Consider the following 72,089-nt stretch of genomic DNA (forward strand, 5'->3'; position numbering starts at 1 on the left):
CAGTTAAGAACAAATTCTTATTTACAATGACGGCCTACCAGAAGGCAAAAAGGCCTCCTGGGGGACAGGGAATTAAAATAAAGACATAGGGGTGTGGGTCCTTTAGTCATTTTGATATCACCTGGGCCACTGCTTCAATATGTCTTAGATGAAAAACGGCAAGCTGAAAATGTAAATAGATTGATCATTTAAAAATGTAACTTTTAAAACGTTTGATTTGATTATGTGTCAGTATGTCTGTGGTACTTTTATATGTCCAGGTAAAAGCTCATTTTGTATTTCATTTTGACATTTGTTTAATACAAGCTCTGTTAAGCGAATAAAATGGAGATTGAAAAACTGTGTCAATGAAAATAGCACTTGTAAAAACACAGGGAAATGAAAGCCAAACAGACTTAGGTGAAGTGAACACACGGCTGTGCAGTGTAGATATCTAACCATCCATTTCCTTTATGTAGAAATAAACTAACTAGTACAACTGAGAAAAAAACGTTTTAATCAATTTTAGAATAAGGCTGTAACATAACAAAATGTTGAAAAGAATCAAGGGGTCTGAATACTTTCTGAATGTACTGTATGAAAAACTACTCTAAGTAGTACGACTGTACCATACTCTCAATACCTATGTAGTCAAAAGCAGTAGTCTGTTCACAACAAAATATGTTCTAAAATCTCTCACTGCTTTTCTCCCTGGTGTGGAGCATTGATCAGTACCCCTGTCATCCTCAGGCCCATGGCTTGCTGGCTGTCTCCTGTACTGGGTCTGGGTACCCTGGGTCTCCTCTTCCACTGGGGCCTGGCTCTCCACAGGGTGATGACAGCTCTGGTCTGAGCAGCAGCAGCAGTCATGTCCCTGTCTGACCTGTTTACACCCACAAACAGACTCGGCTGGGCCCTTCCCGTTCCTCCATAGACCCCACCCAGCCTGTTAGTTGAGGTAGCATTGTTTTGAGCCAAACTCTTGGTCGAGGAGCTTGACTTTGTGCATCCCAACCTCACTCTAGACACGTCTGTCCTTAGATGCTGGGAGGAAAGGGTCTTGTTGAGAATGACTGATTTGACTGGACTTCCATCTTTCTCTGTCCTGCTTTTTCCACCCTCCATGCTCTCAATGTTCACTGTATTGATGCGTAGACCTTGTAAGCCGACGACCATAGTGTCCTGAGGGAGAGGTACTAGGGCATCAGCTGAGCCCTCGGAGCTGAACATACTCAGGGAGGGAACCACTCTGGCTGCTCTGTCCAGCAGAGCTACTCCTGGGACAAACAGCTCCAGTCTGTGCTGCTCTGAGAGCTTTGGATGGTCAAGGGAGGAGGCCAGCTTGGGTGTTCCCTTCCCCCACTGCTGCTCCATGTTAGGGGTTGTAGATGGCGTATCCGTCCAGGGGACAGGAGTTGGACCTCCGAAGCAACGGGTCGACACAGTCTGTGTGGAACTGTAGTAGGGGACAAAGATTGATCAAATTCATTTACTGCTCTCGCCGTCCATATCAGGACACAGTACATCCATTCAGAACGTACTCAAACTAGTCCAGAATTTAAAAGTGTCAACAGGAATTTGACTATTTTGGTTTTGGGGGCCTTAGAGTTAAAGACAGGGCATCACCCACTTTAGACTTACTCTGTTTACCTTGTGGTGGCAGAGCAGGAGAGGCAGTTTTTAAAAATTGTAATTATTTTTCTTTTACCCCGTTTTTTTTCCTCCCCAATTTCGTGGTATCCAATTGGTAGTTAGTCTTGTCTCATCGCTGTAACTCCCGTACGAACTCGGGAGAGGCAAAGGTCGAGAGTCGTGCGTCCTCCAAAACACAACCCAACCAAGCCGCACTGCTTCTTGACACAATGCCCACTTAACCCGGAAGCCAGCCGCACCAATGTGTCAGAGGAAACACCTGGCGACTGTCAGCGTGCACTGCGCCCGGCCCACCACAGGAGTCACTAGTGCGAGATGGGACAAGGACAACCTTGCCGGCCAAACCCTCCCCTAACTCGGATGACCCTGGGCCAATTGTGTGCCATCCCATGGGTCTCCCGGTCGCGGCCGGCTGCGACAGCCTGGACTCAAACCCAGAATCTCTAGTGGCACAGCTATTTTTACATGTTTTATTATTTCACCTTTATTTAACGAGGTAGGCTAGTGGAGAACACCTTTATTTAACCAGGTAGGCTAGTGGAGAACACCTTTATTTAACCAGGTAGGCTAGTGGAGAACACCTTTATTTAACCAGGTAGGCTAGTGGAGAACACCTTTATTTAACCAGGTAGGCTAGTGGAGAACACCTTTATTTAACCAGGTAGGCTAGTGGAGAACACCTTTATTTAACCAGGTAGGCTAGTGGAGAACACCTTTATTTAACCAGGTAGGCTAGTGGAGAACACCTTTATTTAACCAGGTAGGCTAGTGGAGAACACCTTTATTTAACCAGGTAGGCTAGTGGAGAACACCTTTATTTAACCAGGTAGGCTAGTGGAGAACACCTTTATTTAACCAGGTAGGCTAGTGGAGAACACCTTTATTTAACCAGGTAGGCTAGTGGAGAACACCTTTATTTAACCAGGTAGGCTAGTGGAGAACACCTTTATTTAACCAGGTAGGCTAGTGGAGAACACCTTTATTTAACCAGGTAGGCTAGTGGAGAACACCTTTATTTAACCAGGTAGGCTAGTGGAGAACACCTTTATTTAACCAGGTAGGCTAGTTGAGAACACCTTTATTTAACCAGGTAGGCTAGTGGAGAACACCTTTATTTAACCAGGTAGGCTAGTGGAGAACACCTTTATTTAACCAGGTAGGCTAGTGGAGAACACCTTTATTTAACCAGGTAGGCTAGTGGAGAACAAGTTGTCATTTACAACTGTGACCTGGCCAAGATAAAGCAAAGCAGTGTGACACAAACAACAACACAGAGTTACACATGGAATAAACAAACGTGCAGTCAATAATACAATAGATAAGGTCTATATACAGTGTGTGCAGATGAAGTAGGATAAGGGAGGTAAGGCAATAAAAATGAGGCAGTTGGATGTGCTATTTACAGATGGGCTATGTACAGGTGCAGTGATCTGTGAGCTGCTCTGACAGCTGCTGCTTAAAGTCAGTGAGGGAGATATGAGTCTCTAGCTTCAGTGATTTTTGCAGTTCGTTCCAGTCATTGGCAGCAGAGAACTAGAAGGAAAGGCGGCCAAAGGAGGAATTGGCTTTGGGGGTGACCAGTGAGATATACTTGCTGGAGCGTCTGCTACGAGTGGGTGCTGCTATGGTGACCAGTGAGCTGAGATAAGGCGGGGCTTTACCTAGCAAAGACTTATAGATGACCTGGAGCCAGTGGGTTTTGTCAACGAATATGAAGCGAGGGCCAGCCAACGAGAGCATACTGGTCGCAGTGGTGGGTAGTATATGGGGCTTTGGTGACAAAACGGATGGCGCTGTGATAGACTGCATCCAATTTGCTGTGTAGAGTGTTGGAGGCTATTTTGTAAATGACATCACCAATGTCAAGGATCGGTAGGATAGTCAGTTTTACGAGGGTATGTTTGGCAGCATGAGTGAAGGATGCTTTGTTGAGAAATAGGAAGCCGATTCTTGATTTAATTTTGGATTGGAGATGCTTAATGTGAGTCTGGAAGGAGAGTTTACAGTCTAATCAGACACATAGGTTTTTGTAGTTGTCCACATATTCTAAGTCAGAACCTTCCAGAGTGGTGATGCTGAACGGTTGGGCAGGTGTGGGCAGCATCGGTTGAAAAGCATGCATTTAGTTTTTACTTGCATTTAAGAGCAGTTGGAGGCCACGGAAGGAGAGTTGTATGGCATTGAAGCTCGTCTGGAGGTTAGTTAACACAGTGTCCAAAGAAGGGTGAGGCAGTGCCTTAGACCACCGCGCCACTCGGGAGGCCCAGGTCAGGGCAGTTTATCAAACTCTTAACCTTGTGGTGGCAGAACATGTCAGGGTCCGTTTACCTAACTCTTTACTTGGCGGTGACAGGATCATTTGAGTTAAGTCTTTACCCTGTGATGGCAGGGCAAGTGTCTGGCCTGCTGCCCTTGCTGGAAGCTCTTCAGGCAGATCCTACACTGCTGCCCAGGGTCCAGCAGGGGGCAGCCTCTCCTCACCCTGACCGAAAGGAGGCTCCTGACCAGGTGCTCTGGCAGTGGGTCACTCTCAACAGGAATCATGCTGAAGGGGGAAAGGAAACCAGAGACTCATGGGCTATATTTTAATGGCAGGAAGTTGAGTGCTTAGAATGTTGGGCTTGTAACCGAAAGGTCGCTGGTTCGAATACCAGTGAAAAAATCTCTGCCCTTGAGCAAGGCTCTTAACCCTAATTTACTCCAGGGGTGCTGTACTACTATGGCTGACCCTGTAAAACAACACTTTCACTGCTCCTATCTGGTGTATGTGACAAGAAAACATCTATTAAAAAGATAAATGTCATTAACTGCACTTAAATATGAATCACAATGCTTATTGCAGCAGGTTGTAAAGTGTAACAGCCTGTATGTGTGACAACATTTTGTCTAAATGTCATTCAAGGTGTTCAGGCACTGAGCATAATAATCTATTTATACAGGGTTCTTATGGAGATTCCAGTGCTCACCTGTCACCGACTGACTGAGTGGTCATCTCACGTGGTTCACCCAGTGTGTTGAACACACGCTGACCCAAGGACAGCCACTTCGCAGTCCTTTTCTGATGGACATAATAGCTGATGTCATAAGTTTATCATGTCTACTTCCTGACGCAAATATATGCAGAAATGCTCACAGAGTCTAACTGAAGACTGCTTACCGTACGTATGGCAAACGGATGCTGAGGGTGACAGCACCTTCTTATACAGTCCTCGCAAAGGTGATAGTACCGGCAGACTGTGCACCTAAAGGGAAGTCATAGACATGAATAGTTGATCCACAACAGTATAAGTAAGTGGATGGGGGAAAGTACGTAAATTCGAGCTCAAGGTCTATTGGAACTGGGCGTTATGACAACAAGACTTACTTGAAGCACTTGCCAGTGATGGGGCAGACCCTGCAGTTGTTGCAGAGCACCCCGAGGTGTCTGTCGGGCCTCTCTCTCTCAGCAGCTGTGTGGAGCTTAGCCACATTCCTCACCTGCTCCAGAAGCAGCTTGACCGGCCCAAAGTCCTCCCGGCACAGCGGGCACTTCACCATGGCTTCCCCCTCCCCCTCCGGACGTGCCTGGTGGTCTGCCCACACCTTCATACAGGAGATATGGACGTTGTTGCCACAGCCAAACCTGAGTGAGAGGACATAGGGGATGACAGTTGGTGGCAGAAGGCATTTTCCCTCCACTCACATGTTCCTCTGTTGTTGCAGTAAAACAGTAGGTCAGTTCAGGCACATTTCCCCTGTCCTCAAATCACCTTCCTTTGTGTTCTCCATCATATCATTAAGATCTAGTAAGCATTTAATAGGTATACCAAGGGTGGCCCAGTAAGTGTGTTGACATTATAATCCACGTGATGATCTGACCTGCAGTAAGACACAGGCAGACGTTTCCCCAGCAACTCCTCTTGACAGATGGGACACACATCCTCGGCTTCGATCTCCTTCTGTCTGACCCCCCCGGCCCCCTCAGCTGGGTCTGGTCTGGGGTTAGGGTCAGCCTCAGAGCAGGGTGGGTGTACAGGCCGGGGGGTTCTGCTCCTGTGTAAACCCTGTAGCAGCTCCAGGATCTGCCTTCCAACCAGGACCTGCTGGAAGCAATCTGCAAGTGTACATACCAGAGGGCACAGTAGAGTTTAAGGATATGCTGTTAAAAATCCAACCATTTCTACAGAGTGCCTAGGGTTTGAATTGCAATTTGGCATATGCATTGTAGCCTATGTTATGCCTAAGTGAAACTTACATTCATGTTCTCTAGGCAGTCGGAATTTCCGCAATAAAACCCTACAATGAGAGTAGAATTATTGTACAGAATGAGCATGCACTATCTTTTATGTGTGATCGGTATGTTTTCTTCATTATTACCAGCAGATGTGTTTGCAGAGGTCTTTCTCTTTGTGGAATGTTGAACAGGTACATGTATGAGGGTCTCCCAAGAACACCTGTGGAATATGAAGAATAGGCTACCTGATTAAGAATTAAGAAAGTATTTCGTGTCAAAATGTAAATAGGACTATAATGTTGATGATGTCAAGTTAGGATGTTGCACATGCAGGCCTACTTTGAAGTTTTTGGGTTCCCCCTCCTCTTTGAGTAGGAATCCGGTCGGACCATACTCTTTCAGGATGAACATGGTCGTGTTCAGGGCCTCGTCCTGGTGCCAGCTAACGGCATCACTCACGGTATTCTTCCAGACAGTTTTCCTGAACATAGCACAACTCTCACAGCATTTCTAGGGAAGAGGACTGAGGAGGAGAGAAGACGAGAGCCATGTCTTCATACTAAGTCGATGTGCGTGCCCTGCTATATCAGCAAAGGTTTAAACTTTAGTAGCTAACTATGCAGCTAGCTAGCTTATTGTTAAACGCTCTGAAACTGACGTAAGCAACAACAACTAATAGACACCTGTTTGCCGTAGTCATGGTAATCCAGAAAGATGCCTTGGTACATGTGTGCCCCCTTGTGAATTCATGCGATATTACATGCTATTTTTTAAAAACCGTTATTTAACACGGCCTACCACTAGAGGTTCACAATGATGTAAAATCATGACGCATTTTTTTATGGCCAGCATTTGATACCCAACCTGACACAACAGTGTCATGAACTTTATTTGTGTGTGTGTTTGTTTTTGTGTGTGTGTGTATTTGTTTGTGTGTGTGTGTGTATCAGTGCTGAGGGATTAGGTGAAGATAGCAGTGTGTACATCTGGGGTGCTGTGTCAGCCAGAGATCTGTCCACATTCTTATTTACACTGACGGCCTACACTGGGTTAACTGCCTTGTTCAGGGGCAGAACGACATATTTTTCCTTAAATTTGTTTTCATCAGCTCGGGGAATTTGATCCAGCAACCTTTCACTTACTTGCCCAATGCTCTAACCACTAGGCTACCTGCAGCCCGTGTACAATTGGTAATAAGCACAATACCATGATATTAGCATGTTATGACGGTTGTCTTACCTGTAGATGGTTAGGAATCATTTTAGCCCAGCAAATCATATTTCAGAGTGTTGTGAGTGAGTCTGTGTTCATGCTCAGCATGTGCTTGAGAGTTCTGGGACAACACCATCTAATAGCAAATTACAAATGTCACCCAAAGACCCAACTGGTGTTAGGCTATATTATTTACAGTCCTGTAAAATCTACCACTGATGTCACAACAACTTTTCCTTTGGAGACTGTCTGCAGAATGGATTCCCAACAGTTTTCCCCTATGTATTGTAAACTATGACACATATCTCTATTTTCTTTCTCTCTCTCACACACACACACACACACACACACACACACACACACACACACACACACACACACACACACACACACACACACACACACACACACACACACACACACACACACACACACACACACACACACACACACACACACACACACACTTCTTTAACTAAACTTGTAGGTACACACAATTGATTCCCATTCAAAATCCTATTTTCCCTAACCCCTAAACCTAACCTTTACCCTAGTCCTAACCTTAACCACAAACCGTAAACCTAACCTTAACACCTAACTCCTAATCCTAAACCTGACCTTTAACCCCTAGCTCCAATTCTAACCCTAACACCAATTCTAAGCTTAACCCAAAATCCCCTAGAAATAGTATATTTCCTTGTTGGGACCAACAGAATGTCCCCAGTTGGTCAAATGTTTGTTCTTTTACTATTCACAAGTATAGTACACACACACACACACACACACACACACACACACACACACACACACACACACACACACACACACACACACACACACACACACACACACACACACACACACACACACACACACACACACACACACACACACACACACACACACACACACACACACACACACACACAGAAAGAGCATTGGTATTGATTCATGTATCTGTACCTTCCCAAAGTGGGCTGCATGCACGCCTCTCCTCTCTGGAGTTTGGGCCAAAACTAAGGCTGATGCCTCTGTTGTTCCCCAGCCTCTCATTGTCTGTATTGTGTGTGGCTCTCTCAGTCAGAGTGAGGGGCATCCTACAGGAAGAGAAGGAGCTAAAGTTCAGTGAGCACATGTTGCAGGGTCGCCCTCTTGTCTCCCACCGGTCTTAAAAAACGTGACGCTCTCTGGGTTTCACTCGGAGCCGGCTATGACCCGCAGGCTATGTCTGTTGAGACTTTCATTTTTAGATGAGGGACCTATTTTCATTTTGACAAAAGGAGAATTAAAAGAGAACACTAATACTACTATACAACAAAAGCAAGAGGGGAATTAAAATCACTTTGTGTTTTCTGCTTGTTCTCCCTGTTTCCTGTATGTTTTGAAAAGCCCCGGTGCAGTGTCTGACTGTGGTACTATATAGAGGACTGTCTCAATACTGTGGTCTGACTGTGGTACTATATAGAAGACTGTCTCAATACTGTGGTCTGACTGTGGTACTATATAGAGGACTGTCTCAATACTGTGGTCTGACTGTGGTACTATATAGAGGACTGTCTCAATACTGTGGTCTGACTGTGGTACTATATAGAGGACTGTCTGTACTGTGGTCTGACTGTGGTACTATATAGAGGACTGTCTCAATACTGTGGTCTACTGTGGTACTATATAGAGGACTGTCTCAATGGTCTGACTGTGGTCTGACTGTGGTCTGACTATATAGAGGACTGTCTCAATACTGTGGTCTGACTGTGGTACTATATAGAAGACTGTCTCAATACTGTGGTCTGACTGTGGTACTATATAGAATGTCTCAATACTGTGGTCTGACTGTGGTACTATATAGAGGACTGTCTCAATACTGTGGTCTGACTGTGGTACTATATAGAGGACTGTCTCAATACTGTGGTCTGACTGTGGTACTATATAGAGGACTGTCTCAATACTGTGGTCTGACTGTGGTACTATATAGAGGACTGTCTCAATACTGTGGTCTGACTGTGGTACTATATAGAGGACTGTCTCAATACTGTGGTCTGACTGTGGTACTATATAGAGGACTGTCTCAATACTGTGGTCTGACTGTGGTACTATATAGAGGACTGTCTCACTGTGGTCTACTGTGGTCTGACTGTCTGACTGTACTATAGAGGACTGACTGTGGTCTGACTGTCTCAATACTGTGGTCTGACTGACTGGTACTATATAGAGGACTGTCTCAATACTGTGGTCTGACTGTGGTACTATATAGAGGACTGTCTCAATACTGTGGTCTGACTGTGGTACTATATAGAGGACTGTCTCAATACTGTGGTCTGACTGTGGTACTATATAGAGGACTGTCTCAATACTGTGGTCTGACTGTGGTACTATATAGAGGACTGTCTCAATACTGTGGTCTGACTGTGGTACTATATGACTGTGGTACTATATAGGACTGTCTCAATACTGTGGTCTGACTGTGGTACTATATAGAGGACTGTCTCAATACTGTGGTCTGACTGTGGTACTATATAGAGGACTGTCTCAATACTGTGGTCTGACTGTGGTACTATATAGAGGACTGTCTCAATACTGTGGTCTGACTGTGGTACTATATAGAGGACTGTCTCAATACTGTGGTCTGACTGTGGTACTATATAGAGGACTGTCTCAATACTGTACTGACTGGTACTATATAGAGGACTGTCTCAATACTGTGGTCTGACTATATAGAGGACTGTCTCAATACTGTGGTCTATATAGAGGACTGTCTCAATACTGTGGGTACTATATAGAGGACTGTCTCAATACTGTGGTCTGACTGTGGTAGAGGACTGTCTCAATACTGTGGTCTGACTGTGGTACTATATAGAGGACTGTCTCAATACTGTGGTCTGACTGTGGTACTATATAGAAGACTGTCTCAATACTGTGGTCTGACTGTGGTACTATATAGAGGACTGTCTCAATACTGTGGTCTGACTGTGGTACTATATAGAAGGACTGTCTCAATACTGTGGTCTGACTGTGGTAGAGGACTGTGGAGGACTGTCTCAATACTGTGGTCTGACGGTGGTACTATATAGAGGACTGTCTCAATACTGTGGTCTGACTGTGGTACTATATAGAGGACTGTCTCAGTACTGTGGTCTGACTGTGGTCTGACTGTGGTACTATATAGAGGACTGTCTCAATACTGTGGTCTGACTGTGGTACTATATAGAGGACTGTCTCAATACTGTGGTCTGACTGTGGTACTATATAGAGGACTGTCTCAATACTGTGGTTTGACTGGTACTATATAGAGGACTGTCTCAATACTGTGGTCTGACTGTGGTACTATATAGAGGACTGTCTCAATACTGTGGTCTGACTGTGGTACTATATAGAAGACTGTCTCAATACTGTGGTCTGACTGTGGTACTATATAGAGGACTGTCTCAATACTGTGGTTTGACTGGTACTATATAGAGGACTGTCTCAATACTGTGGTCTGACTGTGGTACTATATAGAGGACTGTCTCAATACTGTGGTCTGACTGTGGTACTATATAGAGGACTGTCTCAATACTGTGGTCTGACTGTGGTACTATATAGAGGACTGTCTCAATACTGTGGTCTGACTGTGGTACTATATAGAAGACTGTCTCAATACTGTGGTCTGACTGTGGTACTATATAGAGGACTGTCTCAATACTGTGGTCTGACTGTGGTACTATATAGAGGACTGTCTCAATACTGTGGGCTGGGGTGACCTTTCTTCCTTTTCTGCACTAATGTGAGGTTGAAATGTAATCTTAAAGGGGAATGGAAACACTAGGATTCTGAACGCCAGCTAACTGTAACTGTAAACTTCCTAAAGTGTTTCTTTTCCCCTTTAAGGTCGACATGCCTATATATTGCTGTCATTCAGGACCATCAAAACCAGTAATGTTAATGTTTTATTGCTGTGAGGAGGAGATGGACAGAGGGAGATATACTTGAGAAAGCCAGGATTGGATCCCACAGAGGCAGGACATGTGAGGAATGTGCCATATAAGGACATCTGGGGACTTTTGACCTGAACCCCATGGTGTGTCGCCCCTGTCCCTGCCCCGTCCAATGGTGTAGGAGCCGTCCCACTATTAAGAAAAACATTTTGTCCAAAGAAAGGAAATATATATTATCTTAAGTGGTCTACTAGATGCCTTCAAGACAATGTATATGTTAAACACGAGAGGGTTGGTCACACACTGACACTAATGTTTATTTTTTCACCACAATGGCAGTGCTGCTACGCCCTCCACTCAGAGCTGGAGACTGGGGGTCACAGGAAAGGCCAGAGCGAGGAGGGAAATATAATGACCTGAGAACTAACTCATCTCATTAGGAATACAACATCAGGTTCAAACATGCACACACACACCGCCTACCACTAGAGGTTCACAATGATGTAAAATCATGACGCATTTTTTTATGGCCAGCATTTGATACCCAACCTGACACAACAGTGTCATGAACTTTATTTGTGTGTGTGTTGGTGTGTGTGTGTGTATGTGTATCAGTGCTGAGGGATTAGGTGAAGACAGCAGTGTGTACATCTGGGGTGCTTTGTCAGCCAGAGATCTGTCCAGAGACCCTGGACTGTGTCCAGCAAACAGGATTGAATGTTACATGGTTCCACAGGCCATGTAAACCAGCAGTCCTAACCTAACCCTAACCTCCACTGTAACCCTAACCTAACCCTAACCTCCACTGTAACCCTAACCTAACCTTAAACTCCACTATAACCATAACCTAACCCCAACCGCTACTGTAACCCTAACATAACCCCAACCTCTACTGTAACCCTAACCTAACCCTGACCTAACCCTAACCTCCACTGTAACCCTAACCCTAACCTCCACTGTAACCCTAACCTAACCCCAATCTCTACTGTAACCCTAACCTAACCCCAACCTCTACTGTAACCCTAACCCTAACCTAACCCTAACCTCTACTGTAACCCTAACCCTAACCTAACCTTAAACTCCACTATAAACATAACCTAACCCCAACCTCTACTGTAACCCTAACATAACCCCAACCTCTACTGTAACCCTAACCTAACCCCAACCTCTACTGTAACCCTAACCTAACCCCAACCTCTACTGTAACCCTAACCCTAACCCTAACCTAACCTAACCTCTACTGTAACCCTAACCTAACCCTAACCTCCACTGTAACCTTAACCTAACCCCAACCTCTACTGTAACCCTAACATAACCCCAACCTCTACTGTAACACTAACCCTAACCTAACCCTAACCTCTACTGTAACCTTAACCTAACCCCAACCTCTACTATAACCCTAACCTAACCCTGACCTCTACTGTAACCCTAACCTAACCCTAACCTCTACTGTAACCCTAACCTAACCCTAACAGAACCCTAACCTCCACTGTAACCTTAACCTAACTCCAACCTCTACTGTAACCCTAACCTAACCCTAACCTCCACTGTAACCCTAACATAACCCCAACCTCTACTGTAACCCTAACCTAACCCTAACCTAACCCCAACCTCTACTGTAACCCTAACCCCAACCTCTACTGTAACCCTAACCCTAACCTCTACTGTAACCCTAACCTAATCCTAACCTCCACTGTAACCTTAACCTAACCCCAACCTCTACTGTAACCCTAACCTAACCCCAACCTCTACTGTAACCCTAACCCTAACCTAACCCCAACCTCTACTGTAACCCTAACCTCCACTGTAACCCTAACCTAACCCCAACCTCTACTGTAACCCTAACCCTAAACTCCACTATAACCATAACCTAACCCCAACCTCTACTGTAACCCTAACCTAACCCTAACCTCTACTGTAACCCTAACCTAACCCTAACCTCTACTGTAACCCTAACCTAACCCCAACCTCTACTGTAACCCTAACCTAACCCCAACCTCTACTGTAACCCTAACCTAACCCCAACCTCTACTGTAACCCTAACCTCCACTGTAACCCTAACCTAACCCTAACCCTAACATAACCCCAACCTCTACTGTAACCCTAACCTAACCCCAACCTCTACTGTAACCCTAACCTCCACTGTAACCCTAACCTAACCCTAACCCTAACAGAACCCCAAACTCTACTGTAACCCTAGCCTAACCCCAACCTCTACTGTAACCCTAACCTCCACTGTAACCCTAACCTAACCCTAACCCTAACATAACCCCAACCTCTACTGTAACCCTAACCTAACCCTAACCTCCTGTAACCTTAATCTCCACTGTAACCCTAACATAACCTAACCCTAACCTTCACTGTAACCCTAACCTAACCTGACCCTAACCTCCACTGTAACCCTAACCTAACCCCAACCTCTACTGTAACCCTAACCTAACCCTAACCTCTACTGTAACCCTAACCTAACCCTAACCTCCACTGTAACCCTAACCTAACCCCAACCTCTACTGTAACCCTAACCTAACCTTAACCTCCACTGTAACCCTAACCTAACCTTAACCTCTACTGTAACCCTAACCTAACCCTAACCTCTACTGTAACCCTAACCTAACCTTAACCTCTACTGTAACCCTAACCTAACCCCAACCTCCTGTAACCTTAATCTCTACTGTAGCCCTACTACTGGGGAACTAATGGTCACTGGAGACTCATGGTCACTGAATAATTAATGGTCACTTGAGACTCATGGTCACTGGGGAACTAATGGTCACTGGAGACTCGTGGTCACTGGGGAACTAATGGTCAATGGTGAACTTAAGGATAGGAATGATGATGGTGTCTAAGAATCGTTGACAGACATGTTCTCCACTTGGTTCTGGAGCTGGTCTCCACCTCCCTGTTTCTTCTTCTTCGTGGTCACTGGGGGACTAATGGTCATTGGGGGACTAATGGTCACTGGGGGATTAATGGTCATTGGGGGACTAATGGTCATTGGGGGACTAATGGTCACTGGGGAACTAATGGTCACTGAGGAACTAATGGTCACCAGGGGACTAATGGTCACTGGGGAACTAATGGTCACTGGGGAACTAATGGTCACTGGGGAACTAATGGTCACTGGGGAACTAATGGTCACTGGGGGATTAATGGTGACTGGGGAACTAATGGTCATTGGGGGACTAATGGTCACCGGGGGACTAATGGTCACTGGGGGACTAATGGTCACTGGGGATTAATGGTCACTGGGGGATTAATGGTCACTGGGGGATTAATGGTCACTGGGGGATTAATGGTCACTGGGAACTAATGGTCACTGGGGGATTAATGGTCACTGGGGAACTAATGGTCACTGGGGAACTAATGGTCATTGGGGGACTAATGGTCACCGGGGAACTAATGGTCACTGAGGGACTAATGGTCACTGGGGAACTAATGGTCACCAGGGGACTAATGGTCACTGGGGGACTAATGGTCACTGGGGAACTAATGGGGGAACTAATGGTCACTGGGGGATTAATAGTCACTAGTCACCAGGGAACTAATGGTGACAGGGGAACTAATGGTCACCGGGGGGAACTAATGGTCACCAGGGGACTAATGGTCACTGGGGGACTAATGGTCACTGGGGAACTAATGGTCACTGGGGGACTAATGGTCACTGGGGGATTGATGATCCTTGGACTCCAAGCTTCGTGTTCTTGTACCAGCAGGCTCTGATGTTTGTCAAATGTAACCAGAATAAAGTTGCATGAGGAGCATATTTTATCATGGACGTCAGCTTTGTAGACTGTGGATGGATGTCTCTCTTAGAACAGAAAACACTAATGATATCTTACTGTTTGTAGAATGTGGATGGATGTCTCTCTTAGAACAGAAAACACTAATGATATCTTACTGTTTGTAGACTGTGGATGGATGTCTCTCTTAGAAAAGAAAACACTAATGATATCTTGCTGTTTTTGTCAAGTACATTTGTGAAGTATATTCAGAAATAAAACAAATGCCAATGTGTTGTTGTAACAACAGGTGGACATGGGGGGGTGCTGTGCTCCTCCTGTGGCCCCTGTGACTGAGGTCTGTGACAGGAAGCCAGCGAGGGTCCTTCCTCTCCGACCCACTGGGACAGTCAGTTCATTTGCGTTTACAGTTCTGCAGCTACAGGCTCTGTTCCTGCTCATCACTGAGAGGAAGTAGTCGTTTCACATTTCCTGGCTAAATCCGTCCATCTATCTCCTCTTCATCTTCTGGTGTAGTGTGTGTGTGTGGTCTGTTGTGTTGTGTCTGTGTGTGTATGTGTGTATGGGCCTGTGTGTGTGTGGGGGGGTGCACGTGGGTGTGTGTGTGGTCACGTGTGTGTCTGTGTCTCTGTGTGTGTGTTGGTGTATCCGCCCATCCTTACTGTGGATTTTAGAGTACTACAGTACATGACCCTGTGATGGCTTTTCAGTGACGTTGGCATCCAGACCAGGGTCTCCTTCATCACAGAGCTGTTTGGTGAGGAGCCTCGCTGAGTTTTTCCAGCTACTCCTTTTCCTTCCTGTCTTTATCTAAACATCCAAAGGAGGCTGGGAAGGATTTTCTTCTCTCACCGCTCTCCTCCGTGGAAACTAGGAAAGATCTTCTCTCACCGCTCTCCTCCGTGGAAACTGGGAAAGATCTTCTCTCACCGCTCTCCTCCGTGGAAACTGGGAAAGATCTTCTCTCACCGCTCTCCTCCGTGGCAACTGGGAAAGATCTTCTCTCACTGCTCTCCTCCGTGCCCACTGGGGAGGTTCTTCTTCTCTCACCGCTCCCTTCCGTAGCCACCCACTGGGGAGGTTCTTCTTCTCACACGGCTCTCCTCCGTGGCCACTGGGGAGGTTCTTCTTCTCTCACCGCTCCCTTCCGTAGCCACCCACTGGGGAGGTTCTTCTTCTCTCACCGCTCTCCTCCGTGGCCACTGGGGAGGTTCTTCTGCTCTCACGGCTCTCCTCCGTGGCCACTGGGGAGGTTCTTCTTCTCACACCGCTCTCCTCCGTGTCCACTGGGGAGGTTCTTCTTCTCACACGGCTCTCCTCCGTGGCCACTGGGGAGGTTCTTCTTCTCACACCGCTCTCCTCCGTGTCCACTGGGGAGGTTCTTCTTCTCACACGGCTCTCCTCCGTGGCCACTGGGGAGGTTCTTCTTCTCTCACCGCTCTCCTCCGTGGCCACTGGGGAGGTTCTTCTTCTCACACCGCTCTCCTCCGTGGCCACTGGGGAGGTTCTTCTTCTCTCACCACTCTCCTCCGTGGCCGACCACTGGGGAGGTTCTTCTTCTCTCACCGCTCTCCTCTGTGGCCACTGGGGAGGTTCTTCTTCTCTCACCGCTCTCCTCCGTGGCCACTGGGGAGGTTCTTCTTCTCTCACCACTCTCCTCAGTGGCCACTGGGGAGGTTCTTCTTCTCTCACCACTCTCCTCAGTGGCCACTGGGGAGGTTCTTCTTCTCACACCACTGTCCTCCGTGGCCACTGGGGAGGTTCTTCTGCTCTCATCACTCTCCTCCGTGGCCACTGGGGAGGTTCTTCTTCTCACACCACTCTCCTCCGTGGCCACTGGGGAGGTTCTTCTTCTCTCACCACTCTCCTCAGTGGCCACTGGGGAGGTTCTTCTTCTCTCATCACTCTCCTCCGTGGCCACTGGGGAGGTTCTTCTTCTCTCATCACTCTCCTCCGTGGCCACTGGTTAGAGGCCTCATTACTTTATGTACTTCACACTCCGTTCTTCACGCTCATTACTGGATTGTTGACAGAATGGTTGCATAACAGCCCAACTGTTTATCAGAACACATAATGTTGTTGCTTCAGTGTTGAAAATGAAGATCTTGTAGATAGATAGGCACAATATGATGTATTTTTTAATACCGTATAATACTGTAGATACAGTTAATGTTGTGGCATCGAGACATACTGGCCCTATGAAAACCTCTTGGCTTTAACCACTCATGACCATTGGACAACCAAACCACCAAAAGTTAGGTCTGACATTTTGCCGACTGGAAGCTCCGGTAATCCTCACTCAGTAACAGTCTAATTGCTCAATATGACATCTGGCTGCACTCTTCTGGCTACGTAGAGTCTCTTAAGTCTACTTGATTTATACAGTTGACTTTTCCAAGCCAGGGATTATGAAACCTTACTCGAACAAGCATGGGAAATGTGCTGTGGTCTGTGCAACTCATAATGTTGGCGATCAGGCTTGGTTTGTGAGTGAGTATACAGATATTGTACATGTAACAAGTCCTGATTCCGATACGTCACGTTTTCAAAGGTTCCCTTACTTGGTCTGTGGACTAGCCTATTCCTCCACCTGGATGGATTCTCCTAAAAAATGCCATGCTTCTTTTTTAGGGGTCAAAGGTCATATCTGGCCCGCCCTCCCACCGGCCGTCCACCCCTCCCTCTCCACGGTGCTGGCCGACAGGAAACAATGTGCTTTAACAGCCCACCTTTTCCCATATCCTGGGAGGAGCCTGCGGTCGGCGCTGGGATAAGAACAATGACAGGAAACACGGAGAGGAGTGAGAGAGTTCTCTGGGAGACGTTGGAATGGTGGAGACTGCATGGTGGAGGCCTGGAGGGGTGGAGGTGTGGGGGCCTGGAGGGCTGGAGGGGTGGAGGGATGGATGGCTAGAGGTGTGGGGGCCTGGAGGGGTGGAGGGCTAGAGGTGTGGGGGCCTGGTGGGGTGGAGGGGTGGAAGGGTGGAGTGGTGGAGGGCTAGAGGGGTGGAGGGCTGCAGGATGGAAGACTTGAGGGGTGGAGGGCTAGAGGGGTGGAGGGCTAGAGGTGTGGGGGCCTGGAGGGCTAGAGGGGTGGAAGGGTGGAGGGATAGAGGGCTGGGGGCTGGAGGGCTAGAGGTGTGGGGGCCTGGAGGGCTAGAGGTGTGGGGGCCTTGAGGGCTAGAGGTGTGGAGGGCTGGAGGATGGAGGGCTAGAGGGGTGGAGGGCTGGAGCGCTAGAGGGGTGTGGGCCTGGAGGGCTAGAGGGATGGAGGGCTGGAGGGCTAGAGGTGTGGGGGCCTGGAGGGCTGGAGGGGTGGAGGGATGGATGGCTAGAGGTGTGGGGGCCTGGAGGGGTGGAGGGCTAGAGGTGTGGGGGCCTGGAGGTGTGGAGGGGTGGAAGGGTGGAGGGATAGAGGGGTGGAGGGCTAGAGGGGTGGAGGGCTGCAGGGTGGAAGGCTTGATGGGTGGAGGGCTAGAGGGGTGGAGGGCTAGAGGTGTGGGGGCCTGGAGGGCTAGAGGGGTGGAAGGGTGGAGGGATAGAGGGCTGGGGGCTGGAGGGCTAGAGGTGTGGGGGCCTGGAGGGCTAGAGGTGTGGGGGCCTTGAGGGCTAGAGGTGTGGAGGGCTGGAGGGATGGAGGGGTGGAGGGTGGAGGGCTAGAGGGGTGGAGGGCTGGAGGGCTAGAGGGGTGGGGGCCTGGAGGGCTGGAGGGCTAGAGTGTGGGGGCCTGGAGGGCTGGAGTGGTGGAGGGCTAGAGGGATGGAGGGATGGAGGGCTAGAGGGGTAGAGGGGTGGAGGGCTGGAGGGTTAGAGGGATGGAGGGCTGGAGGGGTAGTGGGGTGGAGGGCTGGAGGGGTGGAGGGCTAGAAGGATGGAGGGCGGGAGAGATGGAGGGGTGGAGGGATGGAGGGCTAGAGGGATGGAGGGGTGGAGGGCTGGAGGGATGGAGGGGTGGAGGGCTGGAGTGATGGAGGGCTAGAGTGATGGAGGGCTAGAGGGATGGAGGGCTGGAGGGATGAAGGGCTAGAGGGATGGAGGGCTAGAGGGATGGAGGGCTGGAGAAATGGAGGGCTAGAGGGATGGAGGGGTGGAGGGCTGGAGGGGTGGAGGAAGGCACACCTAGTGTGAGTGGACCGGCTGGACATTTGCTCTTAGTATTCCTCTGAATAGCAGAGGAACTGTGTTTATTAGCCCCCTGATTGTTTCAGTAATGTCTTAATGGGCACTTCTAGGAATTACTAAGGACTTTGTTCCTTCCTTGAGAAGTTGTTTGGGTTCAAGTTGCTCGCCTGATACTAACTGTAAGTTAAGTGTGCCTGGAAAATACTTGGTTTCACAAGCTGGTGTGGGAAATGAATTTGAGTTTACATGTTTAGTGAGTCAGTGATGAACAACAGGCAATCAAACATGGAACACAAACGTGTTTCCTGCATCTGACAAAACTGTACTGTGCTTTTAGTTGCGCATTATCATGCAAGCAGTATCGGCAACCTAATTACTAAATAGTTATGACTAAATCATTTCCCTTTGAACTTCACAGATCATTTATCATCTGGACTTTGGGGAGGGATCGTCTTATGAGAAATCCGACAATGAAACATGGCTTTGAGACGTTTCCTCACCTAACCTCGATAAACAACAATATGTGAGAAACACTATAGGAATGGTCCCATCGCTTGCATGTTCATCAACTTCTACAGAAAGCCTTTAGTGTCTGTTCTCTGTTAGGGTTGTGGTATGCCCATAACTTTCAGAGCATTCTGTTTCACAGAATTTCAGTGAGACCCTTGTAAATCTATTCAATCATGATGAGTGTTACGCTGCATGCATCCCAAACCACCAATGACACCCAAAAACCTCACTGTGGAATCAAATGGGAGCGCCCTGACAGTTTACAATTTACGACCCCATGTCTGTCTGTCGGTAAGGCCAAGCGGACTGATGGGCCAACGGAGCACCAGACTTCCTGCGGGCCCCACCCAGCCATCCAGCCCAGCCAGCCCAGGTCACATCCACTCAACTGGGCCACGGAGCTCAGAGCTTGACCTAAACCCTCCACACCCTCCACACCCAGCCCCAGCCAAGAAGTCATTCCATTGTTCTCAAGAGTGCAGACATCCTATACTCAGCAAGCCCAGATTATGTTCGAAGCATTTATCTCTTTGCCAGATGTGTGTCTGTCTCTGGTAGTTAAGTATAGTAGCCAATGGTGTGGTTGTTCGTATTGTGTTGTCATCATCGCTGGTTTTTACTGTCACTAATGGCAATGATGGTGTGACTGGAAATGATCTTTGACAATATGTTGTGGTTGAAGCAAAGTGGGCTGATTTTCGCCTATAGCCTACCCTATGAACTGACTGGATCCACCAGTAATGGAGGTCAATTCCATTCAATTTCAATTCCTCATGCAAAAAACACTTGATTACGATGTTGTGGTCAAGGGATTATCCTGTCAACATGGCCCTCCTCAAGCAAACCTCAAAAAGAATGTCCCACACATACTTCCACAGATACGTAGTTCTGGAATGTGTTAGAGAAGTTGTCAGTGTTCCATGGAAGGCAGGCCAAGCCTGCTCTATGCAATCTATCTGACCCTCGCTCATCTTTCACCCACACACTGACAGACACACGGGGAATCTGGGTCTATGGCAGATACAGGCTGCATCCCAAATGGCACCCCATTCACTACATAGTGTACGAATTTTGACCAGTGCCATATGGGCCCTGCTCAACAGTAGTGTGCTACATTGGGAATAGGGTGCCATTTGGGACATATACATAGTGTGTAGAGACAGGCTATGACCCCTTATAGTTTAGAAAATATTTAGGTGGTGATGGGATTCAGTTCCATTGCTCCTATTCTAAAGCCAGACAGGGGGAGTGCTAATGTTTTGCCAGAGTTAAACTCTGAAGGAAGTCAGATTAGGGTTGGTCGTCATCACCACTAAAAGCCATTATGTAGAACTGAAGGTATTGGAGCAGGGTTCAAATCTCTCTCTCTCTCTTCCATTTGCACATCCATTTGGTAGAGATTGATTACATTGCACCTGTTTCAGCTGCCCAGGGTGAGTGTGACACAGACGTCATTATGGCCGCACAGTGACGCCTATGGGCCCTTTGTAAAGTTCGGCTAGATCCAAGAGGGCTGCCAAGAGTAGGAGGGAGGGGCGGTGTCATAGAAGGGTCAATCATCTCAACATTTGGTGCCATTTGGAGTCATGTTCCGGTGGTACAAACATAGTGACATTCCTGACCATTAGTTCTAATAGGTTAGATGATGGAGCTACAGCTCAACGTACACTGGCTGAGTTTCTTTGAGGGGAAGGTTGACGTTGCCTGGAAGTGTTGGCTGTGGGACGTTTTTGGGCCAGTTGAGGCACAAAAACAGTTCAGGTCCGTACCGGAACTGGGGAAAGCTGATCAAGAAGATCCGGAGAATTCTACACTGAACATTCTGCATTGTCAGAGATGGAGTCGCCATTCCTATAGAAATATAAATTACAGAATGGTTGTTCCATAGAGATCCATTGACCAGACAGTTGACAGAAGCCATGGTATTACTGGCCATGTGAATGCTATACTTAGTAAACAGGCAGTGGTCATGAGACAAGGGGAACTGTTTGCGACTGAGCACCAGAGCAGACGGATCACAAGTTCAATGCCGTATTTTTTAAAACAGGAAGTGAGTCTGTGTTCTGTAAATAATACATTTCAGATTTCGATCCGTACAACAATACAGAACTGAGCGGAAGCCATTTTTTAAAATATTGTTGTTGTGGATTGTCATAGATAGGAACAATCATTTCAAGCGTGTCAACCTTAAATATACAAGTATCATGTCTTTGATGAGTGACTTTTAAGAGGTGAAAGGAGATGTTCTGCTACAGTAACCCAGTGACTGAGAGGAAAATATGGAGCAGTGTGTCACAATGAGGAAGTGGACATGCATCCTCTGATGAAAAACAACTCCTACTCTCCATAGGAAGTTCCAGACACAGTCCCAGTCCCAGTTCCAGACCCAGTTGTGGACGCAGACCTAGTTCCAGACCCATTTCCGGACCCAGATCCAGTCCCAGACCCAGTCGCAGTTCCAGACCCAGTTCCGGACCCAGACCCAGTCCCAGTTCCAGACCTAGTCCCAGACCCAGTTCCAGACCTACTCCCAGACCCAGTCCAAGACCCAGTTCCAGATGCAGTTCCAGACCCAGTTCCAGACCTAGTCGCAGTCCCAGACCCAGTTCCAGACCTAGTCCCAGACCCAGTTAGAGAACCAGTTCCAGAGCCAGTCCCAGTTCCAGACCCAGTCCCAGACCCAGTTCCAGACCCAGATGCAGTTCCAGACCCAGTTCCAGACATAGTCGCAGTTCCAGACCCAGTTCCAGACCTAGTCCCAGACCCAGTTAGAGAACCAGTTCCAGACCCAGTCCCAGACCCAGTTCCAGACCTAGTCCCAGACCCAGTTAGAGAACCAGTTCCAGACCCAGTCCCAGACCCAGTTCCATTCCCAGATCCAGTCCTAGACCCAGGTCCAGACTCAGTTCCAGACCCAGTCGCAGTTCCAGACCCAGACCCAGTTCCGGACCCAGTTCCAGTCCCAGATCCAGTCCCAGATCCAGTTCCAGTCCCAGACCCAGTTCCAGACCCAGACGCAGTTTCAGACCCAGTTCTAGTTCCAGACCCAGACACAAGATCAAAGAGGTGGATACAATAACATGAACAAGATTGCTTTCTCAAGGACATTGGTCAACAAGATGGCTTTTTCAGGGACATTGGTCAAAAAGAGGCCTTTCTCAGGGACATTGATCAACAAGAGGCCTTTCTCAAGGACATTGGTCAAAAAGAGGCCTTTCTCAAGAACATTGGTCAAAAAGAGGCCTTTCTCAAGGACATTGGTCAAAAAGAGGCCTTTCTCAAGGACATTGGTCAAAAAGAGGCCTTTCTCAAGGACATTGGTCAACAAGATGCCTTTCTCAGGGACATTGGTCATTATTATGGGAAACAGTATATATACCATAGTATTGATGGCTAATGTTTTCCAGTAATGCATATCCTCTGAGCTCTGTTGGTTCTCATAATGGGACGAGAAAATCAAACATGCAACTTAATTTTACCAAGAAATATGCATAGCAGATGTTAAAATAGGTTAGCTGGGAGGTTATGCCTCAGGGAACTTAATCATTAAGTATTTTTCAAAGTAATCCCCAATTTGCTTTAAACAAAAAGCAGATGTCTAGAGTTTAGATTTCCACAAACATTGATTAAATCATTACGGTTCATTTCAGCACTTTGGTGTTTTCCCGGCATGAATTATTTGAAGATATTGAAGTTCCCTACTGATGGAAATGACTTTTCTCTCCTGTATGCTTATAACGCTTGTATTAACTTGTAACAGCTTTTATACAGGGGATTCTAGATCTCATATGAATCCAATGAATCAATACAAATAGGAGTGTTTGTAGTGTAACAATCAATACTAATTTCATGCAATAGCAAGATTTGTTCAAAGAACAGATGATGATAAAACAGACATGCATCTTGTCCAATAAAACCACACATGTTGTTTGAAGTGCTGAAATGAACATTGACTTCATTTAAGAGGAGAATGATTTGAAGCCAGACAGTTTTGATACACTACCACTATGGACCAACAGTTTGTCTAGGACTGTGTACTGTCTGTCTCTCATCTGTGTGTATGTTTTAGAGTGAGTGAGTGTGTGTGTGTGTGTATGTTTTAGAGTGTGTGTGTGTGTGTGTGTGTGTGTGTGTGTGTGTGTGTGTGTGTGTGTGTGTGTGTGTGTGTGTGTGTGTGTGTGTGTGTGTGTGTGTGTGTGTGTGTGTGTGTGTGTGTGTGTGTGTGTGTGCGTGTGTGTGTGTGTGTGTGCGTGTGTGTGTACACTGCGTACACCACGGCCCATCAGTGTTGGTTTCACAACTCAGTACAGAATAACACAAACCAGAAGTGTCACAGCAACGTTTGTTAATGACCTATAATTTCATTACACTTCACAAACATTCAGTACAGCATTCTCCACAATAAAAAGAATAAACAGTTTGGCACCTGTACAATGTCAACACTCAGCGCAAGGAAAAACATTAGATTCATAGAAGAACAGAGAAACATGCCTAAGTTCCTAAGTAGAACTCAGAATTGAGTGGAACACGAAACAGTTTGTTCTATATCCTGTCCCTGACTACCAAAGACCAAATGAACATCACAATGAGTTCAGACACCATCCATAATACATGTCAGACCCAGCCATCAGTTATCATGTATAATGAAAACAGAACTGCAGCTCTACAATATCAAGGTATACAATACTACAACAAAGTTCATGAAAACAGTGCTGACAAAATCCACATGACATACCATGGTTGACAGGTAACTCATGGTTGATAGGTAACTCATGGTTGACAGGTAACTCATGGTTGACAGGTAACTCATGGTTGATAGGTAACTCATGGTTGACTCATGGTTGACAGGTAACTCATGGTTGACAGGTAACTCATGGTTGACAGGTAACTCATGGTTGACAGGTAACTCATGGTTGATAGGTAACTCATGGTTGATAGGTAACTCATGGTTGATAGGTAACTCATGGTTGACAGGTAACTCATGGTTGATAGGTAACTCATGGTTGATAGGTAACTCATGGTTGATAGGTAACTCATGGTTGTAACTCATGGTTGACAGGTAACTCATGGTTGACAGGTAACTCATGGTTGACAGGTAACTCATGGTTGACAGGTAACTCATGGTTGACAGGTAACTCATGGTTGACAGGTAACTCATGGTTGACAGGTAACTCATGGTTGACAGGTAACTCATGGTTGACAGGTAACTCATGGTTGACAGGTAACTCATGGTTGACAGGTAACTCATGGTTGATAGGTAACTCATGGTTGATAGGTAACTCATGGTTGATAGGTAACTCATGGTTGATAGGTAACTCATGGTTGATAGGTAACTCATGGTTGATAGGTAACTCATGGTTGATAGGTAACTCATGGTTGATAGGTAACTCATGGTTGATAGGTAACTCATGGTTGATAGGTAACTCATGGTTGATAGGTAACTCATGGTTGACAGGTAACTCATGGTTGATAGGTAACTCATGGTTGATAGGTAACTCATGGTTGATAGGTAACTCATGGTTGATAGGTAACTCATGGTTGACAGGTAACTCATGGTTGACAGGTAACTCATGGTTGACAGGTAACTCATGGTTGATAGGTAACTCATGGTTGACAGGTAACTCATGGTTGACAGGTAACTCATGGTTGACAGGTAACTCATGGTTGATAGGTAACTCATGGTTGACAGGTAACTCATGGTTGACAGGTAACTCATGGTTGACAGGTAACTCATGGTTGACAGGTAACTCATGGTTGACAGGTAACTCATGGTTGACAGGTAACTCATGGTTGACAGGTAACTCATGGTTGACAGGTAACTCATGGTTGACAGGTAACTCATGGTTGAGGTAACTCATGGTTGACAGGTAACTCATGGTTGATAGGTAACTCATGGTTGATAGGTAACTCATGGTTGACAGGTAACTCATGGTTGACAGGTAACTCATGGTTGACAGGTAACTCATGGTTGATAGGTAACTCATGGTTGACAGGTAACTCATGGTTGATAGGTAACTCATGGTTGATAGGTAACTCATGGTTGATAGGTAACTCATGGTTGACAGGTAACTCATGGTTGACAGGTAACTCATGGTTGAGGTAAGTTGTAACTCATGGTTGACAGGTAACTCATGGTTGACAGGTAACTCATGGTTGACAGGTAACTCATGGTTGACAGGTAACTCATGGTTGACAGGTAACTCATGGTTGACAGGTAACTCATGGTTGACAGGTAACTCATGGTTGATAGGTAACTCATGGTTGACAGGTAACTCATGGTTGACAGGTAACTCATGGTTGACAGGTAACTCATGGTTGACAGGTAACTCATGGTTGATAGGTAACTCATGGTTGACAGGTAACTCATGGTTGACAGGTAACTCATGGTTGATAGGTAACTCATGGTTGATAGGTAACTCATGGTTGACAGGTAACTCACGGTTGATAAGTAACTCACTTGAGTAGTGAGAAACATAAATAGTAGTGAGAAACATAAATACCATATAGACTCCTCCTTGAACATGTTGTATTTCTATATTGGCATATCCATAGACATACATATTGAAATATACAGGAAACACAAACATTTTGTCCTCTCTCTCTCTCTCTCTCTCTCTCTCTCTCTCTCTCTCTCTCTCTCTCTCTCTCTCTCTCTCTCTCTCTCTCTCTCTCTCTCTCTCTCTCTCTCTCTCTCTCTCTCTCTCTCTCTCTCTCTCTCTCTCTCTCTCTCTCTCTCTCTCTCTCCGTCTCGTTCTCTTTCTTCGTCTCTCCCTCTCTCCACCCCACTCTCTGCCTCCCTCTCCCCCGTCTCTCTCTCTTTCTCCCTCTCTCCACCCCACTCTCTGCCTCCCTCTCCCCGTCTCTCTCTCTTTCTCCCTCTCTCCACCCCACTCTCTGCCTCCCTCTCCCCGTCTCCCTCTCTCCACCCCACTCTCTGCCTCCCTCTCCCCCGTCTCTCTCTCTTTCTCCCTCTCTCCACCCCACTCTCTGCCTCCCTCTCCCCCGTCTCTCTCTCTTTCTCTCTCTCTAACACCCCACTCTCTGCCTCCCTCTCCCCCGTCTCTCTCTCTTTCTCCCTCTCTCCACCCCACTCTCCGCCTCCCTCTCCCCCCGTCTCTCTCTCTTTCTCGCTCTCTCCACCCCACTCTGCCTCCCTCTCCCCAGTCTCTCTCTCTCTTTCTCCCTCTCTCCACCCCAATCTCCGCCTCCCTCTCCCCCGTCTCTCTCTCTTTCTCGCTCTCTCCACCCCACTCTGCCTCCCTCTCCCCCGTCTCTCTCTCTTTCTCCCTCTCTCCACCCCACTCTCTGCCTCCCTCTCCCCGTCTCTCTCTCTTTCTCCCTCTCTTCACCCCACTCTGCCTCCCTCTCCCCCTCTCTCTCCACCCCCCCCCTCTCTCACACACTCTCTCCACCCCACTCTCTGCCTCCCTCTCTCCCTCCCTTCTCTCGCTCTCTCTCTCTTTCCGTCTCATATTCTCTCTCCCCGTCTCTCTCTCTTTCTCCCTCTCTTCACCCCACTCTCTGCCTCCCTCTCCCTCTCCCCCCCTCTCTCTCACGCGCTCTCTCTCCCTCCACCTTAAGTATCCACGTGTGAGCAGAATTCTCTCCAGCATTTGGATATGAAGCAACTCTATGAAAAAAAATACTTATATACTTAAACAAGACTTACATACATTCAACTATGACAGATAAAACTGAGGCAAAACCAAGGTCATTTTATGTGCCAGACATAAACTCCCACAGAGGGACTAAACCCTAGTCTAGACAGAAGGGAGAAGACCGCTGGACAGGGAAATACACTGACAGGAAATGAACATTCTAATGGGTGGTCCATCTTGTACTACTGTAACATAGTTATAAATAAGTAGCCATCGATGACCATGTAAATTCAAACCACAGACCACAACACATGATAACACATTCAATGCTAATTGCTGTAAAAGAAAACAATTGTAACTGTACACTGTATAAAAAAATCCACTGTGACGTTTAGTTACTTGTCTTGTCATAAAGAGAGACATAAAGAGCCTGCCAATCTTAATACATAATCCAGTGCTTAAGGTCCATGTACATTAGGTTTCCTTTGTCCTTTACAGAATGGAAGTAATTATATCACCAGAAGGCCCAACAAGTTAATTGCACTGTACTCCTCTTGGGTCAGAGGTTGTTGTAGAGTCTCAGGCTCTTGGGTCAGAGGTTGTTGTAGAGTCTCAGGCTCTTGGGTCAGAGGTTTTTGTAGAGTCTCAGGCTCTTGGGTCAGAGGTTGTTGTAGAGTCTCAGGCTCTTGGGTCAGAGGTTGTTGTAGAGTCTCAGGCTCTTGGGTCAGAGGTTGTTGTAGAGTCTCAGGCTCTTGGGTCAGAGGTTGTTGTAGAGTCTCAGGCTCTTGGGTCATTGGTTTTTGTAGAGTCTCAGGCTCTTGGGTCATTGGTTTTTGTACAGTCGTAGGCCCTTCAGTCCACAGGATGAAACGGCAAGATTGATTCCTTACACTAAAACCCTTAAGGTAGTGTAGGTAGTGTCCATTCCTTACACTAAAACCCTTAAGGTAGTGTAGGGAGTGTCCATTCCTTACACTAAAACCCTTAAGGTAGTGTAGGTAGTGTCCATTCCTTACACTAAAACCCTTAAGGTAGTGTAGGGAGTGTCCATTCCTTACACTAAAACCCTTAAGGTAGTGTAGGTAGTGTCCATTCCTTACACTAAAACCCTTAAGGTAGTGTAGGTAGTGTCCATTCCTTTACACAGGTGTCTCTAGTTAAGTGCCTATTCCGTCCTCGTGAAGTTAAAGTGGATCAGTTGAAGGTAACTGTATTGACCAGATCAAGAGGCTGAGTAGTGCCCCCTATAAACGTTCATGTACTTTTTCACCATCATCCAATTGCTGTGAAGGCTACAGCCAAGAAGTTTGAGAAAATGTTCTAGAATATGGTGGGAAAAGAGTTCCAAATTGTCTGCAGCCATTTCAACTGAAAGTTTAACTGCCACTGTGTAACTGTACAGACCCAAGACCCGCGACTTCCGACCTTCAGCCTCAGGCAAACGGGTTGTCTGACCGGAGTATGGTGGGTGTCACCGTCTCGACGTCGTGGTAGCTGTTCTTGCCGTTCATGTGTTCGGTGTGCCCGTCGATGCTGTAGCAGCGATGCACCTCTGTCAGGGATGACGCCACGTATGAGGCTGAGCGGAAGACATCTGCGTGGGCAAAGTTACTGCCAAACTGGATCCTCTGCTGGTTCCAGTGCCTTCGCAAAACACCTTGGACCTGGAAGGAAGAAAGTCCCATCGGACAACAGTTTACACTTCAACGTGACACCTTATCAAAGTCATTATGGTTGCATCAGCTTTCAACGTGACACCTTATCAAAGTCATTATGGTTGCATCAGCTTTCAACGTGACACCTTATCAAAGTCATTATGGTTGCATCAGCTTTCAACGTGACACCTTATCAAAGTCATTATGGTTGCATCAGCTTTCAACCTGACACCTTATCAAAGTCATTATGGTTGCATCAGACACCTTTCAAAGTCATTATGGTTGCATCAGCTTTCAACGTGACACCTTATCAAAGTCATTATGGTTGCATCAGCTTTCAACGCGACACCTTATCAAAGTCATTATGGTTGCATCAGACACCTTATCAAAGTCATTATGGTTGCATCAGCTTTCAACGTGACACCTTATCAAAGTCATTATGGTTGCATCAGCTTTCAACGTGACACCTTATCAAAGTCATTATGGTTGCATCAGCTTTCAACGCGACACCTTATCAAAGTCATTATGGTTGCATCAGCTTTCAACCTGACACTTATCAAAGTCATTATGGTTGCATCAAAGTAATTATGGTTGCATCAACGTGACACCTTATCAAAGTCATTATGGTTGCATCAGCTTTCAACGTGACACCTTATCAAAGTCATTATGGTTGCATCAGCTTTCAACGTGACACCTTATCAAAGTCATTATGGTTGCATCAGGTTGACACCTTATCAAAGTCATTATGGTTGCATCAGCTTTCAACGTGACACCTTATCAAAGTCATTATGGTTGCATCAGCTTTCAACGCGACACCTTATCAAAGACACCTTATCAAAGTCATTATGGTTGCATCAGCTTTCAACGCGACACCTTATCAAAGTCATTATGGTTGCATCAGACACCTTATCAAAGTCATTATGGTTGCATCAGCTCAGCTTTCTGACGGAGAGTTAGTTCAGAATGACGTAATATCCCGCTGAAGTCTTACCTCCCCATTGAAGAAGCAGAAGATGGTGGCAACCAGGAGACCCTGAGGATAGAAAGAGGATACTTCAACACAAGGAAGATAACACTAACCAGCTTGGGACACTACTCTAACTTAACTTCTAGAGTTGACTTAGAAGTTCCAGAAGGTCTCCAGAGTTCTAGAAATTTGAGAATGTTCCAGAGTTGTCCTACCTGGTAGTGCATGAGGATGTTCATAATATAGTCGTAGATCTCCAAGGCGAAGCGTCCCTGGGGTTTGTAGGGGAACAAGACAAACTGGATGCCCAGGAGAGGGACTAGGATCAGGGTGGCTCTCACAGCCTTCATGTAGAGGCTAGATTCAGCTTGATGGGTCACCTAGAATACAATAGAACTTTATTAGTCCATTTGTTACAGCAAATAGAGGAAATGATTTTCTGCTTGTTGGTGGATTACCTTCAGTTTGGTGATGAGGACACGCACAATGTTTAACAGGAAGAACAGATTCACCTGGAGAGAGAGGGGAAGGGAGGGATAGAGAAGGGGGTAGGAGGGAGGGTGAGGGAGGGAGGGGGAGAAGAGACAGAGAGAGACAGAGAGAGAGAGAGAGAGAGACACAGAGAGACAGAGAGAGAGAGAGAGAGAGAGAGAGAGAGGGACAGAGAGAGCCAGAGAGAGAGAGAGAGAGAGAGAGAGAGAGAGAGAGAGAGAGAGAGAGAGAGAGAGAGGGACAGAGAGAGGGACAGAGAGGACAGAGAGAGAGAGAGAGAGAGAGAGAGAGAGAGAGAGAGAGAGAGAGAGAGAGAGAGAGAGAGAGAGAGAGAGAGAGAGAGAGAGAGAGGAGAGGGACAGAGAGAGCCAGAGAGAGAGAGAGAGAGAGTGAGAGAGAGACAGAGAGAGCCAGAGAGAGACAGAGAGAGCCAGAGAGAGAGAGAGAGAGAGAGAGAGAGAGAGAGAGAGAGAGAGAGAGAGAGAGAGAGAGAGAGAGAGAGAGAGAGAGCCAGAGAGAGAGCCAGAGAGAGAGAGAGAGAGAGAGAGAGAGGGACAGAGAGAGCCAGAGAGAGAGAGAGAGAGAGAGAGGGACAGAGAGAGCCAGAGAGAGAGAGAGAGAGAGAGGGACAGAGAGAGCCAGAGAGAGAGAGAGAGAGAGAGAGAGAGAGAGAGAGAGAGAGAGAGAGAGAGAGAGAGAGAGAGAGATTTTGGAAATAAGCCAATGTGTCCAATGAGTCCAGCCAGAGACATGTCCATTATGTCCAAAGTAAATGTACTTAAAATCCCACCCAGAGTATAAAGGAGACCTGAGGTTGATGACTGTTCTGTTTACAGTGATCACACAAGGGGAAGAACAGGGATGGTCATAAACGTTAGTTAATGTACTTGGAATTGTGTCTTAAAGAAGGGCTCACCAGCAGGGCAGCACAGATGGGACCATGGATAATGTAGAGGAGGGAAGTGTTGGAGCTGATCCAACAACTGTGGAGGAGAGAGGGAGATGCCAAGAGATATTTGACTCATGTGGACAACATGGCTTATCCATGAATTACTGTATGTGGCAGAGAATGGCATACTTATCAAAGACCAGAGAGAAAGATATCAAAATACTTACTTATCATTGTAGTAGTAGCTTCGTGCTATTGCATGTATCAATGCAGGTATGAGTGGAAATCCTGGGAGATTATGCAATAATTGATTTAATGGATGACATAATGGACAAACAACTGTAATTCAACATGAAATGAACCTCTAGAAACGTCCCTTAAAAAGGCAAGCGTTGTTTAATCGTGTAATAGTTAGTGAATGGTTTCATTAGTTAATAGTTTTGTCGTAACTTCACGTACCCCATCCAAGCAGGTAGTACCACATGAGGTGTTGTTTCTCGGCGAACACAGCCACGACGATGAGTGTGTGCAGGTAGATGCCCTCACACAGCATCCAGAAGTAGTTACAGCCAAACAGGTACAGGTGAATAAACATGATCACCTTACAGCTCACCTGGTGGGGGGTGGGGTAGCAGAACTAGTATCAGCTTGGAATATCCCCTGTCAGTGTCAACCAACAGTCTATGGTTGAGTAGACATTTTTGTCTACTGAGCTTGGAAATGCTTTGCTCATTATTTACATCCTAAGTTAATTCTGTTCTAGTGAAACCGGTTGGGACCTTTAATATATAAACCTTTTATATATTTACACGTTTAATATACACTGCTGTTCAAACGTTTGGGGTCACTTAGAAATGTCCTTGTTTTGGAAAGAAAAGCACATTTCTTGTCCATTAAAATAACATCAAATTGATCAGAAATACAATGTAGACATTGTTAATGTTGTAAATTACTATTGTAGCTGGAAATGGCTGATATTTTATGGAATATCTTCATAGACCTACAGAGGCCCATTATCAGCAACCATCACTCCTGTGTTCCAATGGCACGTTGTGCTAGCTAATCCAAGTTTATCATTTTAAAGGCTAATTGATCATTAGAAAACCCTTTTTCAATTACGTTTTCACAGCTGAAAACTGTTGTGCTGATTAAGGAAGCAATAAAACTGGCCTTCTTTAGACTAGTAGAGTTTCTGGAGCATCAGCATTAGTGGGTACGATTACAGGCTCAAAATGGCTAGAAACAAAGACCTTTCTTCTGAAACTCGTCAGTCTATTCTTGTTCTGAGTAATGAAGGCTATTCCATGTGAGAAATTGCCAAGAAACTGAAGATCTCGTACAATGCTGTGTACTAGTGCAAACTGGCCCTAACCAGAATAGAAAAGAGGAGTGGGAGGCCCAGGTGCACAACTGAGCAAGAGGACAAGTACATTAGAGTATCTAGTTCGAGAAACAGACACCTCACAAATCCTCAACTGGCAGCTTCAATAAATAGTACCTGCAAACCACCAGTCTCAACGCCAACAGTGAAGAGATGACTCTGGGATGCTGGCCTTCTAGGCCAATGAGTAAGTGTGTCCAAACTAGAGGTTGACCGATTAATCGGAATGGCCGATTAATTAGGGCCGATATCAAGTTTTCATAGCAATCGGAAATCTGTATTTTTCGGCGCCGATTTGCCGATTAAATTTTTTACAATTTTGTTATACCTTTATTTAACTAGGCAAGTCAGTTAAGAACACATTCTTATTTTCAATGACGGCCTAGGAACAGTGGGTTAACTGCCTTGTTCAGGGGCAGAACAACAGATTTGTACCTTGTCAGCTCGGTGGATCCAATCTTGCTTACAGTTAACTAGTCCAACGCATTAACGACCTGCCTCTCTCTCGTTGCACTCCACAACGCTGCCTGTTACGCGAATGCAGTAAGCCAAGGTAAGTTGCTAGCTAGTATTAAACTTATCTTACAAAAAACAATCAATCATAATCACTAGTTAACTATACATGGTTGATGATATTACTAGATATTCTCTAGCGTGTCCTGTGTTGCATATAATCTGACTGAGCATACAAGCATACAAGTATCTAAGTATCTGACTGGGCGGTGGTAGGCAGAAGCAGGCGCGTAAACATTCATTCAAACAGCACTTTCGTTTGTTTTTCCAGCAGCTCTTCGTTGTGCGTCAAGCATTGCGCTGTTTATGACTTCAAGCCTATCAACTCCCGAGATGAGGCTGGTGTAATCGAAGTGAAATGGCTAGCTAGTTAGTGTGCGCTAATAGTGTTTCAAACGTCACTCGCTCTGAGCCTTCTAGTAGTTGTTCCCCTTGCTCTTCATGGGTAACGCTGCTTCGATGGTGGCTGTTGTCGTTGTGTTGCTGGTTCGAGCCCAGGGAGGAGCGAGGAGAGGGACGGAAGCTATATTGTTACACTGGCAATACTAAAGTGCCTATAAGAACATCCAATAGTCAAAGGTTAGTTAAATACAAATGGTATAGAGGGAAATAGTCCAAACTACAACCTAAAACTTCTTACCTGGGAATATTGAAGACTTATGTTAAAAGGAACCACCAGCTTTCATATGTTCTCATGTTCTGAGCAAGGAACGTTAACGTTAGCTTTCTTACATGGCACATATTGCACTTTTACTTTCTTCTCCAACACTTTGTTTTTGCATTATTTAAACCAAATTGAACATGTTTCATTATTTACTTGAGGCTAAATTGATTTTATTGATGTATTATATTAAGTTAAAATAAGTGTTCATTCAGTATTGTTGTAATTGTCATTATTACAAATAAATAATAAAAATGGTCTGATTAATCGGTTTCGGCTTTTTGGTCCTCCAATAATCGGCATCGGTATTGAAAAATCATAATCGGCCGACCTCTAGTCCAAACCTTTGACTGGTACTGTATAATTAGTGTTGCTTTGCATACTGACAGGGTTGTACTGTACTAGTCCCTGGTTGTTAGTCATTATACTGACAGGGTTGTACTAGTCCCTGGTTGTTAGTCATCATACTGACAGGGTTGTACTGCACTAGTCCCTGGTTGTTAGTCATCATACTGACAGGGTTGTACTAGTCCCTGGTTGTTAGTCATCATACTGACAGGGTTGTACTAGTCCCTGGTTGTTAGTCATCATACTGACAGGGTTGTACTAGTCCCTGGTTGTTAGTCATCATACTGACAGGGTTGTACTGTACTAGTCCCTGGTTGTTAGTCATCATACTGACAGGGTTGTACTGCACTAGTCCCTGGTTGTTAGTCATCATACTGACAGGGTTGTACTAGTCCCTGGTTGTTAGTCATCATACTGACAGGGTTGTACTAGTCCCTGGTTGTTAGTCATCATACTGACAGGGTTGTACTGTACTAGTCCCTGGTTGTTAGTCATTATACTGACAGGGTTGTACTAGTCCCTGGTTGTTAGTCATCATACTGACAGGGTTGTACTGCACTAGTCCCTGGTTGTTAGTCATCATACTGACAGGGTTGTACTGTACTAGTCCTTGGTTGTTAGTCATCATACTGACAGGGTTGTACTAGTCCCTGGTTGTTAGTCATCATACTGACAGGGTTGTACTAGTCCCTGGTTGTTAGTCATCATACTGACAGGGTTGTACTGTACTAGTCCTTGGTTGTTAGTCATCATATTGCCAGGGTTGTACTAGTCCCTGGTTGTTAGTCATCATACTGACAGGGTTGCTCCACACTAGTCCCTGGTTGTTAGTCATCATACTGACAGGGTTGTACTAGTCCCTGGTTGTTAGTCATCATACTGACAGGGTTGTACTGTACTAGTCCCTGGTTGTTAGTCATCATACTGACAGGGTTGTACTGCACTAGTCTCTGGCTGTTAGACATCATACTGACAGGGTTGTACTGTACTAGTCCCTGGTTGTTAGTCATCATACTGACAGGGTTGTACTGCACTAGTCTCTGGTTGTTAGTCATCATACTGACAGGGTTGTACTGTACTAGTCCCTGGTTGTTAGTCATCATACTGACAGGGTTGTACTGTACTAGTCCCTGGTTGTTAGTCATCATACTGACAGGGTTGTACTAGTCCCTGGTTGTTAGTCATCATACTGACAGGGTTGTACTAGTCCCTGGTTGTTAGTCATCATACTGACAGGGTTGTACTAGTCCCTGGTTGTTAGTCATCATACTGACAGGGTTGTACTAGTCCCTGGTTGTTAGTCATCATACTGACAGGGTTGCACTAGTCCCTGGTTGTTAGTCATCATACTGACAGGGTTGTACTAGTCCCTGGTTGTTAGTCATCATACTGACAGGGTTGTACTAGTCCCTGGTTGTTAGTCATCATACTGACAGGGTTGTACTAGTCCCTGGTTGTTAGTCATCATACTGACAGGGTTGTACTGTACTAGTCCCTGGTTGTTAGTCATCATACTGACAGGGTTGTACTGTACTAGTCCCTGGTTGTTAGTCATCATACTGACAGGGTTGTACTAGTCCCTGGTTGTTAGTCATCATACTGACAGGGTTGTACTGCACTAGTCCCTGGTTGTTAGTCATCATACTGACAGGGTTGTACTAGTCCCTGGTTGTTAGTCATCATACTGACAGGGTTGTACTAGTCCCTGGTTGTTAGTCATCATACTGACAGGGTTGTACTGCACTAGTCCCTGGTTGTTAGTCATCATACTGACAGGGTTGTACTAGTCCCTGGTTGTTAGTCCTCATACTGACAGGGTTGTACTAGTCCCTGGTTGTTAGTCCTCATACTGACAGGGTTGTACTGTACTAGTCCCTGGTTGTTAGTCCTCATACTGACAGGGTTGTACTAGTCCCTGGTTGTTAGTCATCATACTCACAGGGTTGCTCTGCACAAGTCCCTGGTTGTTAGTCATCATACTGACAGGGTTGTACTGTACTAGTCCCTGGTTGTTAGTCATCATACTGACAGGGTTGTACTAGTCCCTGGTTGTTAGTCATCATACTGACAGGGTTGTACTGTACTAGTCCCTGGTTGTTAGTCATCATACTGACAGGGTTGTACTAGTCCCTGGTTGTTAGTCATCATACTCACAGGGTTGTACTAGTCCCTGGTTGTTAGTCATCATACTGACAGGGTTGCTCTGCACTAGTCCCTGGTTGTTAGTCATCATACTGACAGGGTTGTACTAGTCCCTCTGGTTGTTAGCCATCATACTGACAGGGTTGTACTAGTCCCTGGTTGTTAGTCATCATACTCACAGGGTTGCTCTGCACTAGTCCCTGGTTGTTAGCCACCGCTGTCAACCAGATGATGGTGATGACCGAGTTCAACACAAATGAAAAAAATAGGTTTTTGTGGAGCGTTATCCTCTGGCAGCTTAGACTCCTGGTAGGGAAAGAAAGAAAATATCCTTATGTTGAATGGACAACAATGGAAGGGGATCAATGTACCATCTTTATCGAGTTAAACTCCCAAAACTCCTTATAATTACTTTCTCCCAACATAATTTATGACGCTTGTGTCGTTAATGCCTCCTTATGAGTAGGCCAGTATGAGTTTTCCCTCCTTCTTCCATAGAAAATAATTCAATTATTCAATCTAAAGTAAGAAAAACACCATATTTCTATATACACTGCTCAAAAAAATTAAGGGAACACTAAAATAACACATCCTATATCTGAATGAATGAAATATTCTTATTAAATACTTCTTTCTTTACATAGTTGAATGTGCTGACAACAAAATCACACACAAATTATCAATGGAAATTAAATTTATCAACCCATGGAGGTCTGGATTTGGAGTCACACTCAAAATTAAAGTGGAAAACCACACTACAGGCTCTCAACTTTGATGTAATGTCCTTAAAACAAGTCAAAATGAGGCTCAGTAGTGTGTGTGGCCTCCACGTGCCTGTATGACCTCCCTACAACGCCTGGGCATGCTCCTGATGAGGTGGCGGATGGTCTCCTGAGGGATCTCCTCCCAGACCTGGACTAAAGCATCCGCCAACTCCTGGACAGTCTGTGGTGCAACGTGGCGTTGGTGGATGGAGCATGATGTCCCAGATGTGCTCAATTGGATTCAGGTCTGGGGAACGGGCGGGCCAGTCCATAGCATCAATGCCTTCCTCTTGCAGGAACTGCTGACACACTCCGGCCACATGAGGTCTAGCATTGTCTTGCATTAGGAAGAACCCAGGGCCAACCGCACCAGCATATGGTCTCAAGGGGTCTGAGGATCTCATCTCGGTACCTAATGGCAGTCAGGCTACCTCTAGCGAGCACATGGAGGGCTGTGCGACCCCCCAAAGAAATGCCACCCCACACCATGACTGACCCACCGCCAAACCGGTCATGCTGGAGGATGTTGCAGGCAGCAGAATGTTCTCCACGGCGTCTCCAGACTCTGTCACGTCTGTCACGTGCTCAGTGTGAACCTGCTTTCATCTGTGAAGAGCACAGGGCGCCAGTGGCGAATTTGCCAATCTTGGTGTTCTCTGGCAAATGCCAAACGTCCTGCACGGTGTTGGGCTGTAAGCACAACCCCCACCTGTGGACGTCGGGTCCTCATACCACCCTCATGGAGTCTGTTTCTGACCGTTTGAGCAGACACATGCACATTTGTGGCCTGCTGGAGGTAATTTTGTATGGCTCTGGCAGTGCTTCTCCTGCTCCTCCTTGCACAAAGGCGGAGGTAGCAGTCCTGCTGCTGGGTTGTTGCCCTCCTACGGCCTCCTCCACATCTCCTGATGTACTGGCCTGTCTCCTGGTAGCACCTCCATGCTCTGGACACTACGCTGACAGACACAGCAAACCTTGCCACAGCTCACATTGATGTGCCATCCTGGATGAGCTGCACTACCTGAACCATGTGTGGGTTGTAGACTCCGTCTCATGCTACCACTAGAGTGAAAGCACCGCCAGCATTCAACAGTGACCAAAACATCAGCCAGGAAGCATAGGAACTGAGAAGTGGTCTGTGGTCACCACCTGCAGAACCACTCCTTTATTGGGGGTGTCTTGCTAATTGCCTATAATTTCCACCTGTTGTCAATTCCATTTGCACAACAGCATGTGAAATTGATTGTCAATCAGTGTTGCTTCATAAGTGGACAGTTTGATTTCACAGAAGTGTGATTGACTTGGAGTTACATTGTGTTGTTTAAGTGTTCCCTTTATTTTTTTGAGCAGTGCATTTCTATATAATTTAAAACAGTAGTGGGGAATGCTCTAAGTGAAGATTGTGTTAGTTTTTTATGATCATGTTTTGTAATTTAGTATTTTATTGGGTTTGGTGTTGATATGTGTGTTTATATTGTGCAGGGCTCATTTGAAAAAGACACTTGGTCTCAATATGACACCATGTTAAAATAAAGGTTAATAAAATAAAATACATTACATTTACATTTAACAGGAGCATACTTATTATGGGCTAACAGAGCAACTTACTTGAAATGGAAAAATATTCCCAATGAGAAGAACAATGACGTCAGCGACAGTCCATGTCCAATCAGAACCAGGTAGTAGAGATTCATCGCTGTCTGAGAAAGAATACACCATGTCAACCTAACATGCATTACAATATAATATGCACAACAACATAACTACATTAAAAAGCTTATCAAAAGGTCACTTGTCTTACCACTCTTCCTGCACTGGTGTATGCCGTACATTTGGTGTAGTTTGTCCATGTCCTGTTGCTCTCCGGGTGTAGAAACCAATTACCCGTTTCACTGCACACTTTGGACGCCATTTCTGGGGATTAGAAACAGAAGGTGAGTGATGTAGTGCATCAACCAACGTGAGTCAACAGAAGAGTGGACAGGTGTGACACCTGCTCATCTCAGCAATCAACGCAGCATTAATTCAAAAAGAACGATATCCATTCATGAGAATAACTTTCATCCCTTTATCCATACTAAAATGAACGTTGAAAACAGCAAAGGACATTTCTCGAAAAGCCTAACAGGGAATAGCCAGGCTGACTCGTACATTACCTTATACAGTCATACAATAATCTCTGTTCAATGTCGTTGGGTTGGAGAGACCAGCCAGATTGCAAAATACAGACCTGCTGTGTCAAAGTCTTGGAAGTAGTCTGGACAGTGTTGGTTTGTAGTGAAGCCTGCCTCTGTGTCCTCCCAGCACAGCCAGCCATCCCACGTCCTGTTACAAACTGGCCCTGAGTGAAGGGACACAACAACACAGGCAGTTTAAAGGGATACTTCGGGATTTTGTCAATGAGCATGCTAGCAGATACCCATAGTCATCGCGCTAACGCTAGTTAGCATTGGCTCGCGAAACTACCTCTAACTTCCTTCATACTGCACACATAACAATGGTATCCACAAGTTCATCTGACTCTAGGGAAATAGATTTAGCCAAAATCCAGAAGTATCCCTTTAAGCAAACTTTTAAGTTGAAACTGAAACTAGAAGGTCAGTTCCTTAGAAGGTGCTATTCACTGGGGTTAGGACCATTTCAGTTAAGACTGAAGATTATTTCAAATTAAAATGGAATATGCTAAGAGTAAATTGAAATACTCTACCATGCAAATCATGAGATTGAAATTGAACAAATGTAATTTTTTAAATGTTTTTATTTTACTAGGCAAGTCAGTTAAGAACAAATTCTTATTTTCAATGACAGCCTAGGAACAGTGGGTTAACTGCCTGTTCAGGGGCAGAACGACAGATTTGTACCTTGTCAGCTCGGGGATTTGAACTCGCAACCTTCCAGTTACTAGTCCAACACTCTAACCACTAGGCTACCCTGCCGCCCAATGAGCTACCCCATTACAACCTGCACCACACCAACCTTAAGGGACCCTTACCTATTTTGTTGTGTTTGTCGTTTTTCATGATCTTCTGATAGCACTCAAACTGAGCAGTGACTATGGTGTTCCTGGTAACACCGATGTCGTGGTAGACGTTCTGGGTATGGTGCTGCTGGGAATCATTCCCCTCAGGGCTCGCCAACACGCACAGCTGTGAAAAAAATGGCTAACACTCAGAGGAAACGATACACTCACGGACAGGTAAGGAGATGATCATAGAGCATTTTAGAGTTTCAAACCAAATCAAGAGAGTGAAAGTGTGGATTTGAGAGTTAAATATGAGTTATGATCATGTTTTAACAACTTTCAAGAACAACCATATTCACTCTGCATGCCACAGTGAGCTTATAAAAGGCATATCGAGGACAAAGGGTAAATGACTTCACAACTTGGGTGAGTATATTACCTCAGTGACAGAACACAGCAACAGAAGTGAGAATATGCCGTTAGCATCCATCCTGGCTCTGCTGTCAACGGGTCCTGGAGGAGAGATAGAGACAGGTCAGCAGGTCTGTGAACGGTGGAAGGGGTTTTAGTGAGAGGAAAATTTCACTCCCAGCCAAGCGAACTGCTATCTACGGCTCAGAGCCAAGACTGCTTGCAATAATCCCCCTATCGGTCTCTGAGAGAAACAGGGAGAAGAGGGAGAGAGATCACAGTCATAATAATACACTAAAACAAGTTTTTTTCAAGAAGACCTTTATAGATGGATCTAGATGAACCATTCATATGATTGAATGCTATGTCACTCATATGATAAATGAATTACATTATTATCAATGACATTGTCACTTATATGAATGTTATGTCCAGGGGCGCAACTTTCACTGTGGACAAGGGGGACATGCCCCCCCACACATTCTGAAATTGCATTTTTGTCCCCCCAGTTTTACCGTTGGAATGTGATACAAAACGAGGCAATGGTCTGCTTTAGGCCCATGCGTTAAAAAAATATGAATGTCCCCCTCACACACTTCTAAAACCAAAGTTGCACCCCTGGTTATGTCACCACTGACGTAGCCAACTACCTTATCACATCCATGTCAGTAAACAAGATGTCTGAGTCTATTTCCAAATACACTTGTTTTGGTTTGAAAGCATTAAAGAGACACGTGTTGATGTGATGAAGCCATCAATCACACAGAACTGAACCCAGAACCGGCCCCTTTGATCCTTTCCTCAATAATAAATCACACATGGAGGTGCAGCCCAATAGCATCTGTGAAGAGAACAGCACCAACTGAAAAATATACTACCCGTAAACCTAAGATACCGTACATAGCGAGTAGTGGGTAATATAAATCTTCTATCACATACATTCAGGTCCAGAACTATTCGGACATTGACCAAGTTATTATTATTTTAACTGTCAACCAAAGTTGAAATCAATTCATGAATATAACCCGAAAGGGCAGATTTTCAGCTTTAATTTGAGGGTATTTACCTCCAAATCGGGTGAATGGTGTAGGAATTACAGCACTTTTTATATGTGACCCCATTTTAAGGGACCAAAAGTCATTGGAAATTGGCTGCTCAGCTGTTCCATGGCTAGCTGTGTGTTATTCCTTCATTCGTTCATTTATAAGCAATCAGATGAAAGATCTAGAGTTGATTTGAAGTGTGTCATTTGCATTTGGACTCTGTTGCTGTTAACCCTCAACATGAAGTCTGTCACTGCCAGTGAAGCAAGCCATCATGAGGCTGACATTTCAAAACAAACCCATCAGAGAGAGAGTAAAAACATGAGATGTGGCCAAATCAACTATTTGGTACTTTCTGAAAAAGAAAGAACACACTGGTGAGCTCAGGAACACCAAAAGGCCCGGAAGACCACGGAAAACAACTGTGATGGATGACAGAATCATTATTTCCCTGGTGACAAGAAACCTCTTCACAACAGTTGTCCAGATCAAGAACACTCCACAGGAGGTAGGTGTATCTGTGTCAACGTCAACAATCAAGAGAAAACTTCACCAGAGTAAATACAGACGGTTTAGCACAAGATGTAAACCACTGGCAAGCCTCCAAAACAGGAAGACCAGATTAGAGTTTGCCAAATAACATCTAAGAAAACCTGTACAGTTCTGGACAACATCCTATGGACAGATGAGACAAATATCAACTTGTACCAGACGGCTGGAAAGAGAAGAGTACGCAGAAGGGAAGGAACTGCTCATGATCCGAAGCATACCACCTCATCTGTGAATCATGGTGGAGGGGGTGTTATGGCCATATATGGCTGCCAATGGAATTGGTTCCCTTGTAATTCAGATTCAGCCAAATGCTTCAAAACTCATTGGACGTCGCTTCACAGTGCAGATGGACAATGACCCGAAGCATACTGTGAAAGCAACCCAATGCTTTTTTAAGGCAAAGAAGTGGAATGTTCTGCAATGGCCAAGTCAATCACCTGACCTGAATCCAATTGAGCATGCACTTCCCTTGCAGAAGGCAAAACTGAAGGCAAAATGCCCCAAGAACAAGCAGGAACTGAAGACAGCTGCAGTAAAGGCCTGACGGAGCATCACCAGAGAAGAAACCCAGCATCTGGTGATGTCTATGGGTTACACACTTCAGGCAGTTATTGACTGCAAAATATTTTTTAAAACTCACAATTTAATTTATGATTATGTTAGTTTGTCCAATGACTTTGAGCCCCTAAAATTGGGGGGTCACATATAAAAAGTGCTGTCATTTCTACACCGTTCACCCGATTTGGAGGTAAATACCCTCAAATTAAAGCTGAAAGTCTGCACTTTCAGCTCACATTCATTATTTAATTTCAATGTAATTTATTTTCAACTCCAATATGCTGTGTTTCCTTCCAAATCCATTGTGGTGGCGTACAGAGCCAAAATGATAATAACTTGGTCAATGTCCAAATATGTATATAAATCCACAGGGATCTGGGCTACTCAAACTCCCACCGCTGGACATTAATGCATTAGCTATCTTTTTCTAAAACAAAAACAGAGCTAGCGATGGTCGTTCCCCAAACATGCAGCGTCTGGTTTAAACCATCAGCTTGGCAATAAGACAAAAGCACTTCTCTTCTCTGAAGCCAAGCAGAATAACAGCAGGCCCAACCATGATAACCTTGTGCCCTTCCTGAAGCACCAGGGAGGAACACCAGGGAGGGGCCTGAGAGACATGTCAGGGTTTCCTCTCCAAGCTTTCCTGGGTCATAACATGAAGGGTTGAGTCGGCCAACACCCCAAAGGTTCTACAGTACCAAATTAATGGAATTCATGAGGGGGTGAGGAGAGAGAGAGCTTGGCAGAACCAAGGAAACATGGAGGTATTTACCCCCCTTCCCCCTACCATCCTCTCTCTCTCCTTCTCCTCTCCCTGTCTCTCTCTATCCCTCTCACTCTTTCTCCCCCCTCTCCTTCTCACTTTCCTGCAGTAGCCCCATCCCAGCCCTCCTAAATCAGGAAGCACTTGTCAACCCTCTGACAGTTTGTTTAACTTATGTCCTTCTCCAACACACCCCTGGAAATGTACCCAAACCTTTCCACTGTCCAAAACCCTAGTCACCACACAGTGCTTTCTCTCTTAAAGGGGCACTTCAGGGGCACCAAGCCCATTCCACTGTGTAGCTCAGACACCTGAAGATGAAAGTGTTGTTGCACTCGTTTTGTTACAGCATGCCCTGCAACCAGTGCTTGACTTGGACTGAAATAGGTGCCTGTACTGTTGATATTTAGATGCAGGAGCCCCACAACACTTTTGAGATAATATTCTATATGAAGAACTGGAGCTCAAGCAGTAGAAACGTTAAGGTGCCGGTACTCAGCTCCGGTGAGCTCCTGCCCAAGTCAAGCACCGTCTGCATCTGTATAGTATTGAAATAAGATAAACCTTTTGTCAGTGTGTGTGTGTGTGTGTGTGTGTGTGTGTGTGTGTGTGTGTGTGTGTGTGTGTGTGTGTGTGTGTGTGTGTGTGTGTGTGTGTGTGTGTGTGTGTGTGTGTGTGTGTGTGTGTGTGTGTGTGTGTGTGTGTGTACTCTCACATCTCATCTCTTTGGAATGGAATCTTTTCACATCAATGAATTGCAGCAAAACCAATCACCAATGTGTGTACATTTTACATGGTGCTGCTTCTGAAGTCAGAACCAAAGCCTTCTATCAATCTGTTTAGACTGACCATGGTGCTTTTGTAACCACGTAACCATGGCAATGAGACGTTTGCCAGCAGACATCTGCAGTCCAGACTATTTCGTAACAGGCAGTGTGCGCCATTCAGCAGGCATCAAGAAGTGGCTTCCAGACATGCTACAAACTGTCTGAATCTCCCTGACAACAGTTAGTGAAGGTTCTATTACCCTGAGAAGGACCAATGTCATCATAGAACTCAGTGAAGCTGCGCAACCAGCCAATATGTGGCATTGTAATGCTCAAAAGAAAGAACATTAAAATAACAAGATGACAAGTTGGTAGAAAAGCGATGAAACTTCTATAGTATCACCTTGTGTGTGAAGGATATAGCCGTTGATATGTGTTATTTCCTTTGTTCATATTGTCTCCCTGCCTTTCGTGAAGTTTTCTTTCTAGAAGTGCATATATTCCTGCCGTGCTGCATCACACCATGGCCAGCCCTATCTATCTAAACCATATTATCCCTTAGCATCATCATCATTTTCAAACTCCCTCTAACATAACAATGCAGATAACAACAACAACAACAACAACAACAACAACAACAGCAACAGGGTTGGAGTGGACGTAAACCGTGATGTTTAAACCACTGTTCTTCAGAGGCACTCTGCATGGTTGATCAAGCTTTATTAGCTCTTGACCCAATCTTAACAATCAACAATATACTATCACTTTATTATCATTAGGCCTATTTGTGTAGACAGTTGTATTCTGATCCACCTTGATAGCCTACCCAAACCCAATCAGAACCAATTCCAGAAAGAGACCAGAAATGATTCCAATCTGTCATTCTGCTGGACTGGAATTCATTAAAATGTGTCTTACCTTACTGAAAAATGTAGTCTTCAAATGAAAAGAAAATAGCGAATTCTGCTTTTCCCGACCCTTTTTCCAGAGCCCTAATAGTCCGGTTGTCCTAATGGTTCAATCCAGTGTGCGCTACGGTAAAAGCGAGGAGAGGAGCTCGAGCTTCAAATTGAAATTGATCCACTACAGTGGCATCCTGTGACATCATCACAAACCGCCTCTTCCTTCCGAGGGTCTCATCCCCTTTTGGACTGCTGATGTCAGAATGCCCTCAATCTGGCTCTGATTTAGACTATTTTACATCTCTATATTCCTTGGGAGTGTCACATTTCGACTACAATTGAATTAGGCTGACCGACATTTTCCAAATTTGATAGGCCTATACACATTTTTTAAATGATCAAATAAGCTAAAAACGTCTTAAATATATATTGTTGAATGTAACCTAAAACATATACTTTACTTACTTGATCCATCTACCCATTACTTTGACCAAAAATAAGCGCACACTTTTTTCTCCTTGCTTAAAGTCCAATACTGCCTCTCTGTGGGGTAAACATGGAACGGCAAGGGACACAAACACGCACATACTGTACAGACACTCTTAACACACACATTATTTGTTGTTGTATTGTTTGAATGTTATTTCATTTTGTTGTATTTAAATGTATTTAACATTTGTGTGACTGTTTTTAAATGTATTGCATGTTTTACCCCTGGAGGAGTAGCTGCTGCTTCTGCAAAAGTTAATGGGGATCCAAATAAACAAGTTGAGCCACATTAGTTGACTTCCATGTTTCTCTCTGAATGTTCAGTAATGTTGCATCCTCCTGAACAAACCCCAGGTTTAAATCTTAATTATAAACTGGGTTGTTTGAGCCCTGAATGCTGATTTGACCTTCATTTAACTAGGCAAGTCAGCTAAGAACAAATTCTCATTTTCAATGACAGCCTAGGAACAGTGAGTTAACTGCCTTGTTCAGGGGCAGAACAACAGATTTGTACCTTGTCAGCAAGGGGATTTGAACTTGCAAGCTTTTGGTTACTCGTTCAATGCGCTAACCACTAGGCTATGCTGCCACCCTTGATTGGCTGACAGCCGTGGTATATCAGACCGTATAACACGAGTATGACAAAACATGTATTTTTACTGCTCTAATTACATTGGTAACCAGTTTCTAATAACAATTAAAGCACCTCAGGGGTTTGCAGTATGTTGGCCGTTGTATGTTGGCCAACCTCCGTGCCTTAGTGCTGAATTATAATGTAGTTATAGAGGGTATCCATAAGACGGGATCTTTGTTAGATACAGATATTGGAACTGGCAAGGAAAAAAGACAACTTGAAACCACTGAAAGCTGATGTGAATATTTGTTTGTACAGTATCCTTGCTTTCAATTGGCACTACTTCACGTAGCCTAATCAATTCCACTCACAGAACCATCTGTAGCCTACACAGAATTGGATTTACCATGACACTGAATCAAAATCCACTGCAGAAAGGTCACCTATTTCATGGCCTGCCAGTCATTGTAGAGAGTCATTTCCTGAACCCAGACACAGCTTTGATCAATTTTGACCCATTTAATTCTCGGGATGAAAATGTACAAATTAACAAGTGGCATTTACATGTCACTCCAAGGGGTCTTTGAGTCTAAAGGCAATAAAAAAATCCTTAACTTGTGTGAAGCCTACTGAAGCAAAGGGATTGTAATGCAAAAGGAACTGAGAGAATGATTAGTGAAGCTCTGATGGTGTTTCTGATGTTTCTAAGGATAAGAGACAAACTCATTAGCTCTCTTATGGGATAACTCAGATTAAAGCATAACATGAACGTTTCATATTTATTCTAATGACATTGCTCACTGCGTTTGACACAATAGCTATTTCAAAACCCTTAAATTATCCTTATAAAGGGCGCTCAGTCATTGCTAAGCATCTATAAAATCTCTTAGAACACAACCACTGGTCATTAAATCAGCCATAAAAACATGTCTTGTTTTCAGCTGTTGCTCCATGACATTAAAACACCCAATTATTCTGCTGCATGAAGTACTTATTTCATTGACTTCATTCATCCATGTAATTAGTGGTGCAAATCTCCGCTCACACGCGTGTTCTCTGTACCAACTTCATTGCTAACACATCAACAGGGCCATTTTCGAAAAAATAACGCAGTGGCTGGAGAAGTGGTGAGATGTTTTCATACACTGTTATTGTTGGATGTAAGGTTAAATGTGGAGGGACTGAGAGACCCTTTACGAAGCCATACAAGGAAGGTAGGTCTCTCGTGACAGATTGTTATGTTAACATAAAAGGAGTAGCTGGCCAGTGTGTAACAGTATCATTTTAAACCGTCCCCTCGCCCATACCCGGGCGCGAACCAGGGACCTTCTGCACACATCGACAACAGTCACCCACGAAGCATCGTTACCCATCGCTCCACAAAAGCCACGGCACTTGCAGAGCAAGGGGAACTACTACTTCAAGGTCTCAGAGCAAGTGACGTAACCGATTTAAACGCTATTTAGCGCACACCGCTAACTAAGCTAGCCGTTTCACGTGCACAGGAGATTTGGTTCTTGGTTCTGAGATTAGGCCTTCCAGGACTTCAGGAGGAAAGAGCATTTGAGCGATTTTTCCCTGGAATGTTGAGAATACATTCTGGAAGCCATGAAACCTGTCAATCAACATGGTCAAGAAGAGTAGAGTGCATTTAAACTAGGCTGTCCAACCAGCATACAGCCTGAGAAGAGTAGAGTGCATTTAAACTAGGCTGTCCAACCAGCATACAGCCTGAGAAGAGTAGAGAGCATTTAAACTAGGCTGTCCAACCAGCATACAGCCTGAGAAGAGTAGAGAGCATTTAAACTAGGCTGTCCAACCAGCATACAGCCTGAGAAGAGTAGAGAGCATTTAAACTAGGCTGACCAACCAGCATACAGCCTGAGAAGAGTAGAGAGCATTTAAACTAGGCTGTCCAACCAGCATACAGCCTGAGAAGAGTAGAGTGCATTTAAACTAGGCTGTCCAACCAGCATACAGCCTGAGAAGAGTAGAGTGCATTTAAACTAGGCTGTCCAACCAGCATACAGCCTTTGAGAAGAGCCTAGAGAGCATTTAAACTAGGCTGACCAACCAGCATACAGCCTGAGAAAGGAGACATTTAAACTAGGCTGTCCAACCAGCATACAGCCTGAGAAGAGTAGAAGCATTTAAACTAGGCTGACCAACCAGCATACAGCCTGAGCATTTAAACTAGGCTGTCCAACCAGCATACAGCCTGAGAAGAGTAGAGTGCATTTAAACTAGGCTGTCCAACCAGCATACAGCCTGAGAAGAGTAGAGTGCATTTAAACTAGGCTGTCCAACCAGCATACAGCCTGAGAAGAGTAGAGAGCATTTAAACTAGGCTGTCCAACCAGCATACAGCCTGAGAAGAGTAGAGAGCATTTAAACTAGGCCTGCATACAGCCTGAAGAGTAGAGAGCATTTAAACTAGGCTGTCCAACCAGCATACAGCCTGAGAAGAGTAGAGAGCATTTAAACTAGGCTGTCCAACCAGCATACAGCCTGAGAAGAGTAGAGTGCATTTAAACTAGGCTGTCCAACCAGCATACAGCCTGAGGGCAAAACAATCAAAACCAGAATCCAGAAGTGTCAGGTGTCAGGGAGTAACACAAAACAAAGTTCTTCTTGAATTCTGATATGGTTTTAAACTTTTATATACTCACAGATTGGAACCACTACTTCTGAAACTCTAACCCCACATCCCCAGTCAATCTCCTGGGAGCTAAAGGTGCCTTCTATATTTGTTTTATTAAACTAGGCAAGTCAGTTAAGAACAAATTCTTATTTACAATGACAACCTACCCCATGCAACTCTGGGTCAATTGTGCACCGCCCTATGGGACACCCAATCATGGCCAGATGTGATACAGCCTGGATACAAACCAGGGACTGTAGTGACACCTCTTCCACTGAGATGTAGTACCTTAGACCTCTGCGCCACTCGGGAGCTATACCAAGTCTGGCAACCATGAAGCATCATTTTGACAAGCAGTGCACGACATCTGGGCCCTGGTTAAACATAAGCTGGCTGAGACATCTGCCTGCCTGAGACATAAGCCACAGAGTGTGGCACATGCCACCCCCATCCACTGACTCAAGCTGAAGGAAAATGAGCATGTTATTTATTCATGGTAGAGTAGATACACTGACAGTTGGCACAGTCAGACAGACAAGTGAATCACTTACTCACTAGAAGTGTCTCCGATATGTGACAAATCATTGCTGTGTCGCCTCAGGACAGTGTTCTCAGAATCACTAGTGCTTCAACTGTACCTGTCACCTAGACTGTTATTAGAATCCTGTCTACGGAGGGATTGAGGGAGGAAGAGAAGGGAAAAGACTATTAGACTGTTATCCTGTCTATGGACAACCACCTAAAAGAAAGCGATTCCCAAACCTTGCGTAACAAAGCCATCACCTAAAGAGAGATGAACCTGGAGAAGAGTCCCCTAGGCAATCTGGTCCTGGGGCTCTGTTCACAAACATAAACACACCCCACAGAGCCCCAGGAGAGCAACACAATTAGAGCCAACCAAATGAGAAAAAAAGAAGATAATTACTTGACACATTGGAAAGAATTAATTAAAAAAACAGAGCAAACTGGAATGCTAGTTGGCCCTAAACAGAGTGTACACAGTGGCAGAATACCTGACCACTGTGACTGATCCAAAATTAAGGAAAGATTTGGCAATGTACAGACTCAGTGAGCATAGCCTTGCTATTGAGAAATGCCGCCATGGCAGACCTGGCTCTCAAGAGAAGACAGGATATGTGCACACTGCCCACAAAATGAGGTGGAAACTGAGCTGCACTTCCTAACCTCCTGCTAAATGTATGACCATATTAGAGACACATATTTACCTCAGATTACACAGATCCACAAAGAACTTGAAGTCAAACCCAATTTTAATAAACTTGTAACGTCGTTCTTCGTTTGCCGAAAGAGAGTCGGACCGAAATGCAGCGTGGTGGTTACTCATGTCTTTAATGAAGAAAAACGGAACGATACATGAAATAACTGATAAATACAAAAACAACAAACGGAACGTGAAACCTATTACAGCCTATCTGGTGAACACTACACAGAGACAGGAACAATCACCCACGAAATACACAGCGAAACCCAGGCTACCTAAATACGGTTCCCAATCAGAGACAACGAGAATCACCTGACTCTGATTGAGAACCGCCTCAGGCAGCCAAGCCTATGCAACACACCTACTCAGCCGTAATCCCAATAATTACAAAAAACCCAATACGAACCACAACATATAAACCCATGTCACAACCTGGCCTGACCAAACATATAACGAAAAGACAAAATACAATGACCAAGGCGTGACAGAACCCCCCCCCCCCCTAAGGTGCGGATTCCCGGACGCACCTCAAAACCATAGGGAGGGTCAGGGTGGGCGTCTGTCCATGGTGGCGGTTCCGGCTCGGGACGTGGACCCCACTCCATTAATGTCCTAGTTCCCCTTCCCCTTCGCATCCTGGGATAATCCACCCTCGCCGCCGACAATGGCCTAATAGCCCTCACCCAGAACCCCACAGAACTGAGGAGCAGCTCGTGACTGAGGGACAGCTCGGTACTGAGGGGCAGCTCGGGACTGAGGGGAAGCTCGGGACTGAGGGGCAGCTCGAGACTGAGGGGCAGCTCGAGACTGAGGGGAAGCTCGAGACTGAGGGGCAGCCCGGAACTGAGGGGCAGCCCGGAACTGAGGGGAAGCCCAGTACTGAGAGGAAGCCCAGTACTGAGAGGAAGCCCAGTACTGAGATGAAGCTCAGGTAGGTAGTAGGCTCCGGTAGATCCTGGCTGGCTGGCAGATCTGGAAGATTCTGGTTGACTAGCAGATCTGGAAAAGACTGGTTGACTGGCAGATCTGGAAGAGACTGGTTGACTGGCAGATCTGGAAGAGACTGGTTGACTGGCAGATCTAGAAGAGACTGGTTGACTGGCAGATCTAGAAGATCATGGCTGACTGGCGGATCTAGCTGCTCTATGCAGACTGGCAGCTCTTTGCAGACTGACAGCTCTTTGCAGACTGACAGCTCCTTGCAGACTGGCAGCTCTTTGCAGACTGGCAGCTCTTTGCAGACTGACAGCTCTTTGCAGACTGACAGCTCTGGCTGCTTCGAACAGACTGACAGCTCTGACTGCTTCATACAGACTGACAGCTCTGGCTGCTTTATGCTGACTGACAGCTCTGACTGCTCCATGCAGGCTGACAGCACCCTGCAGACTGGCAGCTCCTTGCAGACTGACAGCTCCTTGCAGACTGACAGCTCCTTGCAGACTGACAGCTCTGGCTGCTTCATGCAGACTTTTTAAATTTTATTTTTTATTTCACCTTTATTTAACCAGGTAGGCTAGTTGAGAACAAGTTCTCATTTGCAACTGCAACCTGGCCAAGATAAAGCATAGCAGTGTGAACAGACAACACAGAGTTACACATGGAATAAACAATTAACAAGTCAATAACACAGTAGAAAAAAATGGGCAGTCTATATATAATGTGTGCAAAAGGCATGAGGAGGTAGGCGAATAATACAATTTTGCAGATTAACACTGGAGTGATAAATGATCAGATGGTCATGTACAGGTAGAGATATTGGTGTGCAAAAGAGCAGAAAAGTAAATAAATAAAAACAGTATAAAAACAGTATGGGAATGAGGTAGGTGAAAATGGGTGGGCTATTTTCCTATAGACTATGTACAGCTGCAGCGATCGGTTAGCTGCTCGGATAGCTGATGTTTGAAGTTGGTGAGGGAGATAAAAGTCTCCAACTTCAGCGATTTTTGCAATTCGTTCCAGTCACAGGCAGCAGAGTACTGGAACGAAAGGCGGCCAAATGAGGTGTTGGCTTTAGGGATGATCAGTGAGATACACCTGCTGGAGCGCGTGCTACGGATGGGTGTTGCCATCGTGACCAGTGAACTGAGATAAGGCGGAGCTTTACCTAGCATGGACTTGTAGATGACCTGGAGCCAGTGGGTCTGGCGACGAATATGTAGTGAGGGCCAGCCGACTAGAGCATTCAAGTCGCAGTGGTGGGTGGTATAAGGTGCTTTAGTGACAAAACGGATGGCACTGTGATAGACTGCATCCAGTTTGCTGAGTAGAGTGTTGGAAGCCATTTTGTAGATGACATCGCCGAAGTCGAGGATCGGTAGGATAGTCAGTTTTACTAGGGTAAGCTTGGCAGCGTGAGTGAAGGAGGCTTTGTTGCGGAATAGAAAGCCGACTCTTAATTTGATTTTCGATTGGAGATGTTTGATGTGAGTCTGGAAGGAGAGTTTGCAGTCTAGCCAGACACCTAGGTACTTATAGATGTCCACATATTCAAGGTCGGAACCATCCAGGGTGGTGATGCTAGTCGGGCATGCGGGTGCAGGCAGCGATCGGTTGAAAAGCATGCATTTGGTTTTACTCGCGTTTAAGAGCAGTTGGAGGCCACGGAAGGAGTGCTGTATGGCATTTAAGCTCGTTTGGAGGTTGGATAGCACAGTGTCCAATGACAGGCCGAAAGTATATAGAATGGTGTCGTCTGCGTAGAGGTGGATCAGGGAATCGCCCGCAGCAAGAGCAACATCATTGATATATACAGAGAAAAGAGTCGGCCCGAGAATTGAACCCTGTGGCACCCCCATAGAGACTGCCAGAGGACCGGAAAGCATGCCCTCCGATTTGACACACTGAACTCTGTCTGCAAAGTAATTGGTGAACCAGGCAAGGCAGTCATCCGAAAAACCGAGGCTGTTGAGTCTGCCGATAAGAATATGGTGATTGACAGAGTCGAAAGCCTTGGCGAGGTCGATGAAGACGGCTGCACAGTACTGTCTTTTATCGATGGCGGTTATGATATCGTTTAGTACCTTGAGTGTGGCTGAGGTGCACCTGTGAGCGGCTCGGAAACCAGATTGCACAGCGGAGAAGGTACGGTGGGATTCGAGATGGTCAGTGACCTGTTTGTTGACTTGGCTTTCGAAGACCTTAGATAGGCAGGGCAGGATGGATATAGGTCTGTAACAGTTTGGGTCCAGGGTGTCTCCCCCTTTGAAGAGGGGGATGACTGTGGCAGCTTTCCAATCCTTGGGGATCTCAGACGATATGAAAGAGAGGTTGAACAGGCTGGTAATAGGGGTTGCGACAATGGCGGCAGATAGTTTCAGAAATAGCGGGTCCAGATTGTCAAGCCCAGCTGATTTGTACGGGTCCAGGTTTTGCAGCTCTTTCAGAACATCTGCTATCTGGATTTGGGTAAAGGAGAACCTGGAGAGGCTTGGGTGAGGAGCTACGGGGGGGGGGCGGAGCTGTTGGCCGAGGTTGGAGTAGCCAGCTGTTGAGAAGTGCTTATTGAAGTTTTCGATAATCATGGATTTATCGGTGGAGACCGTGTTTCCTAGCCTCAGTGCAGTGGGCAGCTGGGAGGAGGTGCTCTTGTTCTCCATGGACTTCACAGTGTCCCAGAACTTTTTGGAGTTGGAGCTACAGGATGCAAACTTCTGCCTGAAGAAGCTGGCCTTAGCTTTCCTGACTGACTGCGTGTATTGGTTCCTAACTTCCCTGAACAGTTGAATATCACGGGGGCTATTCGATGCTATTGCAGTCCGCCACAGGATGTTTTTGTGCTGGTCGAGGGCAGTCAGGTCTGGAGTGAACCAAGGGCTGTATCTGTTCTTGGTTCTGCATTTTTTGAACGGAGCATGCTTATCTAAAATGGTGAGGAAGTTACTTTTAAAGAATGACCATGCATACTCAACTGACTGATGAGGTCAATGTCCTTCCAGGATACCCGGGCCAGGTCGATTAGAAAGGCCTGCTCACAGAAGTGTTTTAGGGAGCGTTTGAGAGTGATGAGGGGTGGTCGTTTGACTGCGGCTCCGTGGCGGATACAGGCGATGAGGCAATGATCGCTGAGATCCTGGTTGAAGACAGCAGAGGTATATTTGGAGGGCCAGTTGGTCAGGATGACGTCTATGAGGGTGCCCTTGTTTACAGAGTTAAGGTTGTACCTGGTGGGTTCCTTGATGATTTGAGTGAGATTGAGGGCATCTAGCTTAGATTGTAGGACTGCCGGGGTGTTAAGCATATCCCAGTTTAGGTCACCTAACAGAACAAACTCTGAAGCTAGATGGGGGGCGATCAATTCACAAATGGTGTCCAGGGCACAGCTGGAAGCTGAGGGGGGTCGGTAGCAGGCGGCAACAGTGAGAGACTTGTTTCTGGAGAGAGTAATTTTCAAAATTAGTAGTTCAAACTGTTTGGGTATGGACCTGGAAAGTATGACATTACTTTGCAGGCTATCTCTGCAGTAGACTGCGACTCCGCCCCCTTTGGCAGTTCTATCTTGACGGAAGATGTTATATTTGGGTATGGAAATCTCTGAATTTTTGGTGGCCTTCCTGAGCCAGGATTCAGACACTGCAAGGACATCAGGGTTAGCAGAGTGTGCTAAAGCAGTGAGTAAAACAAACTTAGGGAGGAGGCTTCTGATGTTGACATGCAGAAAACCAAGACTTTTTCGATCACAGAAGTCAACAAATGAGGGTGCCTGGGGACATGCGGGGCCTGGGTTTACCTCCACATCACCCGCGGAACAGAGAAGGAGTAGTATGAGGGTGCGGCTAAAGGCTATCAAAACTGGTCGCCTAGAGCGTTGGGGGCATAGGATAAGAGGAGCAGGTTTCTGGGCATGGTAGAATATATTCAGGGCATAATGCGCAGACAGGGGTATGGTGGGGTGCGGGTACAGCGGAGGTAAGCCCAGGCACTGGGTGATGATGAGAGAGGTTGTATCTCTGGACATGCTGGTTGTAATGGGTGATGTCACCGCATGTGTGGGGGTGGGACAAGGGAGGTAACAGGGGTATGCAGAGTGGATCTAGGGGCTCCATTGTGAACAACCTGAACAACAGTATACAAGGCATATTGACATTTGAGAGAGACATACAGCGAGGCATACAGTAATCACAGGTGTTGAATTGGGAAAGCTAGCTAAAAACAGTGGCTGCTCCATGCAGGCTGACAGCACCCTGCAGACTGGCAGCTCCTTGCAGACTGACAGCTCCTTGCAGACTGACAGCTCCTTGCAGACTGACAGCTCTTTGCAGACTGACAGCTCTGGCTGCTTCATGCAGACTGACAGCTCTGACTGCTCCATGCAGGCTGACAGCACCCTGCAGACTAGCAGCTCAGGCTGCTCCGAACAGGCAGGAGGCTCCGACAGCGCTGTAGAGGAGGAAGGCTCTGATAGCGCTGAACAGGCGGGACACTCCGACAGCGCAGGAGGGAAGGAAGGCTCTGATAGCGCTGAACAAACAGGAGACTCCGCTAGCGCAGGAGAGGAGAAAGGCTCCGACAGCGCTGGAGAGGTTGGAGACTCCGACAGCACAGGAGAAGCGAGGCGCACTGTAGGTCTGATGCGTGGTGCTGGCACTGGTGATACTGGAGTGAGGACACGCACAGGAAGCCTGGTGCGGGGAGCTGCTACCGGAGGACTGGTGTGTGGAGGTGGCTCTGGATAGACCGGACCGTGCAGGTGCACTGGAGCTCTTGAGCACCGAGCCTGCCCAAGCTTACCTGGCTCGATGCCCACTCTAGCCCGGCCAATACGAAGAGCTGGTATGAACCGCACCGGGCTATGCACCCACACTGGAAACACCGTGCGCTCCATAGCATAACACGGTGTCTGCCCGGTCTCTCTAGCCCACCAGTAAGCACAGGGAGTTTGCGCAGGTCTCCTACCTGGCATAGACATACTCCCATTAAGCCCCCCCCCAATAATTTTTTTGGGCTGCTTTTCGGGCTTCCATCCTCTTCCTTGGGACGGCGATATTCTCCCGGCTGCGCCCAGGGTCCTTTTCCGTCTAATATCATCTCCCAAGACCAGAAGTCCTTATATTGCTGCTCCTCACAATTAACAGGGAGAGTAGGCTCAGGTCTGACTCCTGACTCTGCTACTGTCTCCCTGAGCCCTCCTCCAATAAATATTTGGGGGTGACTTTCGGTTTTCGCTCTGCGACGCCGTGTCTTTCTTTTCGACTCCATTCGCCTATAGCCCTCTTCGCACTGCTCCAGCGAATCCCAGGCGGGTTCCGACATTCTCTCTGGGTCGGCCGCCCACCTGTCTATTTCTTCCCACGTCGTATACTCCAAGCCTCTGCTGTCCATAACGTCCTCTCTTCGCTGCTGCCTGTTAACACGCTGCTCGGTCCGAGTGTGGTGGGTGATTCTGTAACGTCGTTCTTCGTTTGTCGAAAGAGAGTCGGACCGAAATGCAGAGTGGTGGTTACTCATGTCTTTAATGAAGAAAAACGGAAAGATACATGAAATAACTGATAAATACAAAAACAACAAACGGAATGTGAAACCTATTACAGCCTATCTGGTGAACACTACACAGAGACAGGAACAATCACCCACATAATACACAGCGAAAACCAGGCTACCTAAATACGGTTCCCAATCAGAGACAACGAGAATCACCTGACTCTGATTGAGAACCACCTCAGGCAGCCAAGCCTATGCAACACCCCTACTCAGCCGTAATCCCAATAATTACAAAAACCCCAATACGAACCACAACATATAAACCCATGTCACACCCTGGCCTGACCAAACATATAACGAAAACACAAAATACAATGACCAAGGCGTGACAAAACTCTGATATCTACTGGGTGAAATACCACATTGTGCCATCACAGCAGCAACAATTGTGACCTGTTGCCACAAGAAAAGGGCAACCAGTGAAGAACAAACACCATAGTAAATAAACAACAAAAAAATCAATTTTACTTTTTCAGGACCCTGTCTTTCAAAGATAATTCGCAAAAATCCAAATAACTTCACAGAACTTCATTGTAAATCAGCCAGGTGGTACTGTCAGTTGGGTATTGTAGTCCTGCTCACAGTTATTTTCCAGAACTACAAACATGGCTGTTGGATTTGTGAATTGAGACTTTTTAATCACTGCCTTTTAGACACAGTGAATTTTTTGCTACTCTATATTTTTGTATATTGTACAATGTAAACAATTTATAAATATGAACTTTGGTGCCAAACATCTGTCAACTGTGCCCTTCTACATTCACTAGGAAGCTTGGTTGATCACTCCATTGTAAAGACACTACCATTCAGTTAGCCTCACTAAATCACTAGGAAGCTTGGTTGATTACTCCATTGTAAAGAAACTAACATTCAGTTAGCCTCACTAAATCACTAGGAAGCTTGGTTGATTACTCCATTGTAAAGACACTACCATTCAGTTAGCCTCACTAAATCACTAGGAAGCTTGGTTGATCACTCCATTGTAAAGACACTACCATTCAGTTAGCCTCACTAAATCACTAGGAAGCTTGGTTGATTACTCCATTGTAAAGACACTACCATTCAGTTAGCTTCTTGCTCTTTCCCTACAGTCACCATGTATTCATACTGTATTTGATGCTGAGGCCGACTTCAGTCTTCTTACATAAACTCAGCAAAAAAAGAAATGTCCCTTTTTCAGGAGCCTGTCTTTCAAAGATAATTGGTAAAAATCCAAATAACTTCACAGATCTTCATTGTAAAGGGTTTAAACACTTTCCCATACTTGTTCAATGAACCATAAACAATGAATGAACATGCACCTGTGGAACGGTCGTTAAGACACTAACAGCTTACAGATGGTACGCAATTAAGGTCACAGTTATAAAAACTTAGGACACTAAAGAGGCCTTTCTACTGACTCTGAAAAACACTGCAAGATGTTTTTCTTCTGCAAGGAGGCATGAGGACTGCAGATGTAGCAAGGGCAATAAATTGCAATGTTAGTACTGTGAGGGCAATAAATTGCAATGTCCGTACTGTGAGATGCCTAAGACAGCACTACAGGGAGAGAGGACAGGTCAGGTCAGCTTATCGTCCTCACAGTGGCAGACCACATGTAACAACAACTGCACAGGATCGGTACATCCAAACATCACACCTGCAGGACATGTACAGGATAGCAACAACAACTGTCTGAGTTACACCAGGAACACACAATCCCTCCATCAGTGCTCACACTTTCCGCAATAGGCTGAGATTGGCTGGACTGGGGGCTTGTAGGCCTATTGTAAGGCAGGTCCTCACCAGACATCACCGACAACAATGTCGCCTATGGGCACAAACCCACCATCGCTGGACCAGACAGGACTGGCAAAAAGTGCTCTTCACTGACGAGTCGCGGTTTTGTCTCACCAGGGGTGATGGTCGGATTTATTGTCGATGGAATGAGCGTTACACCGAGGCCTGTACTCTGGAGTAGGATCGATTTGGAGGTGGAGGGTCCATCATGGTCTGGGACGGTGTGTCACAGCATCATCGGACTGAGCTTGTTGTCATTGCAGGCAATCTCAATGCTGTGCGTTACAGGCAAGACATCATTCTCCCTCATGCTCATCCTGACATGACCCTCCAGCATGACAATGCCACCAGCGATACTGCAAGACAGGAATGTCAGTGTTCTGCCATGGCCAGCTAAAAGCCCATCCACATCTGTGACCTGTTGGATCGGAGGGTGAGGGCTAGGGCCATGCCCCCCAAAAATGTCTGGGAACTTGCAAGTGCCTTGGTGGAAGAGTGGGGTAACATCTCATAGCAAGAACTGGCAAATCCAGTTCTTGCTGCAGTCCATGAGAAGGAGATGCATTGCAGTACTTAATGCAGCTGGTGGCCACACCAGATACTGACTGTTACTTTTGATTTCAAATCCCCCCTCTTTGTTCAGGGACACATTATTCAATTTCTGTTAGTCACATGTCTGTGGAACTTGTTCAGTTTATGTCTCAGTTGTTGAATCTTGTTATGTTCATACAAATATTTACACACATTAAGTTTGCTGAAAATAAACTCAGTTGACAGTGAGTGTTTATTATCTATTTCACTTGCTTTGGCAATGTTAACATATGTTTCCCATGCAAATAGACCCATTAAATTAAAATTTGAGAGAGAGAGAGAGAGAGACATATTTGCCTAATTGGTATGATTATAAAACAGCTAAGGGCAAAAATCAATCAGCCAATATAAAACGTGGAATGCGAATAAATTGCCTTCAATATTATAACTAACACACATCCCTATGCTTTCACTGACTAACTGAGTCTCATTCCTAGAACATCTCAGCCACTCCATTAGTTACACAGGGTGTGTGTTGATGGGCATAAATCAATGATTGGTTCGACACGAAAGACCATCACAACAAAATCTGAGGAGAGCCTGCAGAACTAATGAAGGGTGAGAAATGTATCTATATTTAGCCAGCGTCTCTAACATGCAAGAGGCACTTTAAGAAATTGCAGAAAGTGTGCATGTGTGTGTGTGTGTGTGTGTGTGTGTGTGTGTGTGTGTGTGTGTGTGTGTGTGTGTGTGTGTGTGTGTGTGTGTGTGTGTGTGTGTGTGTGTGTGTGTGTGTGTGTGTGTGTGTGTGTGTGTGTGTGTGTGTGTGTGTGTGCATGAGACACTCCAATCAACAGAGCTCTGTATGGAGAGTCAGTAAAGACAGGCATCAGTCATATCAGGATACATCAGGAATGACATGACACAGGACACATACCCTCCATCCATCAAACCACAGTACAATCACGAGCCTGTGGCGTCTGTTAGTGGGAGGGTTCTTTTGCATAAAAAGAAGGCATGTGTAATATGTAATACATTTAGCATAGTGTGCTTTATCCATAGAAAACCCATCTGACTGATGTTCCAAGTTACAGAACTAATGTAACCTAAACCTACACGGAATGGTAACATTGTACCATAAAACCTACAAGGTTCAGAACCCAGATCATCGACATGACTCACAAATCAAGACCCTGTTTCCCACTGAGTATTAGCTTAGAGGAACACCAATCTTTATGCTCCAGACCAGGTCACCAGGCTAGCATTGCTCACACGTCATTAACATGGTCACGCTAGCCTGGAGTCCAAACTGATGTGCTCCTCATATTGAAAACTGTTAGCTCCCCCATCGTATGTTCTGTCCCCTTACATGTCTCTCAGACACAAGCCGCTGTTGTTTCAACGCTATGTGATCACTCAGCTTTCAGGGGAAATGACCATTTCAGCTCATTACCACAATAATGTGAATATGTCCCGCGGCTCCTCTGACACTGAGGAAGTGGAGAACAAACTGGTTAATGGAACTCCTAAGGAGAGCCTATGATCATTCTTACAATAGTGTTCTAATTATTCAATTCCCTTTGTTATTTATTAACATTTCCCAGACTGCTTTGCGTGTTGCCTGTCCACATTCCATCCTTGCAGCTTTGAGGGACACACAGATTTATTTTTATTGCAATTGTTTTGATTGTTTTTTAAAGGTGAGAGGGACACAGGTTTGACAGCAACAAAATGCCCTATGGTCTCTCGTTCCACCCCAGTATTATGACTCATAGATATGGTGTTGAAGGTTTGCAGGCAGAAATGAAAATACATTGATTACTTATGAATGAATTTGTGAAGGTGATTTGAAGGGAAACATGATTGATGTTGAAAGGTTATGAAAGAGTAGGTAACCGGTTCTAAACAAAATGATGTCAACTGTTTTAATATGGACATGGTCAAACACGAAGGTGGTAGATGCCTCTGGCTGTTTCCCTCCCTGCCAAATTACTGTAATCGTTCAAAACCACAAAAGTACATTCCTCAGAATTAAAGTCAACGAACTATTTGAGAACATTCCCAATGTTAAACCATTTCCAGAACGTTCCCAGAACATTACCAAAATGTTAATTAAATGTAACCATGTTTGAACTTTTAGGAAACGTTCTGTTTAAGTAATGCAATACCAAGAAAATAACGTTATTTTGTCAAGTTCCTTAAATGTGCTGAGAATGTTCCAAAGCCAAGCAACTATTCTATAACATTCCCAGAAAGTTGTGGGAAGGTTGTATGCTAAATAACCATAGGACAACTACGCTCTCGCCAAGCTCTAAGAAACATATGGTTCTCAGAACGTTATGTGTTAGCTGGGCTGCCATCCATTCCTCTGTGTCAATGGGGTTAAATAGACAGAGAATATTATTTGATCTTATCAGACAGCACTCACTGAAACCCCACATCAAAACAGAGAGGAAGGGGAAGTGACTCTTAGAAAGCACCTCTCATTCTCTGTCATCTGAGTGGTAGCGGAGGGGCTTATTGGATACTGGCTATATACAGTGCATTCAGAAAGTATTCAGACCCCTGCAATTGTTTCCACATTTTGTTATGTTACAGCCCTCATCAAGCTACACACAATACCCCATAACGACACAGCAAAAACAGGTTTTTAGAAATGTTTGCAAATTTATAATAAAAAATAAATAAATATCTGATTTACATAAGTATTCAGACCCTTTGTTATGAGACCCAAAATTGACCTCAGATGCATTCTATTTCCATTGATCATCCTTGAGATGTTTCTACAACTTGATTGGACATGATTAGGAAAGAGACACACCTGTCTATGTAAGATCCCACAGTTGACAGTGCATGTCAGAGCAAAAACCAAGCCATGAGGTCGAAGGAATTGTCCGTAGCGCTCCGAGACAGGATTATGTTGAGTCCTGCAGCATTGAAGGTCCCCAAGAAAAGTGGCCTCCATCATTCTTAAATGGTAGAAGTTTGGAACCACCAAGACTCTTCCTAGAGCTGGACGCCTGGCCAAACTGAGCAGTCAGGGAGAAGGTCCTTGGTCAGGGAGGTGACCAAGAACCCGATGGTCACTCTGACAGAGTTCCTCTGTGGAGATGGGAGAACCTTCCAGAAGGACAACCATCTCTGCAGAATTTCACCAATCAGGCCTTTATGGCAGAGTGGCCAGACCGATGCCATTCCACAGTAAAAGGGATATGACAGCCCACTTGGAGTTTGCCAAAAGGCACGTAAAGAACTCAGAACCTTGAGAAACAAGATTGAACTTATTGGCCTGAATACCAAGTTTCTCGTCTGGAGGAAACCAGGCAACGCTCATCACCTGGCCACCACCATCCTTACAGTGAAGCATGGTGGTGGCAGCATCATGCTGTGGGGATGTTTTTCCAGAGGCAGAGACCAGTCACTTTACCTACATGTACATATTACTTTAATTACCTGGACTAACCTATGCCCCCACACATTGACTGTACCGCTACCCCTGTATATAGCCTCGTTCATGTTATTTTATGGTTGCTCTTTAATTATGATATTTTTTATTAGATTTTTTTTAACTTCAGTTTATTTGAGTAAATACTTGAACACTTGTTTTTCTTAAAACATTGTTGGTTAAAGGCTTGTAAGTAAGCATTTCACCATAAGATCTACACCTGTTGTATTTGGCGCATGTGACAAATACATTTGATTTGATTTTGATTTGATTTGAGACTAGTCAGGATCAAGGGAAAGATTAATGGAGCAAAGTACAGAGAGATCCTTAATGAAAACCTGCTCCAGAGCGCTCAGGACCTCAGACTGGGGCGAAGGTTCACCTTCCAACAGGACAACGATCCTAAGCACACAGCCAAGACAACACATGAGTGACTTAGGGACAAGTCTCTGAATGTCCTTGAGCGGCCCAGCCAGAGCCTGGACTTCAACCCAAGCGAACATCTCTGGAGAGACCTGAAATCAGCTGTACAGCAACACTCCCCATCCAACCTGACAGAGCCTGAGAGGATCTGCAGAGATGAAGGGAGAAACTCCCCAAATACAGGTGTGCCAAGCTTGTAGCGTCATACCCAAGAAGACTCAAGACTGTAATCACTGCCAAAAGGTGCTTCAACAAAGTACTGAGTAAAGGGTCTGAATACTTATGTAAATGTGATATTTTAGGTTTTTTTAATTATACATTTGCAAACAGTTCTAAATGTTTGCTTTGTTCCTTTGGGATATGGTTTGTAGATTGATGAGGGTGAAAAAATTGAATCTATCTCAGAATAAGTCTAATGAAACAAAATGTGGAAAAAGTCAAGGAGTCTGAATACTTTCCCAATACATTGACTTGTCAAGGCAGCTGCAGGTAGCCTAGTGGTTAGACTGTTGGACTACTAACTAAAAGTTTGCAAGATCAAATCCCTCAGCTGACAAGGAATCAATCTTTCTTTCTGCCCCTGAACAAGGCAGGTAACCCCTGTTCCTAGGCTGTCATTGAAAATAAGAATTTGTTCTTAAATGACTTGCCTAGTTAAATAAAGGTCAAATACTGTTGAGGTGGTGGAAACAAGACTTTGTTCCTGAAATTAGGGTCCCAGCAAAGCCTTTGTACATGTCTTTGTTTTAGAGAGAGTGGAGGAAACGGCAGGAAACGTTGGTTGCTTGTTTCTTTATAGTCCTTTATTTTTCTCTCTTCTTGATTTCTTTGTTTGTTTCTTACCTTTTCTCTCTTTCACATTTTTCTTCAGAACTGGCAACTTTCTTACTTTCTTTCTATCTTCAGAAGTGTATTTTTTCCGGCATTGGATGATGTTCAGACTCCAAACGACTCCAACAGACTCTAATCTACACCAAGCTCTGCTTGTAGCAGTCTGGTTGTTACATGAGGCAGAGAGTAATGCAGCTTGTCCCAGCCTTTAGAAAACAGTCTCTGAGCCACAGCACTGAATACATCACTTTATTGTTCTGCTGTGATGGGTCTTCCTGGGGGAGTGTGTGTATGTGTGTGCGTGTGTGTGTGTGGGTGCGTGTGCGTGTGTGGGTGCGTGTGCGTGTGCGTGTGCGTGTGCGCGTGCGCGTGCGTGCGGGTGGGTGGGTGCGTGCGCGTGTGCGCGTGCGTGTGCGTGTGCGTGCGTGTGCGTGCGTGTGTGTGCGTGTGTGTGTGTGTGTGTGTGTGTGTGTGTGTGTGTGTGTGGGTGTGTGTGTACATATGTGATATCTGACGTTACACTTCTTCATTTCAGTAATGTGCTGACTAGGTATACACAGTGGGCCCTTCTGCCACATTGACTGACTTTCCTGTGAGGGTATTATCACCATGTGCCTATGTACCATATGACCAATGTATTATTGGTCCACTCTCTCCCTGAACCCAAGTCAAAGAGATACAGGCTGCAGAATACACCATTTTGGATTGGGAGGAATGTTTACTTCAGGAATTTAGTTTGCTGCTGTTGGATTGCATTGAATTAACCAACTAAAGGAAATCAACTTTTTAGAAATGTGCCCAAGTAAGCATTTTGTCATTGATATTAGCTCATGTTTGAACTGTCATACCCCTTTAATGCGTATAGTTGCCCCTCATAATACTAAGAGGATACATAGGCCTACTAAGGGGATATACTAAGAGAATACATAGGCCTACTAAGGGGATATACTAAGAGAATACATAGGCCTACTAAGAGAATACATAGGCCTACTAAGAGAATACATAGGCCTACTAAGAGAATACATAGGCCTACTAAGAGAATACATAGGCCTACTAAGAGAATACATAGGCCTACTAAGAGAATACATAGGCCTACTAAGAGAATACATAGGTCTACTAAGGGGATATACTAAGAGAATACATAGGCCAACTAAGAGAATACATAGGCCTACTAAGGGGATATACAAAGAGAATACATAGGCCTGCTAAGGGGATATACTAAGAGAATACATAGGCCTACTAAGAGAATACATAGGCCTACTAAGAGAATACATAGGCCTACTAAGGGGATATACTAAGAGAATACATAGGCCTACTAAGATAATACATAGGCCTACTAAGAGAATACATAGACCTACTAAGGGGATATACTAAGAGGATAGATACGCCTACTAAGGGGGGGATATACTAAGAGTTTACATAGGCCTACTAAGGGGATATACTAAGAGGATACATAGGCCTACTAAGGGGATATACTAAGAGGATACATAGGCCTACTAAGGGGATATTCTAAGAGAATACATAGGCCTACTAAGGGGATATTCTAAGAGAATACATAGGCCTACTAAGAGAATACATAGGCCTACTAAGGGGATATACTAAGAGGATAGATAAGCCTACTAAGGGGATATACTAAGAGGATACATAGGCCTACTAAGAGGATATACTAAGAGGATACATAGGCCTACTAAGGGGATATACTAAGAGGATACATAGGCCTACTAAGGGGATATACTAAGAGGATACATAGGCCTACTAAGGGGATATACTAAGAGGATACATAGGCCTACTAAGGGGATATTCTAAGAGAATACATAGGCCTACTAAGAGAATACATAGGCCTACTAAGGGGATATTCTAAGAGAATACATAGGCCTACTAAGAGAATACATAGGCCTACTAAGGGGATATTCTAAGAGAATACATAGGCCTACTAAGAGAATACATAGGCCTACTAAGGGGATATTCTAAGAGAATACATAGGCCTACTAAGAGAATACATAGGCCTACTAAGGGGATATTCTAAGAGAATACATAGGTCTACTAAGGGGATATATTAAGGGGATACATAGGCCCACTAAGGGGATATACTAAGGGGATACATAGGCCTACTAAGAGGATACATAGGCCTACTAAGAGAATACATAGTCCTACTAAGGGGAAATACTAAGGGGATATACTAAATATACTAAACTGTCGTTTAGCAATCGAAAAAAAAAACTGTAAAGTGGCTGGAGTTGAGTCAGTGTGTTGGCAGCAGCCACTCAGTGTTAGTGGTGGCTGTTTAACAGTCTGATGGCCTTGAGATAGAAGCTGTTTTTCAGTCTCTCGGTCCCAGCTTTGATGCACCTGTACTGACCTCGCCTTCTGGATGATAGCGGGGTGAACAGGCAGTGGCTCGGGTGGTAAGGGGATACATAGGCCTAATAAGAGAATACATAGCCTACTAAGGGGATATACTAAGGGGATACATAGCCTACTAAGGGGATATACTAAGGGGATACATAGCCTACTAAGGGGATACATAGCCTACTAAGGGGATACATATGCCTACTAAGGGGATACATATGCCTACTAAGGGGATATACTAAGGGGAAACATAGGCCTACTAATTGGATATATACTAAGGGGATACATATGCCTACTAAGGGGATATACTAAGGGGATACATATGCCTACTAAGGGGATATACTAAGGGGATACATAGCCTACTAAGGGGATATACTAAGGGGATACATATGCCTACTAAGGGGATACATATGCCTACTAAGGGGATATACTAAGGGGATACATAGCCTACTAAGGGGATATACTAAGGGGATACATATGCCTACTAAGGGGATATACTAAGGGGATACATATGCCTACTAAGGGGATATACTAAGGGGATACATAGCCTACTAAGGGGATATACTAAGGGGATACATATGCCTACTAAGGGGATACATATGCCTACTAAGGGGATACATATGCCTACTAAGGGGATATACTAAGGGGATACATATGCCTACTAAGGGGATACATATGCCTACTAAGGGGATACATATGCCTACTAAGGGGATATACTAAGGGGATACATAGCCTACTAAGGGGATATACTAAGGGGATACATATGCCTACTAAGGGGATATACTAAGGGGATACATATGCCTACTAAGGGGATATACTAAGGGGATACATAGCCTACTAAGGGGATATACTAAGGGGATACATATGCCTACTAAGGGGATATACTAAGGGGATACATAGCCTACTAAGAGGATATACTAAGGGGATACATATGCCTACTAAGGGGATATACTAAGGGGATTCATAGCCTACTAAGGGGACACATAGGCCTACTAAGGGGATATACTAAGGGGATACATAGCCTACTAAGGGGATATACTAAGGGGATACATTAGCCTACTAAGGATATACTAAGGGGATACATAGGCCTACTAAGGTGATATATACTAAGAGGATACATTAGCCTACTAAGGGGATATACTAAGGGGATACATATGCCTACTAAGGGGATATATACTAAGAGGATACATTAGCCTACTAAGGGGATATACTAAGGGGGATACATAGGCCTACTAAGGGGATATACTAAGGGGATACATAGGCCTACTAAGGGGATATACTAAGAGGATACATTAGCCTACTAAGGGGATATACTAAGGGGATACATAATGCCTACTAAGGGGATATACTAAGGGGATACATATGCCTACTAAGGGGATATACTAAGGGGATACATAGGCCTACTAAGGGATATATACTAAGGGGATACATAATGCCTACTAAGGGGATATACTAAGGGGATACATATGCCTACTAAGGGGATATACTAAGGGGATACATATGCCTACTAAGGGGATATACTAAGAGGATACATTAGCCTACTAAGGGGATATACTAAGGGGATACATAGCCTACTAAGGGGATATACTAAGGGGATACATATGCCTACTAAGGGGATATACTAAGGGGATACATATGCCTACTAAGGGGATATACTAAGAGGATACATAGCCTACTAAGGGGATATACTAAGGGGATACATAGGCCTACTAAGGATACATATACTAAGAGGATATATTAGCCTACTAAGAGGATATACTACTAGGGGATACATAGGCCTACTAATTGGATATATACTAAGAGGATACATTAGCCTACTAAGGGAGGGGATATACTAAGGGGATACATAGGCCTACTAAGGGGATGCATATGCCTACTAAGTACATGCATAGGCCTACTAAGGGGATATACTAAGGGGTTACATAGGCCTACTAAGAGGTTACATAGGCCTACTAAGGGGATATAATAATGGGATACATAGCCCTACTAAGGGGATATACTAAGGAGATACATAGGCCTACTAAGAGGATACATAGGCCTACTAAGGGGGATATACTAATGGGATACATAGGCCTACTAAGGGAATATACTAATGGGATACATAGGCCTACTAAGGGGATATACTAAGGGGATACATATGCCTACTAAGAGGATACATAGGCCTTCTAAGGGGATATGCTAATGGGGTACATAGGCCTACTAAGGGGATATACTAAGGGGATACATAGGCCTACTAAGAGGATACATAGGCCTACTAAGGGAATATACTAAGAAGATACATAGGCCTACTAAGGGGATATACTAATGGGATACATAGGCCTACTAAGGGGATATACTAATGGGATACATAGGCCTACTAAGGGGATATACTAAGGGGATACATATGCCTACTAAGGGGATATACTAAGGGGATACATAGGCTTAGGCAGGTAGCCTAGTGGTTAGTGTGTTGGGCCAGTAACCAAAAGGTTGCAAGATCAAATCCCTGAGCTGACAAGGTACAATCTGTTGTTCTTCCCTGGACAAGGCAGTTAACCCACTATTCTTAGGCTTGTCATTGAAAATAACAAGTTGTTCTTAGCTGACTTGCCTACTTAAATAAAGGTACAAATTTAGCTCTGTGCACAAATAATTATACACATTTGTTCTGTGATGGTGTGCAGTCCACATACATAAAAGCACTATTATACACTTGGAAGCTCTACTCTGGATTCTCTCACCAGTTTTGGTCTTTAGAGTATACAACCCCATACTATTTCTGGAAGTTTCCTGCAGAAGTTATGGCAGATAACAAAAAGACTGCAAGAAAACCTTTGCACTTCAAGGAAGTAAAACTTTCTCATTTCATCCACTGATACTACTGTTACTGTTTTGCTCTTGTAGAAGAGACGAGGAGATGTTGGGAAAGGAGAGCAGAGAAGAGGAGAGGGCCCGTTGCTGTGAGATGCTCCACTTCTTCATAGTAATCTTCACCTCCTGTCGGAGTGAACAGCTAGTGAAGAGGTCTGTCTGTCTGTCTGTCTGTCAGAGAGTGATCGAGAGGTGCTAAGACAGAACAGGCTGTAAAATTGGCTCCTGTTCACACTTTGCCAAAGCAAAACTCCTTCAGATAAATGAAAAATGGGAGCGAGACAGTTCATCGCATAGCTCCCTGGGAAATGAACTCTGAACAGAACATTTGTGGCTCTCAAGAGGAGAAAGAAGATCACCTTTCTGAATGATCTCCTGTAAGTACTAAACTGTGGTGTACAAGTTGACGGAGTGAATACACCTGCCTAAATAATTTCACGGTTTTAAAATCCCCACACTCTGTGCTCTTGGCTATCTATCTAGTGAAATACATAGAGAAGCTCTGGCTCTGGTTCCTTTTCACTGACAGGTAAAAGAGCTCCTTTGGAGATAGGGCAAAAGACTTCAGACATTTTAATGACATTCCAGACAGTATAGAAAGTGGGGTGAGAGAGTGAGGTGCATGAAATTAGGTGGAGGAGATAGAGAAAAATGATCACTTTCATGCATGACTGACTCCGCAGCCGTAATGAATTGAACGGAATAAACCTTTCGATTAAAAAACCTGAAATTAAAAACCTGAAATTTGCCAAGAAAAAGAGACAAGTGGAATCGTTTTCTTTTGAATCTGAGGCAGAAAGTGTTTTAACGATACAGCCTGTAGGATTTCACTGCAGTGCACTCATCAGAGCAAGTAATAGTAGGCCTTGGTTTAAAAGCGAACATGTAATGAAATGTCAGTAGTTACTGTATATTTAACTGTGTGTGTGTGTGTGTGTGTGTGTGTGTGTGTGTGTGTGTGTGTGTGTGTGTGTGTGTGTGTGTGTGTGTGTGTGTGTGTGTGTGTGTGTGTGTGTGTGTGTGTGTGTGTGTGTGTGTGTGTGTGTGTGTGTGTGTGTGTCTACCACATACTGTGGCAAGAAAAAGTATATGAACCCTTTGGAATAAATTGGTCATCAAATTTAGACAAGCATAGTGTGCTTAAAATAATAACACAAATGATTGTATTTTTTCTTGTCTATATTGAATACATAATTTAAACATTCACAGTGTAGTTTGGAAAAAGTATGTCAAACCGTAGGCTAATGACGCCTCCAAAGGCTAATTGGAGTCAGGAGTCAGCTAACCTGGAGTCCAATCAATGAGACAAGATTGGAGATGTTGGTTAGACCTGCCCTGCCCTATTCACAAGAAGCATTGCTTGATGTGAACGATGCCTCGAACAAAAGAGATCTCATAAGACCTAAGATTAAGAATAGTTGACTTGCATAATGGCTGTATGCTCACCTATCCAGTCCTGATTGTGTACCAATCCCATGCTATCTAGTTTACCACCTTCCTGACTGTGTACCAATCCCATGCTATCTAGTTTACCACCTTCCTGACTGTGTACCAATCCCATGCTATCTAGTTTACCATCTTCCTGACTGTGTACCAATCCCATGCTATCTAGTTTACCATCTTCCTGACTGTGTACCAATCCCATGCTATCTAGTTTACCAACTTCCTGACTGTGTACCAATCCCATGCTATCTAGTTTACCACCTTCCTGACTGTGTACCAATCCCATGCTATCTAGTTTACCACCTTGCTCACTGTGTACCAATCCCATGCTATCTAGTTTACCACCTTGCTGACTGTGTACCAATCCCATGCTATCTAGTTTACCACCTTCCTGACTGTGTACCAATCCCATGCTATCTAGTTTACCATCTTCCTGACTGTGTACCAATCCCATGCTATCTAGTTTACCATCTTCCTGACTGTGTACCAATCCCATGCTATCTAGTTTACCACCTTCCTGACTGTGTACCAATCCCATGCTATCTAGTTTACCATCTTCCTGACTGTGTACCAATCCCATGCTATCTAGTTTACCATCTTCCTGACTGTGTACCAATCCCATGCTATCTAGTTTACCACCTTCCTGACTGTGTACCAATCCCATGCTATCTAGTTTACCACCTTCCTGACTGTGTACCAATCCCATGCTATCTAGTTTACCATCTTCCTGACTGTGTACCAATCCCATGCTATATAGTTTACCACCTTCCTGACTGTGTACCAATCCCATGCTATCTAGTTTACCATCTTCCTGACTGTGTACCAATCCCATGCTATCTAGTTTACCATCTTCCTGACTGTGTACCAATCCCATGCTATCTAGTTTACCACCTTCCTGACTGTGTACCAATCCCATGCTATATAGTTTACCACCTTCCTGACTGTGTACCAATCCCATGCTATCTAGTTTACCACCTTCCTGACTGTGTACCAATCCCATGCTATCTAGTTTACCATCTTCCTGACTGTGTACCAATCCCATGCTATCTAGTTTACCACCTTCCTTAGCACAGTAGCCACAGGCTTCCCTGAGAAAAGTGCAGCAGCATAATGAATAGTGTTTCGCTATCGCTCCTCCTCGCTACTGTATCCTAATGGGATCATTAGCATTGTAATGCCATGCGATTTGTAGACATCCTGTCGAGTAGCATCCTTAGTCAAGAATGAATCAATTACTGTAGGTAGACAGTGGAGGTAGATGCAACACAATGTACTGTGGAAATGCTGTTAGATGTATTTAAATACTGTACACATCCTCTCTTCTACGTGGCCTTTCGCCTCAACTCTCTGGTTACCATTACATGTCTGAAAAGTAAATGAATGCTTTGTCTCCACTAGGGAATCTGTGCTGCAAGTTTGATGCTTTGAGATATTTTCCCTAAGTCTTTCTAAAGGGGGATTTAAAGGGATATATAACTCCCCAAGCCCCTTAAAGCCCCATAACCCCCAACGAATAGAATAGATAACCAGGAAATTATACAGTGCTTATCCTTTCCCATTCATTTGGGATAATGGTATATAGCTAGATCTACACAACAGATGGCCAGGGACGTGAACTTTATTTCAAAATAAGACCACCCTTTGAGGTCTGAAAACATTTGACAAATCTTGTTTTTGGAGTGTAATGTTCCTTTAAGGTCATCATACTTCCACTGATCACAGGTTGACTAATGGATACGTAATCATGACCACAGGTTGACTAATGGATATGTAATCATGACCACAGGTTGACTAATGGATATGTAATCATGATCACAGGTTGACTAATGGATATGTAATCACACCACAGGTTGACTAATGGATATGTAATCATGACCACTGGTTGACTAATGGATATGTAATCATGACCACAGGTTGACTAATGGATATGTAATCATGACCACAGGTTGACTAATGGATATGTAATCATGACCACAGGTTGACTAATGGATATGTAATCATGACCACAGGTTGACTAATGGATATGTAATCATGACCACAGGTTGACTAATGGATATGTAATCATGACCACAGGTTGATAATGGATATATAATCATGACCACAGGTTGACTAATGGATATGTAATCATGACCACAGGTTGACTAATGGATATATAATCATGACCACAGGTTGACTAATGGATATGTAATCATGACCACTGGTTGACTAATGGATATGTAATCATGACCACAGGTTGACTAATGGATATGTAATCATGACCACAGGTTGACTAATGGATATGTAATCATGACCACAGGTTGACTAATGGATATGTAATCATGACC

The 72,089-nt window shown here is 45.0% G+C and overlaps 2 protein-coding genes across 3 annotated transcripts; both read right to left on the reverse strand.

The window, feature by feature from the left end:
• Nucleotides 1-479: 479 nt before the first annotated feature.
• zswim2 (zinc finger, SWIM-type containing 2) lies at nt 480-6,870 on the reverse strand. The gene is made up of 9 exons (XM_046338773.1): nt 6,185-6,870; nt 5,989-6,065; nt 5,867-5,907; nt 5,491-5,725; nt 4,997-5,254; nt 4,790-4,874; nt 4,599-4,690; nt 4,009-4,177; nt 480-1,435 (listed from the first exon to the last, which is right to left on the reverse strand). The coding sequence occupies exons 1-9, from the start codon at nt 6,332-6,334 to the stop codon at nt 1,355-1,357; spliced, it is 1,188 nt and encodes a 395-aa protein (XP_046194729.1). The 5' UTR covers nt 6,335-6,870; the 3' UTR covers nt 480-1,354.
• A 19,995-nt stretch (nt 6,871-26,865) lies between these two features.
• Nucleotides 26,866-44,863, reverse strand: LOC124025108 (calcitonin gene-related peptide type 1 receptor-like). 2 transcript variants are annotated; one of them, XM_046338774.1, is made up of 14 exons: nt 44,728-44,863; nt 40,152-40,225; nt 39,743-39,896; nt 38,981-39,091; nt 38,552-38,664; nt 38,359-38,450; nt 36,166-36,292; nt 31,401-31,554; nt 31,169-31,229; nt 30,969-31,035; nt 30,019-30,072; nt 29,776-29,940; nt 29,585-29,626; nt 26,866-28,602 (listed from the first exon to the last, which is right to left on the reverse strand). In XM_046338774.1, the coding sequence occupies exons 2-14, from the start codon at nt 40,200-40,202 to the stop codon at nt 28,372-28,374; spliced, it is 1,422 nt and encodes a 473-aa protein (XP_046194730.1). In that variant the 5' UTR covers nt 40,203-40,225; nt 44,728-44,863; the 3' UTR covers nt 26,866-28,371. The 2 variants fall into 2 exon arrangements, with proteins under 2 accessions (XP_046194730.1, XP_046194731.1); XM_046338775.1 differs by lacking the exon at nt 30,019-30,072.
• Between the last annotated feature and the right edge of the window lie 27,226 nt (nt 44,864-72,089).

This window comes from Oncorhynchus gorbuscha, unplaced genomic scaffold (genome assembly GCF_021184085.1).
Source record: "Oncorhynchus gorbuscha isolate QuinsamMale2020 ecotype Even-year unplaced genomic scaffold, OgorEven_v1.0 Un_scaffold_2177, whole genome shotgun sequence".
Classification (NCBI taxonomy): domain Eukaryota; kingdom Metazoa; phylum Chordata; class Actinopteri; order Salmoniformes; family Salmonidae; genus Oncorhynchus; species Oncorhynchus gorbuscha.

What these genes read in the sequence shown, in the direction of transcription:
- zswim2 (XM_046338773.1), bottom strand. Translation starts at nt 6,334, where the DNA reads ATGTTCAGGAAAACTGTCTGGAAGAATACCGTGAGTGATGCCGTTAGC. An exon ending in GGGAACCCAAAAACTTCAAA is followed by an intron (nt 6,066 to 6,184) that starts GTAGGCCTGCAT and finishes CATATTCCACAG; the next exon opens with GTGTTCTTGGGAGACCCTCA. An exon ending in ACTGCCTAGAGAACATGAAT is followed by an intron (nt 5,726 to 5,866) that starts GTAAGTTTCACT and finishes GTACACTTGCAG; the next exon opens with ATTGCTTCCAGCAGGTCCTG.
- LOC124025108 (XM_046338774.1), bottom strand. Translation starts at nt 40,202, where the DNA reads ATGGATGCTAACGGCATATTCTCACTTCTGTTGCTGTGTTCTGTCACT. An exon ending in GGAATATTTTTCCATTTCAA is followed by an intron (nt 36,293 to 38,358) that starts GTAAGTTGCTCT and finishes TTTCCCTACCAG; the next exon opens with GAGTCTAAGCTGCCAGAGGA. An exon ending in GTACTACCTGCTTGGATGGG is followed by an intron (nt 31,230 to 31,400) that starts GTACGTGAAGTT and finishes ATAATCTCCCAG; the next exon opens with GATTTCCACTCATACCTGCA.